The sequence below is a fragment of the Primulina eburnea genome, chromosome 10 (genome assembly GCF_022965805.1).
Source record: "Primulina eburnea isolate SZY01 chromosome 10, ASM2296580v1, whole genome shotgun sequence".
NCBI lineage: Eukaryota > Viridiplantae > Streptophyta > Magnoliopsida > Lamiales > Gesneriaceae > Primulina > Primulina eburnea.
Window position 1 is genome coordinate 7,109,500 of NC_133110.1, and position 72,089 is coordinate 7,181,588.

Below are 72,089 nucleotides of genomic sequence, written 5' to 3' on the forward strand. Positions count from 1 at the left end.
AAAGAAATATCAAGACGCGGTGTTTGGATTATTATATAGTTTAAAAAATTTGCAAGACTATCACCGATTATAATTTTTTTTTTGCTAAAACGGCAAGTGATCGATTCTACACATTATTATATAATTTGAGAAAACGTCGATTATAAAAAAGAAAAAAAATTGTATCGAAAGAGACCTTCACCAGCACAAAGCCATCAGGTCTACAGCATCCCACATGGTGTGTATGGCAACACAAACCAAAAGTGTCCATCATCATGTATTGTGTGCGCAAAAGAAAGAACCAAAATGTCTAGTATGTCTCCCCTTTTGTCTAATTGTTATTACAAGTAAAACGATACACGAGTTGTGTGCTTGCACAATTATAAAAATTAACGAGGGATCATATTTCAATTTGGGCAAAAAAAATGGTAAAATGGAAAAAAAGTAATTCAAATAAAAAAAACTTCAAAATAATTCGAATAATATTATTATATTTCAAAATATATGTAAAATAATTTCCCAAGTGTGAGAGCAGTCAGCTCCTCTGCTATGAACTTTTATTTATTTAATTTTTTTGAGGAATGGAATTATTGTTTTCTACGTGTCCTCTAATTTTTTCAAACTTATTACAAGGTTTTTTTTTTGGCGTGTAATATTAATTGGTGGGGTTTTACTATTAATAGGAATTTGTCATACATGAGCTAAAGTGGGACATTACTCAACTACTTTGTTGATAAATATGTTGTGCCCAATAATTATTTGGGGAGAGTGAAACAAATATGTTATTTGTACGATATCACTGTTGGTCTGCCTGTTGTATCCTGAAAAACAGACGTCCGCTGACTACAGGCCTCGATTTGGTTTTGATTTCCTTTGCAAGATATTCTTACTGTAAACATCACACTTGTTTCAGTTACTGCTTTATCTTTACGAGTTCGTTTCTACGCTACTGTTATTAGCATTTTTTCTAACAGTTTATATTTTATCTGACATAAAATATATAAGTTTGAGACTAGATCTCGAGTTTGAGATCTAATTGTAATAAACATATCTGCGATCGGATTTGGAATTCTTCTGTCCAAATTAACGTGTTCTCCGGTTGGGCTCATTAGCATCTTTTCATTAAAGGATCTGGTGTTGGGTTATTTTGCCCATAAAAAATAGTAGCCCGATTTACGCATAATCCGGTTGTCGTGTAACTAATTTGGGCCGGGTTAAAACTGGATCGATGTGAATCCAGCCCAAAAGTCCAATATGAATGATTCTACTTATAACAGGCAACATGCCTACTCTTTTATTAGGTGACTTGGTCGGATTTGGATCCTCAACCATGTTAAAAACACATCATTTAGTGCTGTATATTTTTTACACGAGATGATTTTTTTTACACGAGATGATCACGTGATCATCTTGTGGACATCACACCATATGAGGTAAATTTAAAAAGTTGTCAGATTAAATGAGATGATCATGTGATCATCTCGTATAAAAAATGCACAGCAATTGGTGATGTGTTTTCACCACAGTAGAGAATCCAAATCCGACTTGGTCGCCTTCAGTTAAACCCTTAATTAACGTTTAGTAATGATTCTATTTTAAACTAAAATAATGATTGGAGCAATGAATATTGAATTTCCAGCTCTCATGGTATCTTTAGTTGATGAAGTAGTGAGCGTTTAACAAATAACACTTTTTCGGACGAACATGTCTTTTAGAGTTTGTCCAGTGCGTCAACTACCATTGTCAATGTTTTATTAAACTGTAGCAAAAGATTGGGACAATTTTTTTCTAAATCGTTGCAGGTTACGCGGTTATCGTTTGAAGCTGATGCAACCACGATTTAGTTTAAACCGTTGTGATGCTTTACTACAGTTTTTTTTTTATAGACAGTCGCTTTTTTTTTTTTTTTTTTTTTGTAGTGGCATGAATACAAGATAAATACACTTAGTTAAAGCAACATATTGTTTATTTAAATTGTAAACTTAATAAGGAAGAACTTAAGTTTGTTTGGATTTGAAACTTTTGAAGTGTGATATGATCTTTCAAACAAAATTATACTATATATTAAATTAGAGAAAACCCCAATGTTGGGTTTGGATTGATGGATTTAAAATCCATGAATTTTAAATATGTTCTTATGAATTTTTGTTGTTCAGAGAAGTAAAACCATAAACTTCAAATCTAATTTTTAAATATTTATATAATATTTTATGTTAATTAAGATGAATTTTAAGTTCACCCAATAACAATGTCATCTGAAATCTATTCTACTAATTTGAATCACTAATAAGTAAATAAGTGAAATATATATTTAAAATATAATTAATATTTAATTATAAACAATAAAACTATAATCGAATTACATGAATTCCAATCAATCTACCCAAGTTCTCCCTAATGTAATGCTATTTTTCTATGTAGTCTGTTGCTAACCCAAATTAGTACGAATTATGTAACGTCAATTATATAGTATGAGTTTCGAAATATTTTAATAATTTATTATCATAGCTAAAATATTGTTCATAGATAAATCACAAGCAAAAATAGTGGAATACAACTATACAAGGACCAAATCATAAGAAAACGAATTACAGTGATCGGATTATAACTTCATGATACATCAATTATATTTTCTTTAATTTAAGTTAAGGTTCAAATTAATGGGAAATTTTGAAAAATGGTCTTCTCCCTGTACGTATATATACATAAAATGTCACGACCCGAGACCGACGTTGTTCAACCATCACATAATCGTCAAACAACAAGGCTTGTTGTACAGTATAAACAAAAACAAGGTTATATCATAAATACAATAAATATAATCGTTTTAACAACTAAAATCTGAAAACTAAGTTTATATTCTATGTAATAATAAAAATATCATGAAAATCAATTTAATAAACTTATATCTCCTCAAACCGAATAAACCTGAACCATAAAAATAGTTCCAAAATTCCATACGGAACGCGTTGGGGTGGCCCGAAAGTCGTGCTCCAGCACGCTTGCTTCTGCCCAGATGTATTGAGTGCATAGGGCACCCCAAAATCCTTCCCTTGCGCACCTGCGACTGCTTGAGCAGCCCTGGGCGCGCGGGGACGCCCAAAAAAGGCTCCTCTGCACATCTATGTCTGTTGAGGGCGTCATATGTCGATTTTGATGAAAATTTTTAACCCACAACTAAGTAATAGAATATATTTTTTTATCTTTATTTATATTTTGTATTTTTTAGTAATCATATTATCAATAAGAGAAATATTATAAAATAATGTTTTAAAGTTTTAAAATTTACTATAATATCAAGTTTGGTTTTTTAATATATAAAAAAGATATATATACGTGATGGCAACTAGTTAATGACTCAAAAATCAAGATGCGAGTGATTAATGCTCATACTCGATTACACATTTACTAATGTGTTATATATAGCTGGTGATATTAGTGTAATTAAAATTTTAAAATTGTATGACAACTCAAGCACTATGTATCGATTGTTTTACCAAGTAGAGATAATTATTGCACTCAACAATCTCTCACTCATTAATTACATTCTTTCAAAGTAAGAATCGAACTCGAAATCTTTTACTCTGATACCAATGATAGAATTTTACCAAAAGTTATAGCCGATAATGATACAATTCAAAATTTTAAAACCGCACATCAACTCAAACAATAGTTTCTATTACTCTACTTAGTAAATTAAGATGACATTTGTATATTAAAATATCACCATACAACCTATTACATGTTCTAGCAAAAGAGTCATTTTTCCAAATAAATATTACGGGAAAGTTATAAATTTAAATACATCCAAATTAAAATAATTAGCACAAACTTTTAATCTCACATGACACATGGAGATCCTTGATTGGTCAGCACACCACATGATGCCTTTCCTACGATGGAAAGGCATGTGATTTTCTCCTTGAAGCAATGTAATCTTTTTCTTATTTAATTACGAAATGTATAAAAATAATTAATTGTCAAAGAGATTTGTCGCCAACTTTACTTGCAAATCAATTTGAAGCTCTTTCATTTACAACTTGCACGCGTATTCAACAAAAAATGTCTAGGAACTAACCACATTTTGACCAAAATCCAATTTTATAGTAAGGTGATTTGATTAAAGTCGCTCTGGCGCGATTTATGTCTACAGAGCCATTGAAATTAATTAACAGGGTCACAGAGACCAGCGTAGGAAGTAACAAGATAATCCGAAAATAATAAAATCGATTCGAATCATTTTTATGTATATAAAACGAATGCAAAAACTTGTGTGAGACATTCTCACGGGTCTTATTTTGTGAGACGGATCTCTTATTTGGGTCATCCATGAAAAAATATTATTTTTTATACTAAGAGTATTACTTTTTATTGTGAATATCGGTAGAGTTGACCCGTCTCATAGATAAAGATTCGTGAGACCGTGTCACAAGAGACCTACTCTAAAACGAAATACATGGTTATGTAAGATTTCGAATTGGTTTCAGATCAAAACTAAGATGGTAGATTGTGAAAACTCTATAGTTAGTTAGTTTCAGATTATATTTAAATTTGTGTGGTTTCACATTGTGTATACATGCAATAGATAGTTCGATTTTTTTGTTCTATAAAAAATAATAATATTTATGTTTTTATAAACTTTATTTTCGATATATTTTGTGTTTTTTATAATTATAAATATTGATATTGAATGTTATTTCATTATATTATACTAAAGAAAGTGCATGTGTGATGTGTTAGACTTGTTTAATGGGATGAAATTTCTGCTCAAAATGAAGAAAACTGGTAATTTCCAGAAGAAAAAAAAGGGAAATCACATACCTGCTATTTTTTTAAAAAAATTTATCTAATTAATTACCCAAGTAACAATTAATGTTTAAAAAAATCACAGACAAGGAATAGAATTTTAATTCGTTCAAGAAAATCAAAATCTTTTTTTCTTCTTCTCTCAAATAGGTATTTTAAAGTTTGAAAATATATTATTTTGGATTTCAATAAAATATACACAATAATAAAATTATTTTCGGAAATGATAAAATTTCATGTTCTAGCCACAATTGATAGTATCATTATCTATTTTTTTTTAAAAAAAATTAGAACCAAATCTCTTGAATGATTAAAACAAACACGACTTCTTGTACATATTCTCAGTCATTAATTTCTCATCTTATTTTACTGTGAAAACTTTGTATTAATCTTCGAATATTTAAATTTACAACAACTAAATATGTATAAATATTTATATAGAAACCAAGAAATTTATCGGATGTGGTATATAATTTATATAAATAAAATAAGAAAGGCCAAGAAAGACCTTGATTTTGCGGCAAAGATTATCCCGTAAACAATTACGCGTAATCGCAAATCCCGAATATGCAGTATCCGGGAGTCATCTTGCATCTGTTATGGCAAAACCCGCAGTGTCTCTTGTCGAACGCGAGATTCACACATTCCCCTCTACAACACTCGTCCGTAAAGTCGCATTTCTTCTTGCACGCTCCGCAGTTGTTTTTGTCGTACCACAGATCAATGCACTTGTTATTGCAACAAGTTGCGTTCCTTCCATTTCCAGAAATGAGATCACACTTTTCTTTATCTTTCTTGCACTGATCAGCGGCCCTCAGCTTAGGCAAACCCTTTTGCTCGAGAAATCGGCTCACCCTTTTCGTGGAAACGTCCGGTTCCCTTTCGAGGAAATCCAGTCCCGAGGGGTGTGTTGGCTGTTGACGTCGTGAAATGTCGGAGTTCCGGGTGGTGGTGAGAATTAGGGTTACGGCCATGGTTATGGCTGCGAGACTTGAGATTACTTTGATGATCACCTTCATGGTTTTGAAGGTGGAATAGGATCAATGGAGTTTGATCTACTTTGTGGAGAAATGAAGAATTTGAGTAAAGAGTTATTAATGGGACGCAATGCTATCACTGTGTGGAGGGAAAAGAGTTGACGCGGGAATTGTGGTATAGAAGCTAAAAAGGCTCTCGGGTTTCATTTAATAATTTGCAGGTGCATGGAGTGTGTTCTAAGAAGATTCATGAGTAAAATTAGCTAATGTGTTGTTTAATACTTACCACAACCTTATAATTTCTTCAATTTTGCCGATGTTTTGTAGCTCATCCGGCTTGCAATTAATATCGAGGTTCGAAGTTTGGGATGAGCCCGATAGCTTGTATCCCATCTAACATTCATATCGGTCTTACACATTAATGATTGTAAAATTAATGACAATTATTGATTAGCAATTTAATTTCTATTTTAAAATTTTCTATTTGTATTTATGTTAATTTGTTATATCCTTGAATATTATATCATGAAAATATTGAAAATCGATTGCATTTCATAAAATATGACATTTTTTATGTCACAATAGAACATTAAATCATGTACATAAAAAATGTCATTGTAAAACTCATATGGAGACATTTCAAAAAGTCATTATAAACAACTATTAATGACAATTTTCTATATCCTTATATACTAGTATAGAAGACATTTGTAAGTGTCATTACAGATTACATAATGAGACATTTTAAATTAACCTTTTAACATATCATTAGTGACATTTTTTATTGTCACTATAAATAATATACACGACACTTTTAGTTGTCATTATAAATTATGTTAACTGACATATAAATTTGTCATTATTGCTATAATAGCAAGACATGTATAAATGTCTTTAAAACATGAGTTTTCCTGACATTTAAAATTATCATTATATGAATAATTAGTAACACGTATGATGTTGTCATTAACATCTTATAATGACATTAAAAAATGTCAGGAAGTTTAAGACGACATTGGAATAGACGACATTTGTTGGAGGTGTCACTAAAACTTAAATGTCACTAAATATTGAATATGATGACAAAATATGAATGTCACTATAAGCATTTTTTCTTGTAGCTAGAAAACTGTAGTAAAAGAAAAATTTAATTTTTCGATATTCTTACCCTATTATATGTGATTCAATAATAGTATTTATAATTTAACAGAAAAAAGTTTCGTCTAAGAGCAACCGGAGATAGTACTTGAGATATAAACATGCATGCATGTTTGGTCGATCAAGTGTTAAGCAAAAAATATCACCAAATATTCAAATTATAACGAAATATTTGGGGCTCTTCGTAATAAGGATTTTTTGAACCTTTCACCTTGCTATAGGATTTGGATTATCTACGTCGGTAAACACGTATAACATGTTGTGTTGTGCGTTTTTTTTATATAAGATCATCATCAATAGATGATCTCAATTCATCTGAAAACTTTTGAAATTCGTATAACAATATGGATCGGTCTGAAAGATCATTTATAAATAATATCACGATAGAGGATCCAAATCGCTTGCTCTATCTTGTTGAAGTTAATTAATATAAAAGTCCAAACTCATTAGAGACAATTCAAAAATTACTTGATATATTGTGACAGGCCAAATTAAGTATGTGTGTGTGTGTGTGTATATATATATATATATAAATATATCTAATAAAATTTAGAAAGTTGTAAACAAAATTATAGGCAATCAAAAATTCAACACACTACTTGAAAAAATAGTGGGAGGGAAGTTATCAAAAGTTGCAGGAAGTTAAAAAATATGTTGAAAATGGCAGTATTAATATAATCTGTTTAATTTTTTCATCTTTGTTATTTGAGGGTTAGTTTTGGAATTTCACTTAAAATGTGAAATTATTTTATTGATACTGTATAACAACGTATCAACCCGCTCTGCTTTCATTTAATAAAAATTATTATAAAACTTTATATTTTTTAAATTTATTTAATTCGGTTTTTATATTAAATTTTTAATTAAAACTTTATATTTTTTAAAAAATTATATAAATTCGATTAATTCGATTTCCAACCCAAATAACTGATTTTTTCAGTTTGGTTCATTATGCTTTGTAGTAAAGTTCAGTGTATTCGATTTAGTTTGTCGATGATTCGATTTTATTAAGTTCATTTCGGTTTTAGCCGAATATTCACTCTAACTAACACAGGATGAAGCCAACTTCAGGTAATTTTAAATCATATCTCCGTATCTGCGGACGAACAATTAAACTAAACTAATAAATCAAATATATTACTTCAAAAGAAAAATTACACATATACCATACATAATATTCATATGTTAAGTCACACACACATGTGTACTTCAGTAGTTAATATGTAATTATCCACGTAATGTACCTTGTCTCAAAATTTACGAAACACACGCTTTTTGGAGCAATTAAAAGGAAAATTTGAAAAAGCTTTTTACTTTAAGTCGCTGTTATGAATTAGCGACTTCACTGAGTAGGTCTTCGGCTGTGAACTTGTACTTCACCACTCCATTCCCGCCATCCACGTCTCTCTGCTTTCATTCATCTTCACTCTTAAGTGCCCGTGAGAGCGCGTGGGCTTGTGTGTTCAAGTGTTGAAGAGGAAGAAGAAGATGTTGTGGGTTGATAAGTATCGTCCCAAATCCCTAGACAAGGTTATAGTCCATGAAGAAATCGCACAAAACCTCAAGAAATTGGTAAGTCGTTGTTATAGATCAAGTTGTTTTTTTTAAAAAATATCTGATTTGAGAGAACAATTGTGAAATTGATTTGTTTTGGGTGATTAAATTTGTCTGTTTGGGGTTAATTATAGGTGATGGAGCAAGATTGCCCCCATTTGCTGTTCTATGGACCTTCCGGGTCCGGTAAGAAGACCCTTATCATGGCCCTTCTTAGACAAATGTTTGGTCCTGGCGCGGACAAGGTACAATTTCGATATTCCTGGTTTCGGTGTATTTGTTTGTTCAATTGAATTTTGTCAATGAACAAAAAATGTTCTCATTTTCAAGTTGCTTTTCCGGTGTTCTGTAGTTTAATTTGATTTTTTTTTTTTTTGTCCCTGAGGCGAGAGATTTAAAATTTTGATGCGCTACTTATCCTCTACAATTGGAAGTTTAGTTGAATGGAAGTAACTTTATCTTGATAATTTTACATGTTGCCGTGCAGGTGAAAGTAGAGAACAAGAACTGGAAAGTTGATGTAAGTTTTTCCATCTCACTGTTGATATTATATGAATTGGTTTATAACTATTCCATTAAACACTCACATGCATGTGTAAATACTGCAGTTCGTTTTAGTTTGTGACTCTGGAGAATAAGGATAATTTCTTTCCTCAAAAAACTACTGGTTTTCTGAAAATAGGTGTTATTGGTCAAATGCTAAGGACCTCTTTGGAAATCTCTAGTCCAGCTACTTTTATGTGTCGTTGAAAGAAGTTGGCATACTTTGACTACTTTACCTAATATTAGTTGGTTTCCGTTTATCTTGATTTCCAATTATTCCAATAAATGGTATATAGACTAACATGTTGCATAAGATGTTCCTATATGATTCGTTAGTAGTGTTCAAAAGAATTTTCAGTATTCGTAAAATCAGAAAGATATTTCACTATTCAATTTGAGTCAAATCAGGCTTGCAATTTACACATGTCGTGAAAGATTTAAAGACAATTCAATCTCAACCGGCTTTTAGAGTTCTCAAGTAGGCGCTTAGGCAATTGTTACTTTTGAATCATATTGTTACTTTAGTTTCGGAATGTAATCTCCCTTTAGTTTGAAAACTTGAATGAGGGATATTAGAAGCAGAGTGAGAGAAGTTATTAAACCTTCTACCAGTAAGAAGATGCGGGAGGTTAGTACCATTGTTTGTAAGATCATTCATATTTTGGTTCAAGTTGTGATAGGATATTGAGAAGGCTAAAAAACCATGTGACTATTCTGAGCAAGTCTCCGTTTACCATCTCCCTTGCATGTAACCAATGATGTCACTAGTTTCAGCACTTTTAGTTTAAATAATAGAATGAAAACTAAGCTGTCTCAATTGTTGGTATCACAATAAATTACTTCCGTGCATCTCTATTGATTGGCTGCCCTGAAAATTGATGATTTGTGCCCAGGCTGGAACCAGATCTATCGAAGTAGAGCTTACAACTTTGTCAAGCACACACCATGTGGAACTCAATCCCAGTGATGCAGGTTTTCAAGACCGATACGTAGTTCAAGAAATAATTAAGGAAATGGCCAAAACTCGACCTATTGACACTAAAGGGAAAAAAGGTTTCAAAGGTAGTTCTTTTTATGTCAATTATGTCATTCTTGGAATAAGAGGACATTATCTATTCATTCATTCTATTGCTATTTCTAAATCACTGTCCTTTGGATTCTGGATTGAAAGATTACAGTTATAGAAAAAGTAAATTCGGTAAGTTCTTTGTTCTTGGATAACTTGAAAGGAAATGAATTGGCTTTGATTGCATAATATTTTATAAAATCTCTTTTGGTTGATGACAAGTTATGTTGACCTGTAGTTCTAGTGCTAAATGAGGTTGACAAACTCTCAAGAGAAGCCCAGCACTCTCTTCGAAGAACAATGGAGAAATATAGTGCATCTTGTAGACTAATTCTTTGCATGCAACAGTTCCTCCAAGGTTACTGAAGCTGTCCGCTCTCGTTGTTTGAACATGCGAATAAACGCTCCAACAGAAGTGGAGGTCGGTGACTTTTCAATGTTTTTAGTTGCTCCGTAAACAATAGCCTCATGAGGATCTTGCTATTTTCTCTATGACGTTGGAGTGAATTAAACTAAATGTAGGAAGTATATTATGCATGTACTTTGATGTTTTTATTCTCTGCTTAGTGAACAAGGGTTCAATGTTTTTAAATCTTTTTTAGCACTTATATTGGATGTTTCTACTTTCTTGTGCTGATTTTGAATAATTAAAGCTTCAGTTTTCTGTATGTTTTGTTTCTCTCTTTTACCTGTCTAAAGAGACTGCTGTTAAATTTCTTTATATGGTTTCTACTATCATGATTTTTCTTCCCTCTGCAGTCAGTATGGTGCTGCATGAGTCTCTTTGCCATCTGATTTTTTTTTTAAATTATCATTATTTTCTGTCTGAAATTAGTTGAGCACTATTTTATCGAGTAAAAATGTCCTTGGTGTTTCTCATCATGTATGTTGTTTGAACTGTATTATACTGTTCAGAGCAATTTTAAACATGATTTAGAGATTGATCACAACTATCATACAGGTAATATTCATCTTAAATATAGTCTACTATACATGTCAATTAATATTCTAAACAGTAGATCAGTTCGTCTAATTTTTTCTCTTACATCTTGACCTTTTCTGTTATTTGCTTGTATTAACTATTCATTTTCACCATCAGATTGTGAAGGTGTTGGAATTCATTGGCAAGAAAGAAGGGCTGCAACTGCCTTCTGGATTTACTGATCGCATAGCCCAGCAATCTAATAGGAGTATGAGGAGGGCAATATTGTTGTTTGAAACTTGTCGTGTCCAACAGTTGAGTTGCATTTTACTTTAATTTTGAATGCAGCTAGGTTAATAAGCTATTCTACATTAAGCATTAAAATTGTGGGTGTACACTTTTTTTAAGGTACCCTTTCACAAACAATCAAGTGATACCCCCAATGGATTGGGAGGAATACGTTTCTGAAATAGCATCAAGCATATTCAAGGAGCAGAGTCCTAAACGGTTTGGCATTACATTTCTTAACTCAAGGATGTTTTGTTTCTGGAACTGTGCTCATTTGGATCACCTTACGGCTTACTGTTTCTCTAACGATTTGTGGTCTAAATGTGTACTTAAACTTGTGATTTGACATTGTTTAAGTAAAAGATGCGTAGTGTCGATGACAAGGAAGTATAAATTATGTTGAAGGGATGAACTTAATCTGTGTTGATTTATGTACACTGTAATATCCATGTTTACAGATAAAACTTCTGTTAAACTATGTGCTTAGAGTGCTATCCTAGCATGGATTTTTATCATCACAATATTTGTGTTTCCTTTTTTTGTATATATCTGACCCTCTGTCGTATGAGGTTCTTTCTGAATGTTGGGAGCCAAATGATTCTTGTGGTACATTTATAGTGGAAAAAACTAAACTAACTGCACTAAAGGAATGTGTTATCTGCGGGCCATTTGATTCGGTAAAGCGCAGGATTAGCTTAGTTGAATGAACTTAATGTAACTGCAGAAAAAACCTATACCATAATGATGTAGCCCGGTTAATGCATTGATTCCTTTCCTGTCGCCAGTTTTGTGTGTTTATGCTGTGGTGTTTTGGTTTACTGTTTATGTTCCGGCGGTTATTTTTAATTTGAGTTACTTTTGTAGGTTGTTTGAGGTTCGAGGAAAGCTGTACGAACTACTCATTAATTGCATTCCTCCAGAGATTATTTTAAAGGTTCCAATATTCTGCTTTCTTTATTACCTCTACCCCAAGTTGAACAACTCTATGAAGCATATTTGCAGTTACGATTTGAGTATTTTTTATTTTTCTTCAGAGGTTGGTTTATGAACTGTTGAAGAAATTGGATTCTGAACTAAAGCATGAGATCTCTCATTGGGCTGCATATTATGTAAGTTAAAAGAGTCTTGTCCATGGTTTCTTGTGTCATTTGTCTAAAAATCTAATTCTCGTGCTCTGGAGTATCAGGTTGGCCCATTTCTGTTTGGTTTTGCTTTTTTCCATAATTAAAAAGCATCTCAATTTTAGCTATTGTAGGGATGCTTCCCTGAAGTTATTTTGTCCTTGCTGGTTTAGTTCTTTTTGTTAAATTCTTCGTCAGGAAAACTAATTTGGCAGTTTATTTTAATTTTAGTGTTCGAGGCCGTAATTCCCAATTCTTGTGTTCATTATCATATCCACATGTAGTACTTGTACTGCCAACAAAATCTTACTACCAGTGCTATGTTCTAATGATTAAAATACTTCAACCATATTGAAAAAGGAGACTAAAATACCGTCTGTTAATGCATTTCATCAATGATTTTTTGTGCCTGATGATTAAGAGAAATAGTATAATGTTGTAAAATTCTGTACCAGGAATTACTTGTTTATATATTTAAAGTAAACTTCTTATTCTCAGGAACACAGATTACGTCTTGGCCAGAAAGCAATATTTCATCTTGAAGGTATGTCGTGCGTTTATCTTCAGTAATATAAGAACGAATATTGCCATTTTGCTAATAGGTTAAAAATCTATAAAGCTCCATTTTTTTCCTGGTGAAGCAGCTTGCTTATCAAATCTCTTAGTAGAGGACGCTTGCCTAGCCAGCAATTCTTTACTTTATGATAATCTCCTTTGTGAAACCGTACCTCACTTGGCCATTATCCCTACGTAACCTCTGATGTTATAATAAATCATCTAGTTGTGACACAATGTGCATCGTTTTTATTTATCAAAATCCATCTGAGCAGTTGCATCATTTGATTTTTAATCGGAAGGATATCTTATCCTCCACACGTTTAATTCATGCTTATTGGTTACTTTCATTCCGTATCATTACACGGACTTGATCTTACAGTCTATAGCAATGTTAGGAATATAGAGATTAGCAGTTTCCCGCTGAAGCTAATGCTCGCAGCTTTTATGGCCAATTTTATGAACATCTGCAAAGGTTTCCTCTTATTTACTTGATTTATCTTGCAGCTTTTGTGGCCAAGTTTATGAGCATCTACAAAGGTTTCCTTATCGAGACGTTTGGTTGAACTTGAGAGACAAATGCATCGAGGTTTCTCTTGCGGCCTATTTCATCCTCACTTTGCGTCAAATTTGAGTTGCTTGCTTTTGGTCGAAGCTTTGCAGTTCTTGATCTTTGACAACCCCAATTCCAGAAATGTTTTAGTCAGTATCTATTTTATTCTCAATCTTGACAAACCCACTTCCGGAAATATTTTGGTTGTATCTATTTTATTCTCAAACTCTTGCTTTCGCAGTTTCACAATCTCTGGCACTGATTTTGGCTTCGTCCTCATCTCTTAAGCCAATTTGAATGTTCAGAGCTCAATCAAAGTTTAAATTTGGAGGTTATAGAAGGATAAATAGAATATATGTATATGTTTTAAATTTCATTTTTAATAATTCTGAAAATTAAGTTTTATCAGCCTTGACGCATTTTTCAGCAATCTGGAACGACCGAACGATGCATGTGGCCTTGAACAATTTACAATGATTAAGATTAACCAAGTGAAATGCTTGCAACAAACATAACGAAGATGCAGGATATGCTTGGTTCTTCCCAACAATTCATTTAACAAAGAAAGCTATGCTATCCCAGAGGCTAGAACTTACAAAATTGAGTAACCCTTTGGCAAAAAGAATGAACAAATAGATTAATACTTCCCAAAACTTGCGTCTTACCATTCTCATCTATGATTGATACTCCGCTATTTCCATCTTCAAAACGCGGATGGAGCTAAGCATCTGACACCATGAAGCCAGATAACCAATTATGATAGATTTCTAGGTACAGCAACAGACTTAATCCCTTCTTCTCTAGGGGTGATTGCTCGAAAAAAACGACCAGCCTTGTGAATTTTTAGCCTGACAGCAGGAACCTTTCGCGAAACAGCCTGCCATATCATCTGGACAGCATCATTTGCTTGTGATGGATACTGAAACTTATAAAAGTTTTCAACTTCTTGTAGCCTTCCCCACATTCTGGTCCAGTCCTCCTTGGTAATGTTCCTGACGAGGTTTAGTAGGAACTTTTCTTTGAGAGCATCAGATGTACGGACAAATACGCAGAATTCTGAATAGTCAAGAACATCTTCGTATGGCAGCTCAATTTCATCACTGATAATGACAGGTACACAGTGGCTAGCTATGGCATCAAATAGACGGTTTGATGATGGAGTGTCGCCTGCTATGTTGAGGCAGAATTTGGATGAGCGCATACCCGTGGAAGCTTGTTTGATACCATCTTTTTGAACACTTCCGAAGGCAAAGTGCACATCCTTTTCATTTTTCAGCATGTAATACAACTCTTGACGAATTACTCCGCCCTGGAAGTAGCCAAGAAAGTGTTTGTTCGATTAAAGAAATTCTGAAGCTAATTAGCCAACTGTTCCAAGAATGAGTAAAATATCATACTAATTCGGCAATTTACCACAAGCATAATCAAATTCTCAACACACAAAAAACGGCAGTGTCATACTGCTCGATTCATTTTAAGACTGAAAATTAAAGTAACTACAAATAATGCCATTGGATCTTGGCAGAAGGTTATGCATATGGCCAAGACAAATATAATAAAATATCTTCCAAACAAACAAGAACAGTTAAAAGAATGAACATCTTCTTCATCAACGCCAAAAAAGAGGGGGAAAAAGATTCTTAATGTGTTTCATAAGGGAAAAAAGTGATACTCATCCTCAGCAAGAAAAAAAATCAAGCACCTTGATTCTCGACTAAAGTTTGTTGACTATGCCAACATGAAAATAGGGTACAAATCATTCAAAATAAATTCCAGTCCTATCCTTTCAACTACATCACTATCACCACGGTTGTAACTTAAATACCAAGTATGATTTGATAAACAAGACGACACCACAAAAATCAAAGCCTTAGTTTCTAATCAAACAAAGTTTAGCCTATAACCAAGAACTAAAATCTTATGGGACATAAGTTTTAAGAACCAGAAGCTGCATGTAAAATATACAAGTATTTTGCCTCATAAATACAAACATATGTCTAAGTAACAAAGGTTTCTTACATCTTTTCGATAAATAGCCCCTTGGAAATAGAGCAATCGTCTTGCGAGTATCAAAATCGGATGCATCATCCGTATAACTTCCAACAACATGCCTGTAAGGCGCAATTACATCCTTCTCAACGTTAGCAATAGTTGGAGGATACCGTCCGAAATCTGAAAGAATAAATATTGCAGGCGAGAGCTTTGTTCTAGCTTCTAAAAGGCTATTCGGATGGTGGGCAATAATTATATGATCATTTCCACCAGATCTTTTCCATTCATCCTGAGCCATCAAAAAAGTAACCAATTTCTCCTGTAATAAACTATTAGCACTCCTTTTCTGGTTTGGCTTCAGTTTTGAGTACCTATTATAGCAAATGGATGAAAAGAAGGGAACAAACACAGCATCAGCTTCACTAGAATTATGTACTCTAATAGCAATGCGGCCTCCCAAATCTTTGGTAAATTCAGAGTTCAATAGGTCTAAAGTCAGCCAATATTCTATGCTATGCTGCAAATTCAATCCACCAGGGTAGTCAGGCACCTCAGAACGAACATCCGGCCAAACAATACCCCTTCCCCGGCCATTCCAACCCAACAGATTAAAATGGAACTCTGATGGCAAGTCATACATGAAAACCTTGAGAATATGCTCACTAGAATCACATTTTTTTGAATTGCTACTCAAGATTACAGCTTCTTTATTAATCAAAGCTCTGGTTGGTTGGTTGACGTCAATATTACTATTTTTTGCCATGGAAAGAAGCTTGGTATAGTCAATAGAATAAGCCCGGCCAGTCGACCTTAACACTAACAACCAAGATAATATAAACACTGCTGATGTTAATAAGAAAAAAAGGAACAAATATCTATGAGCAAAGAACCCCATTTTCGACATTCTATCCCCAATAAGTCTAAATTCATTAAAAGTTGGAGCAAGATCGAACCAAACTTCAAACACCGTTGCTCCCTCGATTCCTATGATTAAAAAGACTGGAAATTAAGAGAAAATCTACTCGTAGAAAAGGGAAAGAAATATGCTCAAACGCAGAACACTTCATCAAGAATCACATTGTAAATTAGGTTGCATGCATTGAGACCAGATAACCCAACACAATAAAGAATCTGATATAACAAATCAGATATTCCTACATAAACAGTGATTCGGAGCAGAACAGAAAAGAGCTGATATTTAGCAAAAGGGGGATTCCTCGGATGGAAAATGCAACAAGCAACAAAACCCAGATGGCGTTTGGTTTCAAACAGTTAACCCAACGAAAACATTCAAGAAATAAGCTAGAGAGCAACATACATCTGGGAAACGGAAAAAGAACGGCAAGGAGATAGAAAAAGAAAAGGTCAAAGAAGGGGAAACGAGCCGAGCACCAAGAAAATCACAAAACTAAGGGGGGTGTGAATGTTTATAAAAATGACCTCCAAATTCCAATCATGTGCGTCTTTCTTTGGTGATTTCGGTTTTCCCTTGCTTTATTGAAAAAGATGATTCCTTATTTTCTTCTTTCAAGAAATAAAAAAGTTTGATTCTTTTTTACGCAGCGTGTGAATAGGGGGGTCTCGGAAGAAGCGGCCTCCCTTGCATTAAAAGCTTGGTTTCTATGAATTTGAGAAACACAATATAAATTTTAATATATCATTTTATTTTAATAAAAATTATAGAACAATTGCTTCAACACATACCCTAAAAATTTGGAAAATCAATAAACTTATATTGTGAAATTAACAGTCATTTGATTCGATATTAAAAAAAAAAAAAAAAAAAAAAAATTCTACAAAGCTTTTGATAGAAAGAACATCCAGAGATGTACATATCGCGCCCAGAATACAGCAAGTTATCTATAAATAAATTTTTGAATCATCTTCGCGTGTAATGATATTTTTGTTGATTAATAAATCTCAACAATGATATTACAACACCCCGGAAAATTCAATCATTATGATTGGCACAAAATAAGTTTTATACTTGATCTGCAAGTCGAAAATGTTCACAAAGTCCCAACGTGCAAATCTAGAATAACTTCCCCCAAAAATGAGACTAAATCACGTCTAAATAAAGGCTAGATACGTCGGGAGAAGTTAGAACTGGAACAACATCTCGGAGGTGTATCCAAGAGCCTCAAGATGGCTAGCCATGGCTTTGTTCATAGGTGGAGGGCCGCATCTAAGAACCTGCGGAATCAGAAAGTTAAACTTAGTTCTTGAATTTTCTTCCATCACATTTGGTGGTTTATCTAAGATGGCTGAATTCCAAACCTGAATATCAGAGGCTGGTGCAGGGCAGTGACCTTGAATCATTTCCTTCGAGACGAACCCCACACCACCATTCCATTCTTCTGGAGGCTACATAAGTTCAAAAGCAACCAACAAATATAGCTAGTTAAATAGGTAACAACGTGTATTTTAGAGGACAAAACCAATATTTTAAGAAATCATATTCATGAAATTTGACAATTTTTTCATTTGAGAGAACAAAAATTCCCAAATCCTAAGCTTCTTGAATTATTTTCCAGAAAAACAGTAGATACCAAGAAGCTAAAATGGATGTGGAAATGTCCTGTTTGATCACTCAATCGAATAAACCCTTTATTCAGTTAGCTCTTGCAACTTTCTACAGCCAAACATGGAGTTGTTAACAAATGTCTTAGTTTGTTAGCGACTATAGTCACAAACAAGATGAAAGAAGTCACATTGAGAATAGTAAATCAAATCCAAGTAGAAAATAAACCTTCAAAATTCCTCAGTAAATGGCGTAAAGAAACATTCAATTTACCTGATTGAGGACGTAGTAAACTTTGAACCTGTCAGGATAATTTTTAGCGAGGCTATCCAACTCATCCTGCAACCAAGGAGCACAAAAAATACCCAATCAAAAAAAATTGAAATTCTTATACTTATTCCAACAGTTAATACCACAAATCATAAACTCTATGAGTTTTCGTCTAGATACACACACACCCCTCAGGTTTGACAATTACAATTACATCTTAAGGGTTTGTTTAGCATCACAATAAAAATGCCATGAAGGTTTAATTAGCATTGCTTTTACACCCTTTCCGGAAGGGGTCGGTAAATTTACAAACTTCACCTGCATGCAACATTCAAATGGACCAAGTAAATTGTGTATCACGAATTACCTTGAGCAAAATGTCATCGACGGTGACATTAGCATAAATTAGATGCACCTTCGTTTTGTCGCTGGGGTTTTCAAGAATTGCTCGAGCAACCTAAACCAAAACAAATGAAAAAAAAAAGGTTAAATTCCATATCATCTTTACATCTAAAGAAAGAAATAAAAGGAAGATTCTTAATACTGATTATTTTAACCTGGAACATTGGTGTAATTCCAGAGCCGCCAGCAAGCATTCCAAAGGCTCTCACCTGTCCTGGTTTATAATTGAATCGACCCTATAAAAAAGAGCTTCTCAATTCAACAAGGAGGTTTGAAGCATGCATATGTGAAACCAATTGCACACATCTGGACAAAAAAAAAAGTAACCAAGACAATGTGATAAGAAAAGAAAAGAAAGAAAGAACACAAGAATACATAAACTACACCTGTTGAATACCACAATTAGAAGTTAGCTACAGATTAATCAAATATAAAAAGGCTGTTGTGAATTTAAATTTAGTATCTCGCACACATAAAGCATTCAATCTAGAGAAATGAATCAAATAAAATTGTAAACTATGTTATACGAAAAATACAGGGAGATGTGAAATTTCTTAAGACTTGCACAATCCCTGTACTGCAACAACCAAGACTTTTTCATTCATGATATAAAACCAGCAAACTTTTTTCCTTTAATTTTCATTTCATTCATAGAAGATTTAGCGTTGCCTCTTAGGATTAAAAAGGTCTCTTGATAAAGAATGTACCTTTGGTCCTTTCACAGAGAGATAATCACCTTCACGCATTTCTCGGAAATGGTGTGACATTCTTCCTTGCGGGTACATCTTTACAAATATAAAAAACACTAGTGAGCCAGCAGAAATATTGTGATAGTATCATACATCGGCATCCGCGGAAAATCAAAGAATGGCAAAAAAAATATGGAATCCACCTTTATAACTAATTCAAAGTATCCAACATCAGAATCCAATGTAGTCGGAGTGTATGGCTTGATGACCTCTTCACCTAGACTATCCTTGCCCCTGTAACAAAAATAGGACATAAATTTTTGAATGCATAAAATTTACCAAATCAATTTTGCTTCTTGTTCTAGTTCAAATTAATAAAGATAGGACTCACGTGCCACAAATACATAATAAAACATAATAATGATAAAATGATCATTTATTTAGATTTTGCTACAAGATACCTGCAGCTGATGTGCTTTCCAATGGGAAGGCCCATGATAGACGAGGGTGAAGGAAGGGCAAATTTGAACGTCGCCACATTATGGCTGATTTGTGTTTTCTTGACAAGCTTAAACTCCTTGAAATTATCAGGATCCAAGCATACTGCCACGCACAAAGATACCAAGTCAAAATCAAGACAAATATGCAGACAAATCTCATCTTCATTCGAATATGTTCCCTGTCAGCCTAAAGAACTTTTACCATATTCAAATTGACAAATATAAATTATCAATAATAGAACACCCCACAACCCCAAATAATGGAGGAGATGGTGCATTTACAGATTTTTGGAATTTTTAGAAGCCAATAGTCCCAATATTTTAATGTTGGAGACAGCAATCAAAGAATATAATTCAACATCCAAGATCTAAACGTGGAGCTCTGGAAATGAGCACCCATACCATGTAAGGTTCGAGTTAGAATCCAAATACAGGGCTACAAAACCACCAGCACCCAAAAAAATCCAGACGATGGGAGATTATGCTATACCTTAACGAGTAGCGTGTCCATAACTGGGAAAAATTGAATTCTTAGGCTAAATGAAGATCAAACGAATCAAAAGGAATGCTTAGCCCCAAGCAAGCTATCGATTGAAATAACCCAGAAAAATCATAAATAAAACACAAAAATGTACATATAGGTTCTATCGCCATATAAATCATCCAACCTTTTGGCTCCTTGGGGGATAACAAGAAATATGCAACCCCAACAACAACTAGACCAACAGCGACACCAACACACAATTGGCCTTCAGATGTTGCCAGGAAATCCATGGCCCCAAACAATTAGAATACCTAAATTTTTCAGACAGGTAAGCAGTTCACCCAATAAATATAATCTTCATTCAAGAAACGTAAATCCCATCACACATATATATAGCAGCAAAAACTAGAGAAAATATGAAACGGGTTGGTGATAAATTTGCAAATAAGATCCCAAGAACTGACTTTTTCCATGAAAACGATAGCTTATTTCAGACCAGAAATCGGAATCTTGATTAAACTACACCTTATATTACCACGAAAGAAAAGAGGATAAATAAAATTAGTGAATGCAAATGGGCGAGACTTTTTGGAATTGCCGGTATCGATATGGGGGTTAGAGAGAAATGACGTAAAGAAATTAACCGCTACCAACCCACCCCGCCTTCAGTTCTCCTCCCCTCCCACCAACCTTGAACTTTGCAGTGCGGAAAATTAATAAAAATCTGACTTGCCCACAGTTTTCCTCCCTACTCAAAGAAAACAAAGTGCTTTTTTCTATTGACTAATTCAATAAGACCCTCGTCCAAAAAATAAAAAAATAAAAAAAATCAATAAGACCAAAACTTGTGTCAGATGATTTCATGTGTCATATTTTATGAGACAGATCTCTTATTTAGATCATGTATGAAAAAATATTAATTTTTATACCAAGAGTATTATTTTTATTGTGAATATAGGTAAGATTGACACGTCTCACAGATAAAGATTCGTGAGACCGTCTCACAAGAGACATACTCATTCAATAAAAGACTATTAGTTTTGGATCATCAATATATATGTCAATTTTCATAAAAATGTGAGAATTCACATGATCTAATGATATTGGAATAGGAAAAAACACTTATGATATATTATAGACTAACCAGAATAATTGCTAGATGAAAATTTGTCATTTTTATGTTCATGAAATTATAAATTATACATAAAATATAATTTCAAAAATTTTCACTCACACCTTAATTGTACAGGAAAACAATGCAAATGAGCGAAGTTGTCAATTTTTATATATTTATATACATGTTTCGGTTGTATCTACGTTTTGTTTATACCATAGGAACTTTATGTCTAATTCACTTCTATTTTTCTTTGTATTTTTTCAATTTTATATATGTTATTTACATGGGTATGTCAAACTGCACGCCATAGTATTGGAAGTGATTTTTTTAAAAATAAAATGAGAAATTTTCAACATGTTCTTATTTTATATTATATTTATAAATTTCAACAATATATATATATATATATATATATATATATATATATATATATATATATATATATATATATATATATATATATTGGCCGACTTGTTTAGCAGTACTAATTTGATTCCATAAAATACCACTAAAAATATAAAAAACAAGTTAATTTTGCCAAAAAAATACATAATTATTATATTATTTTATAATATATTTAGCATTTATGTTAATAATTTTTTAAATAGCGGTATTATTTAAATTTTACCGTAATTTTTCAACCTTTTAGTAAAATAAATAACATTTCTTGAAATTACTCCTAATTAATTAAAATTAAAAACCGTAAAGAGTTAAAAAATATTAAATAAATTTCAAATTTCATTAAGTTGGAAACATTTTTTTACATCTTATGAATTTTTTAATTTTAATTTAATAATATAAAGTTTGAATTTAAAATATTCTAATTCTAAATTTAATTTATATACACTGGACCAAAATAATTATTTTAGAAATATTATTCAATTTTTTTCTAAAAAATAGAGAAATCTTGGCACAATGGCTTATAAAAATCAAATTATGTAGGACCGATCGCTTGTCATTTTACCAAAAGCTATAGCTAATAGTAATAGTGTAACTCAAATCTTTTAAACCGCATAGCAGCTCAAGCACACACAGTTCGATCGCTCTACCAAGCTATGACAATTATTGCACTCAATTATCTTCCTCCCAATAATTTCACTCCTTGCAATCAACGAGAATCGAACCCGTGACCTTGGCTCTGATACCAATTGTAAGACCGACCGCTTGTCGCTTTACCAAAATCTATAGCTAGTAGTAATGGTGCAACTCAAATCTTTTAAACCGCATTGCAGCTCAAACACCACGGTTCGATCGCTCTACCAAGCAGAGACAATTATTGCACCCAAAAAATTACGATATTTAAAAAACTAATATTAATAACATTATTCCATGGTAAAATAAAACATTTACTAAAATAAATTGAATGTATTATCATGTAATACAATAATTATAGATTATATTATATGAACCTATAAAAGTATCATATTTGTATGGATATTAAATTGAGAAAAAGGAAAAGACATTCTATATTATATAAATAAAATGCAACAATATTTCCCAGTGTCTTTATTGAGTGCATTTATTAATATTTAATCATTAATAAGAGTGATAAATGTAGTTGCGGCTGCCACCACCAGCAGCCCTTGAACAAAAAAAAAGTGGGCCGGGACTGAACTATTTACGAGAGAATGTTTGGATTTTCAGTTTATGGGGGGTAGTATGGATCCCCGTGAACGGCGGCCGTAACTATAACGTCCTTCCACCGGCCGAATGTGGTCAAGAGATAGTTAAGCTCATTCATCAGGTTGGTTAGTTTTCTCCAAGGAAAATGTTGAATGTATTGTAATTTTGTTATTACCCGCATTTAGCTTATTAATAATCATTAAATTTTTAACGATTGGAGAATTTCTGGTATTCTTTCCAGTTATTTATGGTTAACTTTTTCTAAACAATAAAGGACAACAATAGTGGCAATTTGTATAAGAATAAACCAGCATTGAACCCGTTAATTATGTAAAAGACATTTAAAAAATGCTGAAAGAAATATAACTCTGAAACATATTGGTTCTGCTGCTTTTCGGTTAAACCAGAGGCTCTAAACTCCTAATAAAATCCTTTTCTCTACCAAAATCACACTATATGATCAGCCATTTGGTACAATTTCAAGCTCTACATGTGGAGCCTTGGCCTTCAGGTTGAAGCTGTATCTATTGGCACTACTCGATCCCGAGTCCCCTGGACAACATGAATTTTCACCTGTGCAGCCGTCAAAACTTCCAAGTATCCATCCAAAAGTTTTGCACCCCCGCATATAACGTTGTGCATCGTATGCCATGCTGAGTGATGAGTGTGGCGCGTCGTGTCTATGATTGAAAAATGAAGATCCCTAAAGGCAAATCAGATGCAAATAGTATTAACTACATGGAGTGATGAAACAAAATGTTCAAGTATGAGATGAGATAGTGAGAGAGTTAGTTTATGAACGTAAAATAGAGTGATGCGATGGGAAAAAATCGCAGCACTGCTCAACTCGCCAACAATCTGGTTGTAGATCTCATATGTAAATATAACATTCAGAAATGGCATCTAATGTTGACCTTGTTCCAGTAATCAGCTTCAGAATCCACTCCCAAGCCTTGTGATTCCGACATATAAAGAAACAAACGCATCTGCCCAAGTGCTCGTACCATGACATCAATGCTGAAACAAAGAGCACAGGTGGCCATACTCGTCTCATGACAAGGCTTTCGAGTGCCACCAAGCTAGCTTCCCCTTTCGAAGAGAAATAAGGCTGGCATGCATACAGCATAAACACATATATCAAAGCCTAAACCATTCGGAAACAGATTTCTTAAAAAGAATTCGCAGTAAACAGAGGAGCAGGGTAGACACAAATGAGGGCGTGATCTAGCCTCCTCTATGTACTATGTTTTTATCTCATTGGATAAGTCAGGCCTTAACAATTTTTGTATAAGTGAGGTTATATTTGAAGTAGTTCTAGTAGAGATAATCTAGAACATTAGACTTGGTGGGTCCATAGGCTTAAGGGGTGACAAGGAATACTTACTGGAGCAATCAAAGTGATCGATTTCACTGACTTGGAGTGCTTAGCAGCTAATGCTAGAGCAATCACACAACCCATGGAATGCGCAACAAAGTGGAAAGAACTAAGTTGAAACTGACGAATAATCGAAACCTCAACCATTTCTAGATGATCTTTCAGAGTATAACTACAGTTTCTCGGCTTTGGACTGCTCCCAAACCCTAGTAAGTCCACCCCGAAAAATTTGTAGTTCTCCTTCGTATGTTCAGACAAGTAAGGAAACACAGATTCTGTCCAAAACGTGGATGACGAGAGGAATCCATGGATTAGAATTACATTCTGCACAGATGATTCTTGAGAATAAAGCTCCAGATCAGCTGCCAATATAGAACTTCAACATAAAAAATGGAAAGATAGAAAAAAAATATATAATTGGCATTTTAATTCTATATTTTATAGTATGTTAGCACATACACAGCAGATTTCGCATATATGGTGTAGTTAAATTTTTCTATGTATAATGTAATAAATAATAAAGAGTGGACATATATATCAACTGCAGATCGAGTATAAAAGAACACAGCCAAGTGGACGGCTTATTAAAAAATGATCAATAATTTTGTATTTACATGAAAAGAAAACACTTTTTTTCCATTACCTTTTGGCGATTCTTTGACAATGACGTGAAGCCTGATATCAGAGCTTCCATTGCTCATCCAAGAAACACAAGATTCACATCCACAATCAGACCACCTATTCTTAACTTCCCCCACACAAACCCCTACTTTTTTATTCGAAACTCTTGAATTTCTGAGCAATCCCATTTCCCTGAAAAGGTTTCTTCTCCCGTGAAGACTCTCAGAAATCTCGTTCTCCCTCACGAGTTCAAGAAGATCTTCGCCATTTCCTTGAATCATTCCCCTTTTCATGCAGTAACATGGAGAGGATTCTCCCTCCAAGAACCCATCAAAAAATCTGAAAAACACACACATGGTAATGTCTAGGAAGTCTAGGACGAAGAACACTACTGCACTGATTATAGAAATCGAGATTTGTGAAACTGTTGGGATCCATTTTGCAGGAGAATATGCAGAAAGTCTTGCCATTTTCTCTGGCTAGTGCCAGGCGGAAGTGGAATGGTTTGAAAATATATGTAGTAAGCTGTATTGCGGCAGACTCATACAAGAAGGCGGTGAATGCTGCAATTCAGAAGCTACACTACGAAAAAGCCAATCAAGATTACGACGACACAACTCTAAATAAATATGCAAGCGTCATTTTTAGAGAGATGTGCTCTCCCCTCTCTCTAGGGAAAATGGCACGTTGTTTGCTTTCTGCTCTTGGCTTCGCGATTTCTCTTGGATATTTCTCCTATTGATTTCGTTTCCTCTTCTTTCCTTATCTTCGGTTAGATCTTTGAGTGTTAGCGTTCGTTTTTCCTCATCTCAGTGGTGTCTCTCTGGTTGCTGTGGTTATCATCTTCTTCCAGGTGCTTGTGTTATTTCCCCAATGAACTCTTCAGCTAATTCTACTGCTGTAGGTGCTTCTCACCAATTCACTACTACATCCTTTACTGCTTTGCTTATGGATCAGATTGAGGGTGATCAGAATTTGCATAAGGAAAATGATCAAGGTGATGGCAAGAATTCGTTGCTACCTGAGAATACAGTGGCCACTAATCCTGCTGATAGCACTGTTAAGAAGGCCCCTGCTTCACAAGTTATTGGTAATCGAGTTCCCTATGCTAGTTTCTTTAAGAGAAATCGTATGGCGAATGCTAATTATAAACTTGAATTCATGGATACGGGCAATGATATACTTGAGTTTGGGCTAGATGACATAGATTCAATTGAGAAAACATATGGTATCTGTCTTTTAGGATACATCATCAGTGGTAAGCCTCCAACTGCTGCTCTTTTCGACTTAGTCAAGAGATGGGGATCAGAAATTCGTTTTCAAACTCATGAAAGTGGCTGGATCATTTTCTCTTTTCCTACCACTGAGATGAGAGATAAGATATTGAATGGGGGACCTTACTTGGTGTTTGGTTTTCATTTGTTTCTTAAGGAAATGCCCAGATGTTTCAGGTTTAGGGAGGAAGATATGAACTCAATTCCTTCTTGGGTTCAAATTCATGGCCTCCCACCAGACTGTTGGAACTTTACAATCCTAAGCAAGTTGGCTTCTAAGGTGGGAAATCCAATTCATATGGATATGCTTACCCACGAACGCAAACGTGTTAAATATGCGAGGGTGCTAGTTGAAGTTGAAGCATCTAAACCGAAAGTTAATGATATTAATGTTGTGCTTCCGATAGGTGCGGTGGAAGTCAAGTTTATTTATGAACAAGATATTAAGTTCTGTGTCAAATGCAAGAAGACTGGCCATGTGATGAATGATTGTGAGTCTACGGCTGTTAATGTGGAATACGCAGGGGAACCTAACACTACCAGAAACATTTCTCGCCATAGATCTCGTAGTGTTATGTGGACCAAAAGAAATTCTAGAGGTAGATCACGAATGGGGAAACGTTACTCCCATGCTCCATTGCGCAATAAATCTGTTGTTGCTCCTAATATTGCTGAGTCTATTGAAATGCCTGTAATAGAAGATATATCTGGTAAAGATACGACCCATGATATAGCTACTGTTGCTACTATTATTGAAGATGTGCATGCACCGAAGCTTGATGCTAAGAGCAAAGGAAGTATGTACAGCGAAGATGTGAATGCAGCAGGGTCAAGTAAAATCACAGGGGGCGACTCGGAAGGATTCCATATAGTAGCTAATAAGAAAAAGAATAAGAAAAAGAATAAAGTGATCACTGTTGATGCTAAACAACATGGCAATAACAAACAATTGTCTGACTTCTTCGAAGACATGGAAGAGGGTAGCTCGTGTGATACTGAATTTGTGAATGTGACTAATAAGAAGAATAACACCAGGTATTTTGGGAATACTGGGAAGGGGCGGCAACCCGAAATTGCCTCTGTTTCCCAATGTTAGTTGCTTGTTGGAACATTAGGGGCTTGCATAAACCCCTAAAACAGAAGAGTGTACATCACTTGATACACTCTCGTAAGATTGATATTGCATGTATTCTGGAATCCAAGTTCAACGAGAAATCACTCCTTGATATGATGCGTATTCACTTTCCAGGTATGAAATTTTTTCACAACTTCTCTCTCAGTAATAAGGGCAGGATCCTGATATTGTGGAATCCACTCACGGTCCATTTGAATATGGTCAGCATGTCTGTACAATCCATGCATGTTACCGTGGATAATGTGCCTAATGTTGGTAAGATTTGTTTGTCTTTTGTCTATGGCTTGAATACTATTGTGCTAAGAAGAAATTTGTGGGAAGATTTAAAATTGTTTGGGGAGACTTGCTCACTGCCTTGGATAACTCTTGGTGATTTTAACTCGGTTTTGACACAATCTGAGAAAAAGGGAGGGCTACCAATTACTGACTATAATATTAAAGATTTTGTGGACTGTGTTTCTTCTCTTGATTTGATAGATCTCCGCTACATTGGCTGTAAATTCACTTGGTATAGCCCCAAAGTTTGTAGCAAACTTGATCGTGTTCTTGTCAACCAGAAATGGATTTCCTCGAGTTTAGATGGATTGGCCGAGTTTGTAGCTCCCGGTTGCATCTCAGATCACACTGTAAGTATTGTCTCGTTTTTACATCATAATTTACAGAGACAAAAACCATTTAAGTTCTTCAATATGTGGGCGCTTAGTGATCGATTCATGGACATAGTGAGGGACAATTGGAATTTCCTGGGCTACGGTACTAAACAATTCATTCTTAAGGAGAAATTTAAAAATGTGAAGAAGCCTCTGCAGCTACTGAATAAGAATCAATTCGGCCATATTTCTTCTCGAGCTAATTGTGCGAAAAAGAGATTACAATCCATTCAAGAAGAGATGCTTAGTTCGGGCGTCATCCCAGTGGACTATGGTGATTCTAAACGTAACACCGAATTGCTTCTTGAAGCTGAGCGACTGTTCATTGCCCAAAAATCTAAGATCTCTTATATCCATCAGGGTGACAGGTGCACTAAATTCTTCTATGACTTTATTAAACGTAATAACAAGAAGAATGCAATTCTTGCTGTTAAGAACAGTGCAGGAGAAAACATTGCCGACCCAGTTGAAGTTGCAAATTTATTTGTCGACCATTTTACAAATTTACTTGGTACGAAGATTGATAGGACTCATGTGAATATGGAAGATTTACTCGCTGGGCCATGTGTTCCTTTAGAGAATTGGGCCATTCTTACAGCTAATGTGACTTGTGAGGAGATTAAATGCGCGTTATTTGATATTGATAATGACAAGTCCCCTGGAGCTGATGGATTTGGATCTTTCTTCTACAAGAAGTCATGGGACATTATTCAAGCTGACGTTACAACAGCAGTACTTGAATTCTTCTCCTCTGGTAGGTTGTTGAAACAGTGGAACCATGCGGTTATTGCTTTGATCCCTAAATCGGTGGATGCTTCTCATGTAACAGATTATCGACCGATTTCTTGCTGCACAGTTTTCTATAAGATAATATCCAAGATACTTTCGAACAGATTGGCTACTGTCGTGGGAGATTTGATTGATGAAGCCCAAGCAGCGTTTATTCGTGGTCGGTCTATTGTTGATAATATTCATTTGGCTCAAGAACTTCTTAGGAAGTATGCTAGAAAACGTATTTCCCCTCGCTGCATTTTAAAAGTCGATATCCAGAAGGCCTATGACACTGTTGACTGGTCTTTCTTGGAAGAGGTTTTGGTTGGTTTGAACTTTCCACCGAAGTTTGTTCTCTGGATCATGGAATGCGTTTCTACCACTTCTTATTCCATTGCACTCAATGGCCATTATCACGGTCACTTCAAAGGGCAGCGTGGTCTGCGACAAGGGGATCCTCTATCTCCTTTCCTCTTCACTCTATGCATTGAAGTGCTGTCTAGATCGCTTAAACAAATGTCGAGATCACCAAGGTATGGATTCCATCCCAAGTGCATTAATCTTCATTTAACCCATTTGGCTTATGCCGATGATTTGCTGCTGCTTTCTCGAGGAGATATTGACAGTGTCGGGTTGATTATTAACTGTTTGAATGACTTTGGGGACATGGCTGGTTTGAGGGTCAATTTGTTGAAGTCGAACATTTATTTGGCGGGGGTGAATGATTATAACAAACAAAATATATTGCAAATCACTGGATTTACCCTTGGCACACTTCCTTTTCGTTATTTGGGAGTCCCTCTAGCGTCTAGACAATTGAGATCTTCAGATTATTGTAAACTTGTTGATGCTATAGCGAGTAAAATCAACTCATGGCCTAGGCACTCTCTGTCTTACGCTGGGAAAATTGAGTTAATTCGTTCGGTGGTTCAGGGAATTCACTGTTTTTGGCTTACAATTTTGCCTATCCCTATGTGCGTTATTGATTCGATAAACTCCATCTGCCGGAAGTTTGTTTGGCCTACTAAACGTCCACCGATTGCTTGGAACACGCTGTGTAAACCGATGGTGGATGGGGGCTTGGGGTTGAAAAATTTAAGGGCTTGGAATTTGGCTTTATTAGCTAAAACACTTTGGAAAATACACTTGAGAAAGGATAGCCTGTGGATCAAATGGGTTAATCACTACTATAGCAGATTTGGGGATGTTTGGAATTGGGTATGCACCAAGGATGATTCTCCGCTGATTAAGCAAATTATATCCATTAGAGATGATTTGGTGACTCGTTTGGGCTCTATGGCAGCAGCAGCTACTATCTTGGTCTCGTGGTTTGGGAAGCAAAATGGGCTCTCGCATGCTTACAATTGGTTCGCTAACTCAGTGGGTAAATGGCCGTGGAAACCTCTAATCAGTCGTTCGTTTATTCTACCCAAGCATAGATTTACTCTATGGCTTGTGGCCCATGCTAAGCTTCTGACTAGAGATCGTCTACCTTTCCTTAATGACAAGTCTTGTGTGCTATGCATTGGGGAAAGTGAATCGGTAAATCATTTGTTCTTCTCTTGCAAGTTCTCGGGGGATGTTTGGAGACAGATTCGCGATTGGCTAGGTATGTCAAAGTTGATGGCTTCCCCGCCTGCTGTCCTACGGGCTTTTAGAAGTGGCTATCGTGGTAATTCTATTCTGTCCAGAATGCGTCTCATCTCTCTAGCAGCGACGGTGTATAGCATTTGGAACGCACGCAATAGGAGTATATTCGAAAATGAGAAGCCTTGTATTGACGACATAGTTCGCAAAATTAAGATTTTTGTGCTACGATGTATTCCGAATTATGAGGAAGTGTTTCCTTTGGTAGTGCGATGATCTAGTTTAGTTTCTCAATCAACGTTTAGTTGGTTGTCTCTTGTATTTGTATTTTTTACCCACCTTTTTAATGAAGTAATTTCGTTAAAAAAAAAAAAAAAAATATATGTAGTAGTGTGGATCTAAGTACAACACGTCCGCATGCTTGTCGTTTATGATATTATTTTTTTAACATATCTTATCAACCACAAAATTTGGTTTTTATGATTTAATATTAATTTATTATTTTTGCTAAAAATTTATAACACTAAATTTTAATTCTTTTTACTTGAAATAACATGTTAATTAGTAAAGTATATGATTTGTGAATATAAATTTATAGTCTTAAATAAGATAATTATATTAAAATTATTTAATAATTAACTATAAAACTTTTTGAAACACTATTAAATAGATAAATATTGAGTGATATTTTATGATATCGATTTTGTTGTGAAAAAGTAAAAATTTATGGTAAAAAGTAAAAATCTCAAACTCTCAAAATTTACCAAACTACACACTTTATAATATTTTTCTCTCTACTCAATTGTAATTTTCTTCACAAATGAGATATCTATTTATAGAGTTTCATTACACATAATCCAAAAAAATAAAATACATCATTACCTACATCATCACACACTAATTTTCAATATTTACAACTCTTATTTTCAACATTCAAATATTCAATACACACATTTTAAATATATTTTTCAACACTCCCCCTTGTGATGATGATCATAATGATTGTCTTCATTACGTGCTTTTATACTGCCTCGTTAAAAACCTTACTAAGAAAAACACATTGGGATAAAAACCATAGTAAGTGAAAAAGAGTGCAGTCACGTAAACTCCCCCTGATGTTGACATGAATAATTCTTCACAAATTTCGTAGATTGTGCATCCCAATATTATATATGTGCTTTCTGAATATTGTCGTAGGTAGTGCCTTTGTGAAGAGATCTGATGAGTTTTCACTTGATTGAATGTGACGAACATCAATACATTTATTCTTCTCTAGCTCCTTGGTGAATGCGAAGAACTTAGGAGGAATATGTTTAGTTCTGTCGCTTTTTATGTATCCCTATTTCATTTGAGCAACACATGCAGCATTATCTTCATATAGTAGTATCACAGGCTTCTCGTCGAATGATAATCCGCATGAGATTTGTATATGTTGGGTCATTGATTTTAACCACACACATTCACGACTTGCTTCATGTAGTGCAATAATCTCGGCATGATTTGATGAAGTTGTTACAAGCGTTTGTTTCTGTGAACGCAAAGATATTGCAGTGCCTCCACGAGTAAATACATATCCAGTTTGGGAACGTGCCTTGTGTGGATCAGATAAGTATCCAGCATCAGCATAACCAATTATACTTGGATTAGCATCTTTTGAATACAAAAGTCACAAGTCTGTCGTTCCTCGTAGATAACGGAATATATGTTTAATTCTGTTCCAGTGTCTCTTTGTTGGATATGTGCTAAATCTTGCCAACAGATTCACGGCAAAAGATATATCAGGCCTTGTACAATTTGTAAGGTACATAAGGGCACCAATGGCACTTAGATATGGTACTTCTGGACCAAGAATATCTTCATCATCTTCACATGGACGGAATGGATCTTTTTCTATGTTTAATGATCTAACAACCATTGGAGTACTTAAATGATTTGCTTTATCCATATTAAAACGTTTAAGGATATTTTCTGTATAATTTGTCTGGTGAACAAACATTCCACATTCTTTTTGTTCAATTTGTAAACCCAGACAATACTTGGTTTTTCCAAGATCCTTCATTTCAAATTCTTCCTTCAAGTATGACACAACTTCTTGAATTTCCTTATTCGTTCCAATGATGTTTAAATCATCAACATATACAGCAATAATTACGCATCTGGATGTTGTTTTCTTAATGAAAACACAAGGGCATATTGAATTATTTACATATCCCTTTTTCATCAAGTGATCACTTAGTCGATTATACCACATTCGACCTGATTGCTTTAACCCATATAATGATCTTTGTAATTTCACAGAATAACATTCCCTGGGTTTTTAACTTTATGCTTCAGGCATCTTAAATCCTTCAGGGATTTTCATATATATATATATATATATGTATTACTATCAAGTGATCCATATAAGTAAGCTGTAACAACATCCATAAGACTCATTTCTAAATTTTCAGATACTGCCAAGCTAATCAAATACCAAAACGTAATTGCATCCATCACAGGTAGGGGTGAGTATTCGGTTAATTCGGTTAAAAACCGAACCGAATTAACCGAAAACCGATTTAACCGAAAATTTTTAGACTAACCGAACCGAACCGAATTTTCACAAAAACCGAATTAACTGAACCGAATTAAAATCGGTTATTTCAGTCGGTAACCGAAATAACCGATTTTTTTAAAAAAAATTTAAATTTTAAAAATTATATATAAAATTAATAATTAATATTCTAAAAAAATTAAAATTTTAAAAATTATACATAAAATTAATAATTAATATTCTATTTTAATCATAATAAAACACTTTATTCGTAAAAAATTTAATTATAATATACAATATTAAATATAAAAATATTATAAATTATAAATAAAAACATAATAAAATAAAATCAAAATTATTTATTTAATAATTCGGTTAATTCGGTTAAACCGATATTTTTTTACAAAAATCGAAACCGAACCGAATTAACCGAATTAACCGATTTTTGAAAATTTCGAAACCGAATTAATCGAATTAACCGAACCGAATTTCCGAATTAATTCGGTTCGGTCGGTTAAATCGGTTTAACCGAATTTTTGCTCACCCCTAATCACAGGAGAATACGTTTCTTCATAATCAATTCCAGGCCTTTGAGAAAAACCTTGTGCAACAAGTCGAGCTTTATATCTTACTATTTCATTTTTCTCATTTCGCTTTCGAATAAAAACCCATTTGTATCCAACAGGTTTTACACCTTCACGTGTAAGGACTATAGGTCCAAAAACATTACGTTTATTTAGCGAATCTAATTCAACCTGGATGACATCTTTCCATTTTATCCAATCCTGTCGATTTTTACATTCACCAAAAAATTTTGGTTCATGATCTTCGTTATCATTTATGATGTCGATTGCCGCATTATAAGAAAATATATCATCAATTTCATCTATATCTTTTCGGTTCCATATTTTTTCAGTATTAATGTAATTGATAGAGATTTCATGATTCTCGTCAGTTTGTGGTTCTGACAGAACATTTTCATCATCATGTGTTTCTTCAGGAACACCATTTTTTATTTTGTGATCATCATGTGTTTCTTCAGAAACATCATTCTTTATTTTGTGATCATTGTGTTTCTCTATGAATTTTCTTTTTCGAGGATTTTTATCCTTGGAACCGACTGGCCTTCCACGCTTCAGGCGTTTAATGACATCATGAGTATCTTCCATTTGTTTATTTGGAATTTCAATTCGAGCAGGGGCATTTGCAGCATGTATATATGATTTAGTTACCCCTTTTGTGTCTGCAAATGCATCTGGTATTTGATTTGCTATTCTTTGCAAGTGTACAATTTGTTGTACATCTTTTTCACATTGTTTTGTTCTTGGATCCAGATGTAACAATGATGATACATACCATGTAATTTCCTTTTCGGTATGTTTCTGTTCTCCCCCTAACATTGGGAATATTTCCTCATTAAAATGACAATCAGCAAAACGTGCTGTGAACACGTCGCCTGTCTGAGGTTCAAGATATCGAATGATTGATGGACTATCATAACCGATATAAATTCCAACCTTTCTTTGAGGTCCCATTTTCTTTCGTTGTGGTGGTGCAATAGGCACATACACCATACATCCAAAAATTCTCAGATGAGAAATGTCTGGTTCTTTACCAAATGCAAGCTGTAATGGGGAGTATTTATGATATGCACTTGGTCTGATGCGAATTAATGAAGCAGCATGTAAAATTGCATGTCCCCATATAGAAATATGGAGCTTTGTTTTCATAATCATTGGTCTAGCAATCATTTGCAGACGTTTAATCAATGATTCAGCCAATCCATTCTGTGTATGTACATGAGCAACATGATGCTCAACAATGATTCCCATAGACATACAATAATCATTGAAAGTCTAAGAAGTAAATTCACCAGCATTATCAAGTCTAATTTTCTTGATTGTATAATCGGGAAACTGATTCCTCAATTTTATTATTTGAGCAAGTAATCTTGCAAATGCAACATTTCGAGTTGACAATAAACATACATGTGACCATCTGCTGGAGGCATCAATCAATACCATAAAGTATCTGAATGGTCCACATGGTGGATGGATTGGTCCACAAATATCACCCTGAATACGTTCAAGAAACAGGTGATTCAGTTTGGATTTTGACTGGTGATGGTCTTATAATAAGTTTTCCGAGAGAACATGCTTTACATTGAAACTTATTATTCTGAAAGATCTTCTGGTCTTTCAGTGGATGACCATGTGTATTTTCTATAATTCTTCGCATCATTGTTGAACCAGGATGTCCCAATCGATCATGCCAATTGGTTAATATCGAAGAATTATCAACTACCATGTTTGATTCAATAGGACTTATATGTGTATAATGCAATCCAATAGGGAGCATTGGTAGTTTTTCAATCACATATTTCTTTCCTGATTTATATGTGATAAGACACATATATTTCTCATTCCCTTCATTCATTGTTTGAGTATCATACCCATGGGAATATATATCATTAAAACTCAACAAATTTCTTTTCGATTGTGGTGAATATAAAGCATCATTGATCAAAAATTGTGTACCATTAGGTAACAAAAATTGTGTTTTACCACATCCTTTAATCAAGTCTACAGGACCTGATATTGTATTCACCGTTGTTTTTGTTGGTTTTAGTTCCAACTTCCAAGAAATATCTTTTATCTCGGAGGATAGTATGCGTTGTACCACTATCGGGTATGCAAACTTCAGCTTTGCTCATAGCATTTTCCATATTTGAACTTCAAAAAAATATGCAATGAAATAAATTAATGGCAATATATATTTAAATATAACACATATCATAATTATACAATAAAACATTATTCTATGAATACATGAAAAATAAATTATTTTACATTTATATTCTACCATTATATTGTTCATTTTCAGAGAAATCGTTGAGAAAATCTGCAGCATCAATATTGTTCATTTCTATCCCACCAACATATTGATCATTTCCAGAGAAATCATTCATAAAATCATCAGCATCAAAATGAGTTGAATCACTGCAACGGTCACTGCGTTCAGTGAAGTTGGTCTCCTTTTCTTTCCCCTTTAATGATTCTTTATAAAGTTTACAAAGGTGCTCAGGGGCTCGACAAACTTTGGACCAATGCCCTGGAGTACCACATCTGTAACAAGAACTTTCATATCTTTTTGAATGATTCTCATTACCACTTGTATTCTCATGATGCCTTTTCAGTGGATTGTTTGGGACGCTCTTTTGAGATGAGTTATAAAAATAACTATCTCTATTATTTTCAAAACCACGGCCGCGTCCACGACCACGACCAATTCCACGTCCACGTCCACGTCCACGACCTCGATCTCGACCAAAACCTTGTCTTTGAATTTGATTTTGGTTTCCAGGTTTAAATTCATTTTTACTTACAGCATTTACTTCTGGAAATGCTGTTGATCCAGTGGGTTGGGACTGATGATTTCTCATTAATAGCTCGTTGTTTTTTTCTGCCACAAGAAGACAGGCGATGAGTTCAGAATATCTCGCGAATCCACGTACTCTATATTGTTGCTGTAGAGTAATATTTGATGCATGAAACGTGGAAAATGTTTTTTCAAGAATCTCAGATTCTGTGACCTCATGTCCACAAAATTTTAATTGCGAGATTATTCTATACATCGCCGAATTGTAATCACTGACTTTTTTAAAGTCTTGGAATCTCAATGTATTTCATTCATCCCGGGCGGTTAGAAGTATAACTTCTCTTATATGTTCGAATCTTTCTTTTAATCCCTTCCACAAAGCCATGGGAATTTTTTCAGTCAGATATTCACATTTCAATCCATCGTCGAGATGTCGACGCAAAAATATCATGGCTCTTGCCTTTTCTTGTGACGTGCATATGTCATTTTCTTTAATGGTCTCGCTTAGACCCAATGACTCAAGATGCATTTCTACATCTAGAGTCCATGGCATATAATTCTTTCCCGTGATGTCGAGCACAACAAATTCGAGCTTTGTTAAATTTGACATGGTGGTACTAAAAAAAAATTACGATGCATTTTATTAGTTAATAAATATTGCAATACAAAGTAACGGATAAAACAACAAGTACAAGTATTTGTAAAAATAAAGAAAACGCACGAGGAGGATATTCTCCGATAAATACAAGACTCGTGAGTATGATAACCAAAATAATTAAAAATATCCTTGAGAAAGCCATCTTTTTTTTTCTTCGAAAAATTTGATGATGAATAATTTTTAGAGATGAAGAGAAAGTTGGAGTGATTGAATGTGTTTGTGAGATCATATTTATAGGGCAAAAACTAGCCGTTTTTTTTACTATTTATGACCGTTGGTGTACAAAAAAATAAAGGTATGTATTTGTATAATTTTATGGTAATAATATGGTATATATAATATTAGACATGTTTAAATTTATGTATATCATATCATAATATTATAATGAGTGTCATAATTTATTTTGTTTAAAAACCTTATAGGCTTTTATACTTGTCGTATCCCTTACCGGGAGTGTGGGATGTCGTCTTAACATTCTCCCAGGATTTATAACAAGTTTATGAAAAATTTATTTTTATTATTTCTAATAATAAAATTATATTGTATATTAAATAAATACACAATAAATAAATAACAGTAAAATAAATATTATTACTTTTGTTACCTTTTTCTTCTGTTTGGAGCTTGGAAAAGTATGTAGGACTTTTAGAGCTTCGTGCTTATAACGTGTTGTGAAAAAGTAAAAATTTATGGTAAAAAGTAAAAATCTCAAACTCTCAAAATTACCAAACTACACACTTTATAATATTTTTCTCTCTACTCAATTGTAATTTTCTTCACAAATGAGATATCTATTTATAGAGTTTCATTACACATAATCCAAAAAATAAAATACATCATTACCTACATCATCACACACTAATTTTCAATATTTACAACTCTTATTTTCAACATTCAAATATTCAACATTCAAATATTCAATACACACATTTTAAATATATTTTTCAACATATTTGTATTATTCATATATAGTAATTATTATTTTAGAATATATGTTTAATTCGATACTTCCATATGTTTAAAAAAAATACAAATATACAAAAACTCTTGTGAAAATCACAAGTACTTTTCATAAAAAAATATGGATCGGATCAACCTGTCTCATGGATATGGACTCGTGAGACAATTTCACAAGAAACATATTCATACAAATAACATAAAAAGTTAGAGTAGGTCTCTAGTGAGACGGGTCAACCCTACCGATATTCACAATAAAAAATAATATTTTTAGCATAACAAGTAATACTTTTCATGGATGATCTGTAATGCCCGAGAATTTGATTACTGTAATCTGAAATGATTTGGGTATAATTACGTAATCTGAGATTAATCTGAAATGATTTATGGATTAATTAATATCATCTAAAGGGACACGTTGGAATTGGCTTTTGAATTATGAAGAAGCCGAGCGCCAGTATCCCATAAGTGGAAGATTGGGACAGAACATGGCGCCCGAGCGGTAAAGAATTACCGCCCGAGCGCCAATGGATTATAAGCGTAGTTCCGCACAGAAGGCTCCGCGCTCGAGCGGTACATTTTAACCGCCCGAGCGCCAGTCATGCAAAATGAGAAATTGCCACTTGGTCACTTACATGCAAATGTGTATGTATATAGATATATATATGTACAAACATTGATAAATTCAGTCGGAAGGAATCGAAAAATCATTCAAAAATTCTTACGCCTTTTAGATTTGCGATTCTGTGAAATCCGTCCATCTGATTTTGAATCTGAGTACAGTACCGAGTTCCTATCAACGTAGGCTACAACTTGACGTAAGTTTTGCTACGTTTTCATATGCTTTGAAATTATGCTGTTGTCAGAATTGAATAGAATTCATATATGATGTTCTTGTCATGTTAAACATCATAGACTCGAAGTCAGATTGAGAAACAGACTGATTATGTAATTGTTATGATTTTCGGAGTCGATTTGACTGAGATTTCATATCAGATTTGTATTGTTTTTGAGATTATGACTGGTATTGATATTGATTACGAAGTCTGGTATTATATCTGTGATGTCTGGACTGACGGGGTTATTGAGACAGTATCGTTATGCCGTCAAAACATCAGTTAATTGATATCGATCAGATTTGGTATTGATTTGGATTGTATTATGGTACCGTATGTCGATTGACATTGATCAGATTGTATTGTGATTGAGTAATGATCGGAACAGGTATTGAATTGAGTTGATTATTGATATTATACCTATTCAATTGTTATTACCAGATTTGGGAATGGACCGAGATAGAGTCGGGACTTCTTCTTCGTCTTCTGAGCGAGAAGATAAAGGTATAAATTAATGTTGAGTTGGGATTGCACAACTCGAGTGAGGTTGGACTCGAGTTCCTCTAAATCACATACTTTACTTTATTGCATTGATATTTGCATGTATTTGATTGATATACTTGTTCTCTTGATATATAGATAATAGGTATTAGATTACTTGTTCTCTTGAGATATAGACAGCAGGTATTCGTCGAGTAATCTTGTGACAGAAGTGCCTGATCGTGACGGGATCGCCACGGGCACATTGCACGATATCATAAGATAGTGTATTGGCGGTGGTGCCAAAGTCTGTCACTGGATGTTTGGTTATCGATGTGGATAGATTGATAGCTTCTTCTATTACTGTTGATTGATATTATATCGATGTGGATAGATGTATAGCTTCTCCTATTACTGGTGATTGATATCATATCGATGTGGATAGATTCATAGTTCCTACTATTACTATTGATCGATGTTATATCGATGTGGATAGATTCATAGTTCCTACTATTACTGTTGATCGATGTTATATCGATGTGGATAGGATCAGGGCTTCTTCTATTACTGGTGATCGATATCATATCAATGTGGATAGAATTAGGGCTTCTTCTAATACTGTTGATCAATACCCTGTCGATGTGGATAGGAGTTCTCCTATTACTGTTGATCGATATAGAATGCCAACTTCTGGAAACCGAGATCCCTAGACTAGGATTGAGTCTAGTCTAAAACGTAGAGTCACGAGTTTGAGTGACAGTGATATTGACTTGTATTGAGGGATGTTAATTTATGTTCCTGAAGATGGTTCATGTCCCTTGATGATCCTGATACTGGTACATGCTTAGAATAGAATTTATTCTGGATATCGATTTATGTTCCTGATCAGGGTGCATGTATAGAATATGATTTATTCTTGTTATGGATTTATATCATGATTTTGATATATGATATGATTTGGATATATGCTTTTATATTGTTCATATGATAGCATGTATACATGATTTATACTGGGATTTTTATATCTCACCGGAGTTATCCGGCTGTTGTCTTGTTTTGTATGTGTGCATGGCAACAGGTGGGCTAGGATCAGGGTCAAGAAGAGAACGAGGCTGGACTAGATAGCGTGGAGATCCGGGCTTTGAAGCAACTTAGGATTCAGCACTGACTTGTAGTTGAACCTAGTCGGATTATTGTAGATTATACAATAATGGTATGTTATGTTTAATATGTAATTTGAATTTAATTACATTACGTTTCCGCTGTATAATTTGAGAAAAAAATTTAGACCATGTTTATCTAATTGATTAATTAGTCGTAATTATGATTTAGAATGTGATTAGCGTCCGGGTCCCCACATGATCCAAATAAAAAATCTGTCTCACAAAATACGACACGTGAAACCGTTTTACGTAAGTTTTTGTCTAAAAGTTATAAGCACCTCCTATATACAGATACTTCGAAAAATCGATACCGAACTCAAAATTGTAGACATAACAAATTTTACTTTAAAAAAAAAAAAAAAAACAAATCCCTACAAAATTTCACCAATTCGTAAGAAAATGTAGCTTTTTAGAAATTGCCAGCACATAGAAAAGTTTCTTTTTCCTGAGGTAGGGGCCCAAGTAATTATTTTCAACATTGATTTGTTCAAAACATAACCATATATATCCCTATCAACTTTCAATTTTTTAGATAATTGTCAGTATCGATAAGTTTAACTTATAATATGATTGTAAAATTGTAATTTTGATAATATATGTTTTTTTATTATTTACTCCTTCATGTGGTCATATGGCCGTATATATTTTAATGTTAATCATTTTTTATAACATTGAACACATCAATATCATGACAACATCAATTTAGCTTTATGTAAAAAAATATAAGTAAAATTAAAAAAATAAAATAATATTGAATTTTGATAATATAGAATTTTTTTTTTAAAATAGACCAGACATATCGATTGAACTGCACCGACCGATTTGACCCGTGAGAAATCGGCCAAAGATATGGTACGAACCACATTCAAAAATCATTTTGAGGATAAACTCAATCAAGAACCGGTTGGAACGATCATGAACAAATGAACCAGTTAAAAACCAGTTAATTTTTTTTAACAATTTAGCTATTTCTTATATTTAATAAATTTAAATTAAAATTGTAGGATTGTTTAAGTTATTATATATATATATATATATATATATATATATATATAATGATGATTTTTTTTTTTTGAATTTTGAAATTTGTTGAAAATATTTTTTTAGTATTATGAGAACTTATTTGATTTTTTCGTTTTAAAAAAATATACATATAATTATATTTGATATTTTGACTATATGTATGTTGTTGTTTAGATTTTAAACGGTGGTAAATGTTTTTTTACATATTTATATTCACCTTTAATATACCGTTTAATGTTTTTTATATATATTTATACTCACCTTTAATATTTTCAAATTTAAAATATTTTATTTATATTATATTAATATTTTATATAATATAACAGTTTGTCGGTCTCACTTGTTGAAGCACTATTTTAAAGTAGACTGGGTTCAATCACCGGTTATAAAATATTGATATAAATTACTAAAATCACAAATAGACAAATATATAAGGGAATGTTCGATCCTGGGTGTGGGGAGCAGTGCCCACACCTTAGTATCCAAGGATTGAGATTCATATCATAGGGAATAAAAAAATTAAAAAAAAAAATTGGGCCAGAAAAATTCTGACCCTTGGATGTACCCCTGCAGGCCTGCAGGGGTAGGGTGAAATAATCCATATATAAGACCAAATTCACAATTTTCCCATATATGTATTTTTGAATCATATTAGAGTTTAGAGAGAGACTAATCACAAAGAAGCAGTCTGGTTTGACTAGTATTTGTGATATATTCAAATCAAGCAACAATTAACAAGTAACATTTAGATAAAAGGTTGGGAAAGATGTAAAGTGCGTAAAATAAGTATGATGGAATGGAATTATCGCTATCCGTCGCCGTACATATCATTAAATTTCCATTTAATTCTTCTTTGCTCGTTGTGACTTCTTGCTCTTAGCTTTTGAAAAGTTGATTTGATTTTGGACACAATGGAATACAGTATATCATTGCCATAGTTCTTTATCGCAAGTGGCTTGAGTTTTTTTGTCTGCAATAAAAAAACTTGTGATTTTGTTTTATCTCAACAAACTCCAAGCTTATGAGTCAGATAAACAAAATTCCAAGGCTCTAAAACCGAATTTTTACTGTTTTTAATACCCTTTTCATCATAGAAATGAATACATTCAATAGAATACATAAATCCAACCGAAACATAACATGCGACTAGATCTATTTCAGAGCAGTAGAATTTTCCATCATTCTTTAACTTGAAAAGTGAGACAACACAATTTCACTAAATGTATAAACAAACTATAGAGATCAAATTTTCTAAAACAAGTTCGATTTTTTTTTTTATTTTTTTTAACTATTATCAGTTTCATTTCTCACCTGATCAGTACTCACAATAGGTAGACTTCTCCTATATTGCTGGGATGTCAGCCTCCTCTCGAGGGGCGTTTTCCTCTTGCTCACAACAAACCTGTTCACACCTTTCCGCATTGGCATTATCGAGGGGAAATCTTCATCTGGGATCTGGCTAAGTTCAGAAATATCCTTTATTTGTGCAGCACGTTTGAACCACCTTTCAGCTTTCGCCTCTTCCGACATGTCTAGAGGATCAGGTTCCTTCACAGCCGACCCCTCCAAGCTCTTTCCTGTCCAGCTACTTCGAACATCCTCACATTCAGACATTTTCGGTTTCCCCGGATTATTATTGATAGAGTGGGAGCTTTGATCAGGGCTCGAATAGGGAGGTGTCACAATATTATCTGACAAATGTGAAGATTTTGTGCTTGTTGGTGGGTTATCCCTCCCGGGCTCGGTACTTGTATCAACCATAAACTTATTAGCAAAAACAGAATTCTCCGACCTCACTGTTTTGTCTTCTTTTGTAGGCACCGAAATAAGTCTAGAGCTGTCGAAATTTTCTGTTTCTATCGATACTTTTTGGGAAGAGTTGTTGCTTGTAATTTTTCCCGATGAATCTAGGTCATCAGGTTGTTCTGTTTCCTTTCTAGCAAAGTAGCCAGGAGGGAATGGAACAAAAGGAACAAAGTTTGAATCCTTTGCTTGATCCAAAGCTACCTGTCTTTTGTACTTGGGTGAAGTTAGAGAACGATCCTTATTCTGGGTGACAACAAATCGGTTTTCTCCCTTGCGTGTCGGCATCATTGCAGTAAAGTCCTCATCGGAAATTGTACTAGGCAAGTCCTTGTCATCATACAGATCTACCACTTTCTTAAACCAGTTTTCTGACTTTTCAGACTGCTCGTTCACTCTACTGTCGCCACCTGAATCTTTTGGAAACTGAAAATTCCCAGAGAAAGGCTGAGCCTCACTGCTGACCGTACCTTGATTCCTGGCCACTGATGAAACAGTTACTTGGTTTCTGATCGGTAGGATTTTCAAATCCTCAACATCTGAATCTCGAGGGGTAATTTCCGAAAATTGATTCAGCTCCCCTCCATTCTCAACCATTCTACTATCTATATTGGCTTTGAATTGATAATCCCCATTATAACCCGAGCCTGATCCAGAGTTAGTGGCATTAAGTAAAGGGGCACCGGGTCTTCTGCAGTCACATCTCAAGCAAACCAAATTCCTTCCATAATTAAAGAAATTGCATCTGCGATAAAGAATCTTGATTGTCATTTTACAAATAACAAGGTTTGAGGTTGTTCATAGCTAATAGCTTCAACATAGCTGTGAAATAAAACAATTCTTACTGAGGGCAATCCCACTCCCCTCCAGTTAGCTGTTTCTTTGGTCTGGGTTCTTCACATTCAAGACATTTCATGTTTCTTGCGAAGTTCATGAAATTGCATCTGTCAAAATAGACAAGTTGAAAAGAGGCAATATATTGTTAATGCAGCATTATCTGTTTGGTACGCTTGAAGACCGAGCAAAAAGTAACGAGTTGCGCTTGATTCCTTTACTTATTACAGATTTGGTAATTTAGCGCACACAAATGAACCACATCTGGATATAAACTTTAACATGATTCTAAATTATTAATTTTGTTAGATTTGAGTCGACTAAACATTTTCTAGCTCGAGCTCGAATAAGATAATATGAATGCTATATGGCTCAATTCGGTTCATTTGCGTCCCTGAGTAAACACAAGAGCAGATACACTTACTTTGAGCACACCCAGTCACCTCTCTTCATTTCAATATTTCGTCCAAGTGGCCTTGGTGTTTGTCCGTATCTGCCTGACAACTGTTGCTCTTGAGCAGGAGAGTGACCTGTCCCGCTTATAGCACCCAGCTCATGCAACAGATTCCGGATGGATGAATCAACAAGTTCCCTACTATACAAACCATTCTTCCCAGAAGAAACAGTTGGATTGCTTGCATAACTGATTATATACTTCATTAAATCAATTGTGGTTGCGTTATCATATTCTGACACCTGAAATCAGCAGTCCATTCAAAGACAAATATAAACCAGTTTCAAAAGACAAAAATATTAAGCACTGTGTTCAAATTCAAAATTCCAATGAATTGAAGAGTTCATATGCATAAAAGCGCAGTCAAGAGAAATGATCAGATATTACTTAATGGTGGATTGAACCGCTTCAGGCAAAGAACATGATGAGTGCAATGAGTTTCTGGTCCAAATATAATTAATATCCATTACACTCAGAAATACATGATAAATTGTACATACATTAACTACTTCCACTTCTTGGCATATTAATTTTGCACAAAAAAATGGAATTGATTATAAAGAAGTTCATTATGAGAATAAAATTGTTGCTTCAACTAAAGCAGACATTATTGTCTCATATAAGACCTCAATGACACAAACACATGCCTAATCCACCAACAATATTCATTATGAAGATTGCATACAAAACTAGCACTAGGGAGAATTGTCCTTTGCAATTAACTTAATAATCTACATGTTTGAATTTAACATAGGAAAACGATAGTACCAATCCACTTACATTGCCTTGATCAGTTCCTAGAAATGCCCTCATCCTCCTTGCACAGTCGAGCGCACTTTTAAATAAAAAGGGAGTTCCATTTGAAACAACTGCTTCAATGTTCCTTCTTGAAAGCAATCTGATTTCAATGTCAAATATATATTAAGTCATGAAGGAAATGTGATTTGGAAGGAGTTACTCTCATTCTATAACCAAAGGTTAGTCACTCCGCACATTGTAGATGGCGTGAAGTTGATCAAAGCTATGAATTCCGAAATACCTTTGTTGTAAAAGTATTTAAACCGACCAAAAGTCCATAATCAATTAATATATCAATATTAACAGCCATAAGAATAACATTTCTTGAGTTCTTTGACATATTCAGATTGTCCTTGATACTAAAAAAATCTTCAACAATGGTCTTATCCCAATGCATCCAACACAAAGGCACATAGAAAAAGTCCTCCATATGACAGTAGATACATGAAGAGTCCATTTGTTTGTGCCTTTCAAAAAGTGAAGCATAAAATGGTTTGTAATTAAAAGGACGCATTTTTCACTTGATTAAACAAAATAATGGACAACCAGTTTCTACCTTTACCAAATTAAAAACCGTGTTGTTTCGCCGGCAAACATCCATCCCCAACTCGTGGAAAAAATTAATCACGTAAAGGGATCTTGTAGGTTGCTTGTGTCCATCTCTTATAGTTGTAGCAAATATGAGGTAAGAATTTCTTACTGTAAGCTGTTTCCTCATATTATTCTATCAAATCAAATGCAAGAAATACTCTAACTCGGAAATTGGTGTTTGGAGATGGTTACTACATATCCAACATGTTTCTGATGAAATATTGTGCATTCATTGTGACCTGGATTTTAGTTGTTTTTATGGGGTTACTGTAACAATATATGGAACTAAATCAACCAACAGGAAACTTTTATACAGATTTTTTGCTGTGAAACTTTTATACAGATTTTTTGCTGTGCAGTCACTCTGATTTGTATGTATGGTTTGTGGGTATTCGGTTGACAATTAATATAAAATGAACAATATATGCAATCAAATGACCACAAAGTTTTACTCCGTATCTACCATTGTCAGCGTATTAGTGAGTGCCTAGTTCTTCCATTGTTGGTGGATTTATTTAAGTACTTTAGTGGATATGATCATATCATTGAAAACAACAATGTTGACTTCCGGTTTTTGCCACACTTTGTCCATTTTGTCCACTACAAGTAGACATGTCTACTTGTATTTCTACTGGCATTTGATGCATTTATTTAGCACATATAACACTACAACCATTGCATTTACCCCATCCATACACATTTCTGCAATTGTATTTAACTTAAAAGCGGAACACCTACCATCCTTCTCAACAATTTTTATCCGAGTACATCACTTACACTATCTTGTATCCCAACAGTCTACCGTGAACGCTTCAATGGTTCCTAATAAGGTTTTTAATTAGGAATGGTATATAGTGGTAGCCAGGTAATGGGCTAAAACAATTAAATGTGAAACCATCACGGTCCAACAATACTTTATCGAAATAAAATCTCAGAAAACAAAATGCAGGTCTCCAAAACATAATTGTGAAACCATTTCGAAGTTCACTTTCTGGGAAACACGACCAAATGAGCCATTTTACATTTCGCCGGTGTTACTAAAACTAAACAGGAAAAGAGAACAAACCCAAGAAGGTTCGGTCTGCCCCGAGCAAAAGCCAAGCAATTAGAAGCAGCAAGTACGAAATCGTCAGGCAATTCCTCGTACATAACAAACGCATCCTCAGGAGGTATTTTCAAGTCCACAGGGCTAGGAGCCGACCAACCCTGTCTATCTGACAAAAAATTGAGAAAATGAGTCCATTCAGGCCAGGGGTGGTTGTGATGTTGCCGGGAGGTGTCGGATAAGTTGGGATTGTAAGCGCTATTGTTGGGTTGAGAGTGGAATGAACTGACTAGGTCAGAAGTGCGGGATTTGGTCTTGTGAGAGGAGGAGAGAGTGGAAGGGCGGAGGGTAGAGGTAGTGAGAGTAGAGAGGCGGTGGCGGAGGAGGAGAAGGGATGGTCGGAGAGGTGGGAATGGGGAGGCAAGGAGGGTGATGAATCTGGTGGCGCCGCCCATTCCGGTGGTGAGTGGCTTAAATCTGTTGACAGGTGTGTGCGTCAAAATTTATCAAAGGGTTTTAGACTGCTAAATATATACTTCACAAAGATTTCACAGTGGACGCTATTATATCAAAATTATATATATATAAACCTTTTTTTTTTTTTTTTTTTTCTTAAAACTTATCTATATTTACCTTTATATTGTGGAAACAAAATATTACCTTAATAATCAGACTGGAAAACAAAGTTCTAAAAAGTGTGAAGCGTCCCGAAGTGTGAATGTCGAGCTCCAAACTTTTCAAACTTAAGCGAGATTAGCACAGACTTAAGGGCGAAAAAACGTTTTTTTATCTTTAGTGTAATTGTAATTATCTCAAACTAATAAATAGATAAAATAATACATAAATATGATAAATTTAAGTCTGATGCATTAATTCTCATATTTATAAAAGCATAAAAATCTCAAAATTACAATCTTTTTTTTTTTTTTTTTGCAATTAGATCACATTAAAAAAATGTTAAATATTTGTCAAATCATTATCAGATATGCTTAATCATCATTAAAATTAAAAAATAACATCTAAATTATAAACTTAATTTATTATTTTAAAATAAAAAGACATATCTTCGAACTAAAAAATTTAAAAATAAATAAATACGATTAATTGTGCTTAAACACACTTAATTAAACGTTTTAATTACGCGTCAAACTAGAGTTTAACCGCTTTTCTCTGAAGTGGAGCGTTTTTGTCGAGCTTCAAATTTAAGCGGATTTTTTAGAACAGTATATATATATATATCGATAATTTCAAAATAACATAGATAAAACTCACTGTGGACTTTGTTGTATCGAGAATTTCATAATGATAAATATATTACAAGTGAGTTCAGGGGCAGTAAGATATTAAATAAAAAAATGGTAGGGCATCACAGCTGATCAAAATTTCATAGGAAGTTTTAGGTTATGACGATTTTATAGGGGGCACCGGTGCAATTAGCCCACTTTTAGATATGCGGTGTTGGAGATTTTAGCTACAATAATATTATTTTTAATACATTTTATATATATATATATATATATATATATATATATATATATATTAATATATATATATATATTAATTCCATACATTTTGTTATGTTCCATTCTATGAGATTAATTCATCCACATATAATAATGGTGATGTGGCCTAAAAACGATATTACCCTAATAGAGAAAATTTGGGTATTTCACAGAGATCCGGGTGACACGCTAATACTCAAATGGGTCCAAAGAACAAATTTTGTGGGTTGTTACATGTATCACAAAACAAAGAGAATAGCATTGGGAGATGCTCGACGAAGACACTATAACGCTCGAGTCAATAGTTTCTGACTATACTCTCGATTAGTGTCAGCAAACTGGAAGTGGTCGAAAGTATAAGTTTTCGGAGGACTCTAATTGTAGAGTTTCTGAAGGAGTTTAATAGTAGAGTTTGAGGAAAACTTTAATATTAGAGTTTCAAAATGACTCTAATAGTAGAGTTTCATTATAACTTTATCAATAGAATTTCACGAGGACTCTACGGCATGCAACATTTATAAATTGACCGAGATAATTCCAGTTCGGGTGGTGTCATTCGCATGTATGTTATGCACTACCTCGGAAGGAGGTCACGGTAGGGGGCAATTTCTAGACGACGAATAGAGGTGGTTGGTTTCTTGCTCAATCTACACAGTGTGCTTGCGAAGGCCGTTTTCGGTAATCTGAGCATTGGATTTAGCTGAAATTTGTACAGCTTATTCAGGAAGACTTAGTGGCGGATTCACCATATGACCAGGAGGGGTCACGGCCCCCCCAATTTTTTTTTTAAAAATTATTACTATATAATATATATTTTATTATTTAGTATATATATATAATTTGACCTACAAAAAATATGAAGTATCTATAATTAGTTTAATGATTAAAGACTTTCAAGGTTTATATATATGGTCCGTGTTCCATTTTTCTTAGGCGTTGTCTGTTATATTACTTTTAAATATTCTGTTTATTTTTTTAATTATTGTATTCTTATTATTGAAATTTATATGCAAACATGTAATAATTATTTTCCAATTTTTGTATGTGTGGGTTGGGGTGAGTGGGCCCCCCCTCCCCCCCCCACCCCCCCAACCCCAAACTTATAATCTTGCAAACTTATAATCTTGGATCCGTCCTGGGAAGACTTGAAGTACATTGTGAATGTAGGAGATCATATTTGGATCTCTGTATCGATGAGAATATGTTCGGTACAATGAGCTTTTAGATGATATCTTTCTTGTTCTCTTGTTATTTCACGATTGTGATATCTTGATTATGATCTGTAATTGTATGTTGGTTGGTTTTAGTTGTGGATTGGTTGTAATCTCATTATCTGTTATATTGGAGATTATTTTGGTGGACTCTGGTCCCTTGGATTTAATTCCTCACTCCTGCGAAATTTCCCACATTAAAAATTGTTGATGCATGTTGTTTATATCACTTGATTGTGCTTGCTGAATTTTAATTGCTCTATTTGAATTATTTCCTACTTGTTTCAACAGAAGAGAGACAATTTTTGTTCCGTTGTGTTACTTGTTAGACGATTTCACGAATTTTTATCTGTGAGACCGATCAACCCTACCGATACTCACAATAAAAAGTAATAATATTAACATAAAAAGTAATATTTTTTCATGGATGACCCAAATTAGATATTCCTCTCACAAAATACGATCCGTAAGATCATCTCAGACAAGTTTTTGCCTTGATCTATGTAGCCAAGTTCCGGGTTTAACACGAAATCAAATTATAACAAACACTTCTATGACCAAACAAAAAAAAAATCAAATGATCTGATCGACTCATAAAGTTTGTCAATGGACTAAAATTAATTTTCACATAATAAATTTCAAGTCCCTAGAAAACATATTATATCTATTGATCAAAAAGCTGAACTTTTTTACATTCTATGAAAATTGTGTTTCATATATAACATTTGTACTATGTTAATACAATATCTCCAACCAAATAACTTAAACAAGAATACATATAATATATATACAATTATACACAAATACAGAAGGTATCATTTTTCTCAATCCATTTTCTTTAAGCTATCTTCTCCTACAATTGATTCGACTACATATAAATGACTATGTTACAAGGGAACCTTAAATCATAATATCATGCAATGACATACCAAACATCCTATAAGAGGGATATACAGTGTTTCTGAGATGTAAAATACTGGACATCTTCTTTATCCAGACGATCCAGCTTCAAACCGCAAATACACCTAGGAATCATTACAGAATTGTAAGGAATCCTTAGATTTAGTGGTAAATGGTGTCAAGCTACGGCAGAGAGTTGCTAGAAGTTTCGTATATTTCATCGACCCAAGTTGCAGGGACGTAGACTGCATCCTGCAACGAGCTATGCTTCCGGCCGTAGAAAATGTAGATAAATACTCCTACCGCCAGCCATATAGAAACACGGATCCAAGTAGAAGATCTTGAATGCAGATAAATGCCGTTAAAATCATATTAATCAAGAGATTTTCATTATACCAAAAACTACAATTCCCTCTGACAATGCTATTCAAATGTTATCAACTGCATATAAACTCAAAAGTTATGTTTCAATAGTTGAGCTACATAGGCAGTCATACAGGTCAGCAAATGCAGTTCTTGCTCCCAAACAAGTTTTCTTTTTTTTTTTCCCCTGAAGATTATGACATGAAATAATGATTCTTTAAGATTATATGACGAACTTGGAGCGAATTTGTGCTTAACAGCCGAGAAATTCACAGATGCTCACCCGAGATTGATTAATAAGTAGACATTGATGAGTATGGAGGCGATAGGTAGCAGTGGAATGAATGGGCAAATGAAACCTGAGAGACAGAAACAAGAATATAATTTACGGATACAACAATTTTCAAAAAATTATGCAAATGGAATATTTTAAAATAAGACAAATATTAAAGGCATTATCACTATATTTCCATTGATAACAAAATGTCAATAATGTTATTCCCTCGATAATTCCACATGGATACCGAATGACTATGATACCAATTATAGAACTAATGTATGCCGACAAACTATAAGGTATAATTGATATAAAAATAGAAATCAGATATTTTAACTACCCTAAGGCCATATTTGATTGTTGCCACACATCACTGCAAGAACAGCAGCCTTACGCACTCAAGGTTGAAACTGGGTGAGGAGAGCCAAAGTGGTGGTCTTATGTAATTGAGGGGAGGCAATTTTTTTCTTCTAATATTATAGATGTAAATATCAAGTTTTTTCCACGTTGAGGGAGATCACACCTCTTTTTTCTTAAGGTCCAGCCCTGTATTCACTGAGGTCCAATATTTAGTATCTCAGGGCTCTATATGATCGATTGTAACCTCAAGGGATGGACAGGTGGATGAAATGATCATTTTCAGGAGAAATGCTTCTCTGGCTCGAGGTCTAGAGTAGTAGATAAAATTAACACTCATTTGTATATAAGCGAAAATACCTCCAGTGTGCCCAAAACTATGCCTTGCATCATCTTGATCCATAGAGGTGAGTGATACTAGGCCAGAGAGAAGAAGAAAGCCACCAATTCCACAAAGTGCATATCGAAGAGAGCTGATAAAAATTGAATTGCTAGGTTTGCTAGTGTTTATACAAAGCATTAAAAGTAAAAAAAATTATGATTCCTAAAACCTAAGCCACCTGTTAAGGCTCATAGTTGAAGCTGCTGAAGTTAGAACTAGTACACCAACACATGTAAGCAAGATCGACCAGCCAGCAATCTTCCTACGATTTCCTTCACTCAAAATAACTGCGAAAAATACAAGGAAAAATGAATCGTTGCAATCACATTGAACCAATCAATAGATTGGAATAACTTGATTCAGAAGCAACTATTGCAATCTTCCTATGATTTCCTTCACTCAAAATAACTGCGAAAAATACAAGGAAAAATGAATCGTTGCAATCACATTGAATCAATCAATAGATTGGAATTACATCATCTGTCTCATGGATCCCACTAGAGATGTAAATGACTTGAACTTGAAATTGAACTCAATAAAAAAAAATTAAAGCCCGAGCTCAAAATAAAGAAGCTGGAGCTCGAGGGCAGCATCTTTCTCTCCAGGGATTAGAAAAATCAAGATCAAGATTCCTGACACAATTCAGCTTGACACGATCCGGCTAGACAGCCTCATGAGCCAACCGACTCGTCTCACAATTCTAGGTAATAGGAGGGTGGCAACAACTTTCCAAAAATGCCCATCAAGAATTATTTAGATTCCAGCGTCGGATAAAACTTACATTTGAATTTCTTCACTGCTTTCTCTAAGAAAGGATACTCAACAGATATTTCTTTGTCCGCTAAAAGTGGAACACTGCTTTCCGGAGATGTCGCATGATCTTTTGTGTGCTCCACATTGGCGTTTCCAGGACAATTGTTGTTGCTGTAACGCACTGAAACTGAATCTATTGCTTCCTGAAAATGTGCCAGAAGAGGAACCTTGTCTGGTGGGACATATCTCAGTATCAGCACCGAGATTGCCACCATGGTAAATGCAAGAAGTGTGCCAACACTAACCTGCGGGTAAAATTCAGTAATCAGGACCTTGTAAAAATTTCAGTAGAAAAAAAAACTAGAAGAGAATTTGATGTCCCAGTTTGGTTTAAATGAACTTCTCTTACAAGTAACAAAGGCACATACCATTCCCGATAACTGGTCCACATCCATGAAGAATGCCAAGAATCCGGAAAGTAAACCGGTTACTACAGTACTTTTCACAGGAACTTGAGTGCTTTTATTGACATCTGAAAAAAATGACGGCAGCAGTCCATCTCTGGCCATTGCCATTAGAATTCGTGGCTGTCATACAGAAACACATTCTTAACTTTCTACGTTATTAACAACTCATTTTAGTGAGAAACCTTTCGATTTCAAGGTGAGCTCATAAATACCAGGAAAATTTCCTCCAACTAGAATTAAAAATATGACTCTTTCCGATAAACTTTACCAAAAGAAAACAAAATGCTATTTTAGAGAGTTAACATTTATGCGGCACGAAAGAATAGTGATTACCTGTGGCAGGATAGACCCCATCAATGTTGAACAAAGAGCAGTACAAGCTCCAACAGCTATGATATAACTGCATTTCACGTAAATCAACAATAATTACAAATGGAGCACATAGCGGAAATTAAGCTTAAAAATAACACAAACAAGATAACAAAGACATAAACAACTTACGCTGCCCACTTAACACCATGGCTAGCAAAGGCAGAGGAAATAGGAGTGTCAGGATCCAAGGCGTAATAGGGCACTAAACCAACTATGATCGCAGAAACTAGCATGTAAAGCGTGCAACATAAGGATAATGATAAGCCAATGCCCAGTGGTAGGTCCCGTTGAGGGTTTTTTACCTGTAGCGAGAAGGAAATTCATGGCCAAGCTTTCTTGTCAGGATGTTACAATTAGAAATCAAATAATACATGCTGGAATTGGATTTGGTATTATTAAGATGAGATGTATCTTTAATATTATTTAGTGGGATTTAGTAATAAGAATATTTCCTACAGATATACCATATTTATTCCATGATATTTAACCAATCTAAAGGGGAGATGATTACATTTTCAACAAAGAGACACCAATAAGAATTTTAGCCTTCTGCACGTCGTATCGTAAATGTAGGTTTTGATACCCAAACATGTAGATCTTCTTTGTTGCGGTTTTTTTCATTATATTACGATTATTTTAAATTCAATGAGTTCAAAGTAGCATATACCTCTTCTGCTGTACTAGCGACCGCATCAAATCCTATATATGCAAAAAATACTGTTGAAGCACCAGCAAGCATCCCATTAGCCCCAAAGGGTAAATATCTAAAAGAAAATGGAATATTGGCGAACAGTTTCATACATCTGGGAGAGATGATAAAGCAATTTAACTGGAATGCAAATCGCTAACAATTATAAAAAAGATTACCCAGTGGAAAGTTCATAGCCAGGCCATCCAGTCTTAATGCCTAAATATCCACCAGCTATAATGACAAAGATCATGGCGCATACATTTGCTGAAGTTACGATTCCTTGGACAAACGTACTCTGCATACACATTTTATTTTGCTAACTAATTTAGAAATCCAAAAACTTTAGTGGTGGAAAACCCAATGCAATAAGGTAGTAATACTGTAAAGAGACCTCCTTGATTCCCACGCACAAAAGCCCTGTGACCACAAAAATTAAGACAGTTGCACATGGATCAACCACAATACCAAGCCCGGGAATAGTTTGGCGAGCTAGAAAAGAAGGGAGACTATTTGGACCTCCAAAAAGCATCGCCTGTTGCAGGAAAAAAGGTGATAAAATAAAACCAAGTCACCATCAAGTACTAATCCAAAAACCTTAATGACACGCAGATGTACCCCACGCACCAGATTAGGGGATATGCCACGAGCAACGGCCGAACCTCCAATGGTGTATTCCAATATCAATGCCCAACCAATCAACCAAGCAACACTGTTTGAAACAAAAATAAGTGTTCAAATCAATACTTTAACAGCATATTTATCTCCAATTGTTTGCAATAAACTAATTAATGAAAGCTCGCAGTGGGCAGGTTTGTTCACAAAGAAGTCAGACCTTGAAATCATATAAACGAATGCAAAATCATGAACAACGAACAGCAAATTTCCATAGGAAACTCCACTGTAGCATGTTACCATGAAATAGTTTACACTAGATATGATTGAAGTGGAGAGAGATGATCATATGCAACGAAAGACTCGTAAGGTTTGAAATCACAGGTGAATTCACAAAGTAGACATTATTCAAACTGTGGCGAGACAGATTTGAAACGAAATTTACCCTTCTCCAGCACAGATGTAAGAATAATGATATGCACTTCCAGCAGAAGGGCATCGACTTGCTAGCTCGGCATAACAGAAAGCAGAAAGGGCGGCCGCTATTCCAGCTATAAGAAAGGAAAAGGTAAGGGCTGGCCCAGAATGCTCCCTAGCAACGGTACCGACAAGAATATAAACCCCAGCACCAATTGTTGCACCAACTCCTACAAAATATAACGAAAAATGATTCCGATAAAAAAAAGAAAAATCAGTCCACTATTCACATTACTGTACTCTTGGCATAATTCAATAATATGTATAATCACTAGAATCGTAAATATTTCAAATTATCATCAGAAGTAATAAAGTTAGGAGCAGAATTTAACCAATTTAAAACAAAGAAAATGGATAAAAAGCTGAAGCACAGAAATAAAAGTCTCCTACTTACAGTAAATTAATGAAATAACATTAGACGAGCAAACTCCAATCACAAAAATCATAATCAGAAGTTAAACTGCAGGAACGCGATCTAATGGATTCCAAGCAAAGAAAATGGATTCGGGTTGAAGCACAGAAACAAAACTCTCCCTTCTTCATACAACATATGAAAATATAAAACTACACGAGCATACTATCAGAGATCAAATGCGAAACTGATGGATGAGAAGAAAATCAACTACACAAACACCTCAAAAGACAATCCAATACAATAAGAAACGGTAAAAAACCAGAAACCTCAAACTCTAGAATAATGTATAAGAAAATTAACCAAAAACATTATTAACAAAATTATCTTACCGATGGCTACGAGATGAGGTATACTCAAAGCCTTGGCCAATCGATTATGATCACTTCCAGGGGGAGCTGACTTCGAATGAGAAGAATCAACCTGTTTTCTCCTCACGAGACATCTTAAACCCCCAGCAACACCATCACTACAATCTTTATGTGCATCACGAAGAAAACCCATAACTACCCTCGAATTTTTCTCAATTGGCTCCCCAAGATTCAATCTTTTTCCCCGAATGAGGATAAAGTACTCGATTTTGGAAGTATGCCCCCACGAATACGTACGCGTTTAAGTATTTCTTTTCCAGCACAATTCGATAAATTATAATCGGATACGTTCAAAAGAATCTGGGACAGGAATCATCGTGGGGTCGATCAAACTCACAAGAATGTGCGGCGGAAAACGGCCCTTCTGCAAATCCCAAAGGCGGAGAAAGATTGAATCTTTACGGATTACAGCCCTTGGAAAATTGAAGGGTCGAGGACGGTGTGGATGTTGCAGGGATTAAACTGGGATTATTCAGAGGGAGAGAATCTAGGGGAATCGCGGATCGTATATATTTTTTAATATAGTAATATTTAGATTTCCAATTGACATGATATTTTGACTAACGGGAGGCGAATTTTGGCTTGTTGGGGGAGATATTGAGAAATAGGATGGTACTTTCCGACCACTTTATCATTTACAAGTAAGAATGTAAAGTAATCAAATTATTCAGAGTTCGGTTCAATAAAAAACTAGTTGGAATTCATTTGTTAATTATATCAAGCTAAACTCGTTTTCGAGTTCGAAAATTTAATCAAACCGAGTTCAAGTCTAAGGATATTCGGCTCGTGAGCTCGCAAACATATTCATATATAGTCTTTCTAGCTCGACTAGTTTAGATGGCTCTTAAGCTTGAGTTTGACTCATTTGTTGAGTTGACAAATAAATATATTAGTACTGATTTCAATAGAATAAATTGAACACAAGACCTTGTTGAAATAAAGATGAATTCACACCACCACAATTATATTTTTGATCTTACTTGCATATCATTATACTAGAATCATCTTTAAAACATAATAAATAAAATAAATTAACAAAAATACACCGACTTATTCTTTATCCCTGAAAATTTACATGATTAAGTCATATGCACATTGAGTAACTATATAAATTATTATTATAAAATATTATTTTAAATTGAATATAATGAATTTATATAGATTAAAAAATTTATGAGTCTATGATAGTTAATTAAAAATTTTAAATTGGCTTGGTTTGGATCGTTTATCATGAATCTACGATAGTTAATTAAAAATTTTACATGATAAATTGAAAAATTTACATGATAAATTGATACATCATTCGACATTAATTGATATTTTAAGTTAATTATATCGAAATTATTACATAATGATATGATGTCGTCGAGCCACTATATTTAAATTCTTGTTCCAAATATAATGATGAGTAGAGTCGAATCCACATGAAACGAAAAATTTCTTTCTTTCATGAAAATACAATTAAAAAAAGGATTTCTTTAATGAGAATTTTAAAAAATACTAAAACTAAAATTAGCAATCGCTAAGAAATAATAAATCTAAACAACAATTAAACAACTAAAATCAGCATAATGAAAGCAAGAATCAATCTTACCAAGTTCTGAATTAAGAGGGTTGCATTATTCAATTGTATCATTGGTCAACAAATTATTCATTTATGTCGTTCTAACCAATTAATCTTAGAAGCATATAGATGATCGCAAAATTATTATGTTCTCCGATATGAAAGAGGAGATATTATTCAAAAATTAAAATTCTAAAATAATATAATTCCTTTGGAAAGATAATGTCTAATTTTTTATGTTCTATTAAATTTGATTATTTATATCTAATATATTGAATTTTTGTATTTGTACGTAAAAGGAAAATTATGAGCTTAAGTGTTTGGCAACCAGGATTTGGGAGGATTTCATGGGATTTGGATTTCAAAATCCTATTTTTACTGTTTGGCAAGATGTTCAAAGAAAAGAATTCGGATTTGCTTAGGATTTCATGAGATTTCCACAAACATATCCAAATCCCATCAAATTTGATAAGATTTGGTGGGATTTGGATTTTAAAAACATAAAATTACTTTTTATCCAACACATCATTCTCCACCAAAAGTTTCTAAATGGTTAGACTTTTTTTTCGTTTTAGCTTTTTTTAGAAGTTGAAAGATTTTGTTTGAATTTTATAAGTTTCTTGTGTTATTTACTGATTAATATAATAAAAATTATAGTAATTACCAAAGCTTCTTTTTACGTTTAATAATTAATTTCATGTTAAAGTTTGAAGTGGTTTGATGATTTTTTAATTATTATTTTATGTGCACTATGATTAATAAATAATAATTAATTTTTGAATTTACAAATGCAAATAATAGAGAAGAATTATTAATTTCTAAATTTTTTTTAGTTATTTATGTTTATATGTTTTCTAAGGATAGTTTAGTAAAATTTTAAAATTCTAAATTCAAATCTTTTTTCCTCCAAACAAGAAATGGATTTGTAAATACCATTTTTAAATTTTAAACCAAACACCAAATGAAATTTCAAATACTTGTATTTCCAAATCCAATTCCAAATCCAATTCCAAATCCTATAAAATCCTGATTGTCAAACACACTGTAAAAGATATTGATTTGACTTGAAGTAATTATTATTTTTAAATTCATATAACATATGTAAGAGTGGGCGATTATACGAAAAATATCGGAAAAAATATTTATTTCGACGTCCGTCGCTAATGTCCCGATCAATTTACACAATTTTATTTATTTTCAAATAATGGCATTATTAAATATTTAAAATTGACCAAATAAAGTGGGAAAAAATATTAGGAAAATATTGCTTTTTCCCCGTAAACAAACAAAATGAGGTTGATTTAGTCGTTGGATTCGAACAATTTATTCTATAATTTGCACCCGTGCACGCAAAAAGTTGCGCCGACGGATTATGATGAGGTAGAATTCATTCAACTTACGTAAATATATTATATTTAATATCCCGTGATGATGGATTTAATTTTAGCATGAATCCAAGAAAATTTAAATAATATTAAGAGTTTAAAAATAATATGTACAAATATGTATCAGTTTTATTCAAACTAATTAAAAGTAATTTGTATTGTTGAAACTTGAATAATTGGATGCACGTTATTCAGTATTATTTATTATTACATACTGTTTTCAAACTAAATAAAATTATTTATAATATATCTAGACACAAAATGGTAAAATTTATATTAAAAAATATTGGTTTGAGATTGTATAAAGATATACTTGAATAAAAGTAATCAAATCGATAATATGGACAATTAGATACTTAATTTATGAGATATATGAAAAAAATTATAATTTATAAATTCCATTCACGTCTGTATCAAAACGTAGTAGACCTGTCGTATCAGTCCGTCCTGTCATAAAAAATAGGCGGTTTGGGTTACGATTTTAGCGTCAAGTTCGAAGGCGTGTCAAAATATGTCAATCCGACCGTTTAGGTTGCGGGTTGGGGTTGGGTGGGGGAGGCAACCCACCAACTTACTCATTGCTCCAAAAAGGTGAAATCGCTCACCTTAGGCGCCCCTCATCCCCCGGTCCGACTGGAATGTGAGAGGAGGTAAATCATGGTGATTCAGCCAAACCCACCAACTTACTCATGCATGTATTGATGTCTGATGTTTTCAGTTATGTATGTTTCGTTGAATCAATTATATTCTTAGAAATAAGATTTTTTAATCAATTTTAGTCCTTCTCCCAAAATAATGTAATTAAAATGACCAATTTATTGTTAATTTTTTTATAAATACGTGGTTAAAAAAATTTCTCAAGATATGCATGTGTTTGAAAACGTATTTTAACAAAGCTATAATTCATTTAATTGCACGCTTTGACAAAAAGAAAAAATTTGAAAAGAACATAGTTACATGACCATAATTTATTCATTAAAATATACATAACTAAAAATATCACACATCAATACATATGGGACGAAAACTGTCATTTTGCTTTCTTTTTTTTTTTAAAAAAAAAAATATAGTTCGTAGATTATTTTTAAATCCCACTCTTCCCTTCAAACATCATACATATTGGACTACAATAGTTACTTTTGTCATTTCATTTATGTAGATCATAGATTATTTATCCTTACTGAAACTATGGAATAAAAATCATGTCTAAATTTGATTATTGACAAACTTTTGAGTTTAAGAAAATTTTTACTTTTGTAAGTAAATACTAGATTAATAAATATATCACATGTTAATCACCTCAAGTAAACGTAATCGAAGAATACCCGTCATGATATTACATGTCACAACTAAACTTATTTAATTTTTTTAATTTTTGTAATTAGAGTCCAATTTTGGCCAGAAAATTTATAGGTAGCAAGAAATTGATTATTTGACACCTATGTTTGCCAACATGATATAAAATTAGGGATCTTTTAAGATTATCTTACTTGGACCCAAAATAATTTTCACCTATTCAACTTTAAAGAATAAAAAACCACATTAAAAAATTTATGTAATATCCTCCGGTTATTGTAGGTCAACCCAAAAAACCCACCTCCCAAAAATCTTCTATTTGGGTTAAGTATCACGCGAAGAGAGAAGACACAAGAAGAAGGGAGCGAGTGAAATTAGACATTAGTATAAAGAGCTCATAGGTTTGGAAAAGATTCGGAGGAGAGCAAAAAACTTGGTTCATGTATTTGGGAGCAATGAAAATTTTAAGGTTTACATAAACCCAATTCGAGAAGAGATTGATTTTTCCATTTAAAAAATAATAATGGTTGACTTTTGTTTCATGAATATTTATTTCTTTTTGTTGGGATACAATAATTATCTCTGTTGAGTATAATTGAACCACGATGTTGGGACTTATTAGTGATAGCTTTTGGTTAAGAAGCAAACGCTCAGTCTTACAAGTAGTATCAGATCCAATGTCTCATGTTCGACTGATCGAGAAAAACTTGCACTGTAAAATCTTTAGTAAAAATTAATAGTATTCAAGATCGAAATAATCGCAAGTACAAGATGTCAAGTAATAATATAGTGTACGAGAGTACGAGTATCGTTCCTCTAGAGACTGTATTTCACACTTGTTATTCCCAGTTATTAAATCTTTAGTAATGATAATTCAGATGATTGTTTATTATTCTGATGATTAAAGAAAAGTTCAACGAAATGATTCACAAATTAAATGACGAAATAAATAAGTTAAAATGATTGATGAAAGACTCAATGAGAAATGAATTTGTTGAGAATCACAGTTAACCTACCCCTCGCTAATTTACTCAATTCGTTCAACAATAATCTACGCTTTCGACAAGATTTCCTATCTAGTTAAACACGTAATCTCGAGCTATGTCAAACTAATTCAACGCAGTGAAGTAATTAAATCTCTTTAATTATTTATCAAAGGTGAATTGCATGTCGTTTTATGAAATCCCCTAGCTTTCGACCTACTAGACTATGATTATCGACGTGTATCAGACTTCATATTTCTATGTAAATTGTAAATTCACGGATTATGCTACTCGTTCCTATCATGGGATATTCTCTCGAGCTCACTCGTAATATGAAATTATTATTAAATTTAGCTACGCTTCAACAACACAATGAAAATAATAGCACGATCAAGAATAAATCAAAAGTCGATAGATAAATTAACTAAACACAGTTTCGAGGTAGGATCCCCTTAAATCTCAATAAATAATGAAAATTAGCTACCTGAATTCATGATCAAACTAAGCAAAACTATATTTAAACAAGAATAATTAAACTAGAAATACTAGACGTGAAAAAACGCGAATGTTGCCCGAAAATCTTGAAATCTTCAACTCCAAGCTTTTTCCAAGCCTTTTTCTCTCTTCCACAGTCCTTGGCTGCTGAAAAGTGTCTTAATTTTCGTCCCTAGGGTACATTTGTGCAGCCACACTTGGCATCATCCCCCGGAAGGCAAGAAATCATCTTCAATATTTTTTTTCCAAATTGAGTACTGCTGGGGCGGTAATATTCTACCGTCCGAGCGCCGACTCCTCTGTAATTCTGCTTCTAAGGTACGACACTCGCACTCGAGCGGTAAGAATCTACCACCCGAGCGCCGAGTCTTCTGTAATATTCACTTGGCACATGCACCACTCGCGCCCGAGCGGTAAGATTTTATCTCTCGGGTGCCAACTCTTCTATCAAAACTTATCGAAATCCATGCTCGCGCTCGAGCGGTAAGATTCTACCACCCGAGCGTCGATTTTCTGCCAAGTGCTCTGCAGTTTCTTGTGGCTTGCATATTTCTATCCCGATTTCAGTTCTCCGGTCATTTCACCTACAAATTCATCACATACGAGTTAGACACGATCATATGCATATGCTAATTCTAAAACGAACAAAATTTATATGAAATGCACACACACACACAAATAATGCAATAAAACACGTAAAAACAATATATATCATTGATTCTCATTTATTGTAAGAAGTGCAATTATTGGAAAAAAAAATTGAATGCAATAATTGTCTCTGGTGGATAGAACAATTGAAACGTGATGATTGAGTTGCTGAACATATTAAAAATTTTGAGTTGCACTGTTGTCACCAGCTATAAATTTTAGTAAAACAACAAGCGACCAGTCTTACAATTGGTACTTAGAGCCAAGATCATGAGTTTGATTCCTATTGATTGCAATGAGTTCAATTATTGAGAGTGAGATTGTTTGAGCACAATAATTTTGTCTGCTGGATAGAATGATTGAACCATGATGTTTAGTCTGATGTGTGATTTAAAATACTAGAGTTGTACAAAACGGCAATCACTTGATTCTACATCTTTTATGTATTTTATTAATGAGTTATTGATTCTATTATTTTTTTTGTTATTTTACTATGTGGATTTTTATTTTTAATTTAAAAACTTAATAGTTGGAAAATATTTGGGTTTCAAGTAGGATATTTTTTAAAAATGATAATTTTAATTTCATGTAGGAAAATTCAAGTGCCAAATAATAAATCATCGATGACTTAAAAAATTTTCTGACCAAAATCAGCTGAAATTGCAAAAAAAAATTGAAAGTTAACATACTAAAACTCATCTTTGATTATTTAACAAACTAAAATCATAATAAATGTAATATACAGGACCAGATATTTGATATATAGATCCTTCCCGTTCACTTATTTGATATTTGAAATTTCCAAATTTTCGCATATTTTTTTTAAAGTTAAGTTTTATATATTTTTATTAACTCCTGTACATTTAGTAAGCCAATTTTTTTTTTTACCTATAAGTCTAAATGTAAAAAATAATCATGTGAAAATTTTCATTTTGTTAAAAAATTATGGTTAAACCAAATATTTCAGAAGACAATGTTATACAAAGCCAACACATAATATATATTTTCTTTTATGCAAATACAACTTGTGTGTCTAGATGTTAGTATTAATTGTAATAATAAGATCGCTTAGGGCATGAGAAATATAATATTTACAAAACAATAAAAAACGTGTATATATATATATATATATATATATATATATATATATATATATATATATATATATATATATATATATATATATATATATAATATCCTACGAATAAACCCATCAAGATCAGGCTCAAACAAGACTTTGGGACCTCGACCTATTCATAACTAAGCCAAGAGGCCCATGATGAATCTCATGTACTCTCCTATAAACATCGAGTTTTAGAGCCTAATTGATTCATTCATTATATTAATTCTCAAGAGCGTCCGTAGTTGCTTTCTCATTTTATTCACAGTACCTGACTTAAGCATCGTAAGAGTTACGCCGGGACACCCTCATGTCCCCCTTCTAATGGTCTCTTTTGTGATTTCAGACCTAGAGTAAATTCGAGGTCCGCATTGAGGCTAGTATAATATGCTGGAATCGAACACTATATTTCTAGTGACTATCACTTGGCACTGTCTGTGGGAAACTTGAGTTGAGACGTAGAGATGGTAAGCCGGAGAGGGAGCAGAAGAACTAACTCAGTATCGTCACGTCCTCAGAAGAGACCCGAACAACCTCGTCCTGAGATGGGACCTGAGCAACCTCGTCCTGAGACGAGACCTGAACAACCTAGTCCCAATGAGAATGTGGGAAACTTGACTCTGGAACAGTTATGCCAATTCACTACAAGTATAGTAGACGAAGCCATGAAGAAGAACCCAGAGTCTATGATTGCCGAAGAACAAGTTCTTCGCCAGGAACGAAATGAGAATGCTGAGGGCTATCAGAGCAGGGGTGTGGAGAATCTTGAGATGGAGGAGATGTGGAAAGAAATAAGAATGTTGAGGCAACAGTTGGGAAACATAGCTCCAACGTCGATTAGAGACAGTCTTTTTCCCCTGACCATTTTGGAAGAAGAGCTTCCCCCAAGTTTTTGACAATCAATCGTGGGAGAGTACGACGGGCGTGCTGACCCAGAAGAACGCTTGGAGAGATTTGAGAACGAAGATTTGTTGCATCAGTACTTGGATGGAGTTAGGTGCATGGTGTTTCTGGGTACATTTGTGAGATCATCCCAAAAGTGGATTAATACGCTGCAACCAAACTCCATACGGTCTTTTGAGGATTTATCCAGGGCTTTCTTGCATTGATTTGCTAGCAGCAAGAGGTACCAGAAAAATTACCTAAGCTTGTTCGTGATTAAACAACTAGAAATGGAAACTTTGCGAGAGTTTATCTAGCGTTTCAACAATGCAGTGCTGGAGATACCAGCGGATACCCCTAACATTATGATAAATACCTTTACCCAATGATTGAGAGGAGGAGAATTCTTCAAATCAAAAGTCAAGAAACCCCCGTTGAACTATGATGATCTTTTAACTCAGGCAGAAAGGTATATGAATCTAGAAGATGCACAACGACACAAGAGTATAGAGCAACAACTTGGAGGAAGTAGGGTCGAGGGAGCGGAAAGAGGGGGTAGGAAAAAAGGTGTGGTTGAGAGAGATGAGGATAAAGCTAAAGGTAAAGGAGATAGCGGACGAAGAACCCGAAATCATAGAGTTAGTGATAAGTGCAAGATTTGCACTTAATTTACATTTAAATCTATTTTGAATTATACTTGTTTCGAACAGAATTATGCGTTTTAGGGTTTGTTTATGTTGTCATTTCAGGAATGGAGAAAATAGCGAACACGAAGCCAAGTGGACCAAGAAGCGCACGACCACGAGCACATCACCGGACAGATGTGTGTGCGCGGCCGCGCCACTTCACGCGCAGGCGCGCGCACACCCATACAAATGCAAGACCAGTGAGTCGCGCGCCGCGCGCGCAAAGACAAGCACCCGAGCAGAACATCGCGCGCCACCGCGTGACATCACGCGCACCCGCGCGCGCACAGAAGAAGCGAATTCACAGAAGCTTGCGCGCGAGATTACGCGCAACCGCGCGTACACATGCACGGCCAAACACAGTAGCATGCGCGCAGCAGCGCGATATCACGCGCACCCGCGCGCACAGCGTCCCAGAAATCACTATATAATGTGCACCGCTAGGTCAGAAGGGGGACACGCCGTTTTGGACGAAAATACAGAGGAAGACTCGGAGCGAAGGCGAGACGAAGGCACGACACGCGAAGATCGATCACAACTACGAAGAACGACGGATCTGGGGACAGAGACGACGCTTCGGATTTGTTATCTTTCCCTTTGTCTCTTTATTTTATTGTGTGGCGATGTCTAGAATCACAAACATGTCTTGTTTTCTCTTGGATTTCGTGATGAACTAAATTTCCATTCTAGAGGTTGACGTAGCTTTGTCTATACGATGATTTGACGTGGATATTTTTATGATTGGATTCCGTTTTATTTAATTGTGTTCTCTACTCTTTTTCATTGCAATTTACTGGCCATAAATTGTATGTTGTGATTAATTCTGCAACTCGGGAGATGGACTAGGATTATAGATCACTAGAGGCACATCGTGGGATGTTTATATCGTTCGGAAGGCGTATAACTTTTGCGAGGCTTAGGTAAGAACATTAATTGCATCTATCAATTAAACTTAGATTTGTATTAGGAATAATTGAATCGAAGTTTGAATGATACAGTTATTCGTCACTTGGGAAAGGGAGAATAAAATACGTAAGTGTTCTTGGCCATTAAATAATAGGAATTCAAGAATTTAAATGCTACCAGGAAGAATAATCGTAGAAACTTAGTGAAATCATTCCTCTAGATATTTTCTATCACTGATATTTCTCCATTCGGTAATTCGAATTATTATTCACTCGCAATTTAATTGTTTTTAACAAACCAATTCTCGTACGAATTTTCTAGATAAAGTTTGGACTATTTTAATTACAAGAATTGATATACAATTCTACACACACTCCTCGTGGGATCGATATCTGTACTCTAACCAGTACTAAAACTTGACACCGTACACTTGCGGTAGTGAAAACACGCAACAGTTAGTGTTCGAGAAAAAAAATACTCAAGATAGTCCCTGACCTTGACTCAGAGATTAAGAAAAAACTTTTACTTATCTTCTGTAATCGGTTGAAATTTAATAAAACAAAGTTTTATATTAAGTTCATGGATGTTTTTGTATTATGAGGATGCAATGAGACAAATTTTCCCTACTGAGGCCGAGCCTAGTAGAGGAGAATATGTGAGGAGACTGAAAATTAAATTTTACCTACTTGATTCGTACATTGAGCTAGTGGCTGGCTTACCAACCATTTCTTCTCTTCATTTTGGAGAAGAGGTGAGAAGACTGAAAATTAAATTTTACATATTGGGGCTGAGTCTAGTAGAGGAGAAGAGGTGGGGAGATCGAAAATAAAATTTTACCTACAGAGGCTGAGCCTAGTGGAGGAGAAGGGTTAAGGAGACTGAAAATTAAATTTTACCTACTTTGGATGAGATTAGTAGAGAGGAAGAGGTGGGGAGACTGAAAATTAAATTTTACCTACTTGAGCTGAGCTTAGTAGATGAGAGGAGGTGAGAAGACTGAAAAATAAATTTTACCTACTTGGGATGAGCCTAGTAGAGGAGAAGAGATTGAGAGATCAAAAATTAAATTTTACCTCCTGAGTTTGAGCCTAGTAGAGGAGAATAGGTGAGGAGACTGAAAATTAAATTTTACCTACTTGGGCTGAGCCAAGTAGTGGAGAAGAGTCGGAGATACTAAAAATTAAATTATACCTACTTGGGCTAAGCCTAGTAAAGGAGAAGAGTGAGAAGACTGAAAATTAAATTTTACCGGCTAAGCCTAGTAGAGGAGAAGAGGTGGGGATATCAAAAATAAAATTTTACCTACTAGGGCTGAGCCTAGTAGGGGAGAAGATGTGGGGAGATCGAAATCAAATTTTACCTACTGAGGTTGAGCCTAGTGAAGGAGAAGAGGTGGGGAGAGTGAAAAGTAAATTTTACCTACTTGGCTGAGCCTAGTAGAGGAGAAGATGTGAGAAAAATAAAAATTAAACTTTACCTACTTGTCCTGAGCCTAGTAAAGGAGAAGATTTGGAGAGATTGAAAATTAAATTTTATCTATTTGGGCTATGCCTAGTAGATGAGAAGAAGTGAGGATATTACAAATTAAATTTTACCTATTTGGGCTATGCCTAGTAGAGGAGAAGATGTGAGGAGATTAAAAATTAAATTTTACCTATTTGGGCTATGCATAGTAGAGAAAAATATGTGAGGAGATTAAAAATTAAATTTTATCTACTTGGGTTATGTCTAGTGAGAAGAGTTGAGGTGATAAAAATGAAATTTATATTTTTCCTACCATGGCTCGGACTAGGTAGATGAGCTTAAAGTGAGGAGGGTGAGTGTTAATAATTTTATTGCGAAGCCTGAAGCCTAGTTGTGAGGCCCGGGCCGAAGAGGACGGGGGGTGATCGCCGGTGCCATGAGGTTTCATGGATAATGAATTGCTCCTGGCATGCTTCTAGGCGAAGGAAACATGAATGAACCGATCTTACACCGGAAGGAGAGAGATCCCAAAATTGTTTAGATTTGGGACTATGCAGTTGATGAGTGTTTAAAAGATTTGATAGGTATTAATCATATCAAGAAGGTGCATCTTCTTTTTGGTAGCTCATCACATAAGAACTCCATGGTTAAGCGTACTTGACTTGGGGCAATTTTGGAATAAGTGACCCCCTTGGAAGTTTCCTAGGGTGCGTGTGAGTGAGGACATAAGTACACTGTAAAGACTCGTCTTGGTACAGTTTCCAGCGAGGACAGTCGTCGAATATGGGGCATTACACTAGTAGATGAGCTTGAGGTGGTGAGAGTGAATAACTTGAAGTATTGAGTGTGATGGGTCATAATTTTCCTACTAAGGTTGAAACTTAGTAGATGAGCTTGAGGTGGTGATGGTGAATGTTGGAGCCTAGTAGATAAGAGTGAGGTGGTGAGGGTGAAAAACTTGAAATATGGAGGGTGAGAGTTCATAATTTTCCTACTAAGGTTGGAACCTAGTAAAAGAGCTTGAGGTGGTGAGGATGAAGATTGGAGCCTAGTAGATGAGCTTGAGGTGGTGAGGGTGAAGTTTGGACCTTAGGTAGAAGAGCTTGAAGTGAGGAGAGTGAGGTACGAAGTATGGAGGGTGAGTAAGTGCTCGTTTCTCCTACCTAAAGCCTAGTTGATGATCTTGAAGACGAGGATGAGATGGGCGAAGGCGAGGCGAGGCTGTGGGGTGCTGGGGCGAGGGGCGAGGGGCGAGGAAGAGGGCGAGGGGCGAGGGAGAAGGCGAGGCGAGGCTGTGGGGTGCTGGGGCGAGGGGCGAGGAAGAGGGCGAGGGGCGAGGGAGAAGACGAGGCGCTGAGAGAGGGATATGCAAGGCGAGGGGAGAAGGAAGCGCGAGCGTAGAAGGGCGAGGGAGAAGGGCGAGGGCAAGGGCGAGGGCGAGGGCGAGTCCATGCGAGGCTTGAAGAGGAAGCTGTGGGCGAGGTGAGAGGCTGATAGGGCGAGGTGAGAAGCGATGGTGGTTAGGTGAGGTGATTCGACGAACAGGTGGTGGGCGGGTAAGGAGAGAGAGGCGAGACACGCGGAAGGGCTGGAGAGGGAGAAGGAGAGAAGGGCGTAGGCGAGGCGAGGCGAGGGGAGGGGAGAAGGAAGCGCGGTCGTGGAAGGGTGAGGGAGAAGGGCGAGGGCGAGGGCGAGGCCAGAGGATGGGGCGAGAATGAGCAGTGTGGGCGAGGAGGAGCTGCGAAGTTGATTGAGGCAATATGTCGAACAAGAGGTGGGCAGGCGAGGGCTGAGGCTGCGAGGGCGTGAGTGCGAGGTTGCGAAGGCGTGGATGAGGAGCTAGCAAGGGCAAGCGCGTTAGAAGAAGAAGCGAAAATGATAGCTAGTAAGTGAATGGTGATTGATGGAAGATATGGCCAGGGATGTGGACAGCGTAATTAATCGAATTCCGAACATGCGATTCAGTTAATCGAACATTGACTCAACAGTTTTTTGAATTCAATGTGCCAACTTGTCAATAAATGTGATTAATGGAGAGAGAGTATGGAGGGCCTGAGGTGTTTTTGGGTGAATCTTTTATCAAAAAGGATATACAATATATTTGGTGATGTAGTTGTGTTTGATATGACGTATAACACCGATAAATATAAGATGTTTTTCGCACCATTTGTAGGAGTTGATAATTATCATTATCATATTTTTTCTTGGTAGCAGATTTCTAAGTGACGAGAAAAATGAGGGTCATGGTTATTATCCGCAAACATTTGTAGAAATTGAGTTATTGATTTACAATGTGATGAATTTTTAAAGTTGTTCTTCCTCCAAACCAACGGTGCTCACACAAGACAAATATATGTACTATATATATATATATATATATATATATATATATATATAACTGTATGAAATTGGAGTTCGAGGGCATTCCATGCAAGCATATGTTGGCTTTTTTCGTATCAACCAAGTGTTTCAATTTCCTGATAAGTAAATACTCAAACAATGGACATAAGATGAAAAGTTTGGGCAATATATTCTATGGCCGAGAAAAATATCTCGGTGCTCCAGAAAGGTGTTTGATGTCAAGATACTCGATGTTATCCTATAAAGGTTCCATATTAATTGATGATGCATATTTGACTGATGAACGGACAAATTTCTCAGATGAACAATTTGATTATATTTATAGAAAAATTAAAGAAATGAACACTAGTAGAACATTCAAAATTGGAAGTCAAAAAAAGAAAATCATGGATGAGGCTCCTAGTATTATCGATCATTATTAAGTTAGGAGTAAAAAATGAGATCATCAAAGGAGAATTCAACCTCAAAGGCCTGATTATATTGTGGATGAGAGAATGTTGAAGTGTGTTTCATCATAAGCACAAATGTTCAAATTTGCATGGCGGGTACGGGTTTATTAATTTTGTGTTTGTTTTATAATTTTTTTTACAAATAGATCAATTTAATTAAATTTTGTGAATACGATGATGTTTAATTTACCAAATCAACTATAGTTAATCATCATAGTAACGATGACAATACACATGAAGAAGATTTTGCATAGATAACTCATACTTTAAATGTTTCATTTTTTTAAACAGTAGTGTCTCATCGAGAAATTGACGCTAATAATTGTATTTATTATTGCAGGTTCTAACAAGATGTCGACAACTGAAGTGCACCTGGATGAAAGAAGGTCTAACAAGACGTGGACAACCGTATTTATTCTTATATATTTTGAAATTAAAACAAGTATTATGATTACAAAATAGCCATGTCCAACTTAAAGTAAAATAAATTTACATTTTATTTATTTTAATTGGATAAAATACTAAATTTATATATCCTTAACAAGCAGATCAAGTTAATGTGAAAATTCTTTCGTTGATTTTTCTAAAACCAATGCCCCATTTTTCAACCCCTGGCATTCAGTAGATTCTGCACCATTTTGCATAAAAGGGAGCACTTTCTTGGCACCCATATCAACAGCTTCTAGCTCTTTCAATACCGTCACCTTTCCATATAATATATGCTTCTTATTTCAGTATTTACAAAAGGTCTGTACCTTGAAGAAGACTTATTTCAAATGACGAGTCATACTAATGGATTTCAAATCTACAAAAAATACATGGGCTTGGATTAAAAAATACATAGGACTTGGATTTCAATTTCAAATCTGTCCAATTTAATTTTGTATCCAATGAAGTGAAATAGATTTGGGATGCATATTTGAAATCCAAATCAGCCCAAATCTCTCTTCTCAAGCGCAACCTTAGTGATCATCTATAATTCTGAATATTTAAGAATCTTTTGTTCACCAGACATTAAGCACAAAATCCAACGATCAGACTTGACGACTTGAGTTGTTGGAGTGGTAGTGTATTGATCCTTAATGATCTGATATGATTCTGATAGCGTGTGCTTAAGTGTAGGTAGAAATCGAATATAAGTGTATTTGATATCTTTGAAATGTGAAGGCTTTAAGAAGAGTTGTGGTTGATAGAGACAACTCTTCATGTTTGAAATCTGTATATTTATAGTTAAAATTTCCAAATGTCGGATTTGGTTTTCCACGATCATCTGTATTGTTTTCAGATGGACATGTCACTTTAATATGATTAAATGCTCATTGTACTTTTGCGATTTCAAGTCATTTGTCTTCCATAAAGCTGACACATCATGTCCGAATTAGGTAGCTTTCTGTCATTCGAGAGTTAATAGGATACTGTGAAATATTTTCAAATGAGGCAACTGATAGAACAACTTGACTTTAGTATCATTTATCTCTTTTATGACAGGTGATAGTGCAACTTTATCTATAACGATTTGAATACTTTGGACTGTCGATTAATTTTGACAGATGATAACTTTGCAGCTTAAGTTTAGATACTTTTGTGTCTTGACTTCTTAGCGTGAACGGCTTGATC

General features: G+C 34.5%; 6 protein-coding genes and 1 pseudogene across 11 annotated transcripts; 1 reads left to right on the top strand and 6 right to left on the bottom strand.

Annotated features, from left to right (window-relative positions):
- Window positions 1-5,327: 5,327 nt before the first annotated feature.
- On the bottom strand, window positions 5,328-5,860 carry LOC140842767 (stigma-specific STIG1-like protein 1). The gene has a single exon (XM_073210896.1). The coding sequence runs from the start codon at window positions 5,802-5,804 to the stop codon at window positions 5,328-5,330; it is 477 nt and encodes a 158-aa protein (XP_073066997.1). The 5' UTR covers window positions 5,805-5,860.
- Window positions 5,861-8,224: 2,364 nt separating this feature from the next.
- On the top strand, window positions 8,225-13,826 carry LOC140802982 (replication factor C subunit 3-like). The gene is given in 12 exon segments (XM_073158639.1): window positions 8,225-8,492; window positions 8,609-8,719; window positions 8,962-8,994; window positions 9,911-10,079; window positions 10,322-10,422; window positions 10,424-10,504; window positions 11,183-11,319; window positions 11,414-11,512; window positions 12,158-12,227; window positions 12,328-12,402; window positions 12,913-12,958; window positions 13,477-13,826. Coding segments are annotated over 12 exon segments (1,065 nt in total). The 5' UTR covers window positions 8,225-8,408; the 3' UTR covers window positions 13,536-13,826.
- Window positions 13,571-17,103, bottom strand: LOC140802981 (probable arabinosyltransferase ARAD1; annotated as a pseudogene).
- A 295-nt stretch (window positions 17,104-17,398) lies between these two features.
- On the bottom strand, window positions 17,399-21,159 carry LOC140802983 (NADH--cytochrome b5 reductase 1-like). Of its 6 annotated transcripts, none has more exons than XM_073158641.1 (10): window positions 21,039-21,159; window positions 20,565-20,691; window positions 19,858-19,999; window positions 19,600-19,690; window positions 19,415-19,492; window positions 18,863-18,943; window positions 18,673-18,762; window positions 18,309-18,374; window positions 17,792-17,878; window positions 17,399-17,707 (listed from the first exon to the last, which is right to left on the bottom strand). In XM_073158641.1, exons 2-10 carry the CDS (start codon window positions 20,668-20,670, stop codon window positions 17,615-17,617), a joined length of 834 nt encoding a protein of 277 aa, XP_073014742.1. In that variant the 5' UTR covers window positions 20,671-20,691; window positions 21,039-21,159; the 3' UTR covers window positions 17,399-17,614. The 6 variants fall into 6 exon arrangements, with proteins under 6 accessions (XP_073014742.1, XP_073014743.1, XP_073014745.1 ...); XM_073158642.1 differs by having other exon boundaries at window positions 21,035-21,125; XM_073158644.1 differs by having other exon boundaries at window positions 21,031-21,049.
- Window positions 21,160-23,542: 2,383 nt separating this feature from the next.
- Window positions 23,543-25,711, bottom strand: LOC140802984 (probable lysophospholipase BODYGUARD 4). The gene is given in 5 exon segments (XM_073158646.1): window positions 23,543-23,642; window positions 23,645-23,823; window positions 24,035-24,228; window positions 24,505-24,857; window positions 25,139-25,711. Coding segments are annotated over 5 exon segments (1,236 nt in total). The 5' UTR covers window positions 25,587-25,711; the 3' UTR covers window positions 23,543-23,580.
- A 16,901-nt stretch (window positions 25,712-42,612) lies between these two features.
- LOC140802985 (zinc finger protein VAR3, chloroplastic-like) lies at window positions 42,613-47,606 on the bottom strand. Its single transcript, XM_073158648.1, has 5 exons — window positions 47,108-47,606; window positions 45,433-45,550; window positions 44,623-44,894; window positions 44,210-44,308; window positions 42,613-44,109 (listed from the first exon to the last, which is right to left on the bottom strand). The coding sequence occupies exons 1-5, from the start codon at window positions 47,539-47,541 to the stop codon at window positions 42,846-42,848; spliced, it is 2,187 nt and encodes a 728-aa protein (XP_073014749.1). The 5' UTR covers window positions 47,542-47,606; the 3' UTR covers window positions 42,613-42,845.
- A 2,957-nt stretch (window positions 47,607-50,563) lies between these two features.
- On the bottom strand, window positions 50,564-56,812 carry LOC140802986 (cationic amino acid transporter 2, vacuolar-like). Its single transcript, XM_073158649.1, has 14 exons — window positions 56,195-56,812; window positions 55,419-55,620; window positions 54,986-55,070; window positions 54,753-54,893; window positions 54,538-54,656; window positions 54,338-54,434; window positions 53,800-53,972; window positions 53,632-53,698; window positions 53,260-53,418; window positions 52,860-53,136; window positions 52,257-52,365; window positions 52,057-52,169; window positions 51,346-51,421; window positions 50,564-51,039 (listed from the first exon to the last, which is right to left on the bottom strand). Exons 1-14 carry the CDS (start codon window positions 56,364-56,366, stop codon window positions 50,883-50,885), a joined length of 1,947 nt encoding a protein of 648 aa, XP_073014750.1. The 5' UTR covers window positions 56,367-56,812; the 3' UTR covers window positions 50,564-50,882.
- Between the last annotated feature and the right edge of the window lie 15,277 nt (window positions 56,813-72,089).

Excerpts from the sequence above, each read along its gene's own strand:
- LOC140842767 (XM_073210896.1), bottom strand. The coding sequence starts at position 5,804 with ATGAAGGTGATCATCAAAGTAATCTCAAGTCTCGCAGCCATAACCATG.
- LOC140802983 (XM_073158641.1), bottom strand. The coding sequence starts at position 20,670 with ATGGATTTCCTGGCAACATCTGAAGGCCAATTGTGTGTTGGTGTCGCT. Across the intron at positions 20,000-20,564 it reads ATCCCCCAAGGAGCCAAAAG|TATGCTTGGATCCTGATAAT; the intron begins GTTGGATGATTT and ends TGTGCGTGGCAG. Across the intron at positions 18,763-18,862 it reads GAATTACACCAATGTTCCAG|GTTGCTCGAGCAATTCTTGA; the intron begins GTTAAAATAATC and ends GTTTTGGTTTAG.
- LOC140802985 (XM_073158648.1), bottom strand. The coding sequence starts at position 47,541 with ATGGGCGGCGCCACCAGATTCATCACCCTCCTTGCCTCCCCATTCCCA. Across the intron at positions 45,551-47,107 it reads GGCAGACCGAACCTTCTTGG|ATTGCTTTCAAGAAGGAACA; the intron begins GTTTGTTCTCTT and ends CATTGAAATCAG. Across the intron at positions 44,895-45,432 it reads TAGGAACTGATCAAGGCAAT|GTGTCAGAATATGATAACGC; the intron begins GTAAGTGGATTG and ends TGCTGATTTCAG.
- LOC140802986 (XM_073158649.1), bottom strand. The coding sequence starts at position 56,366 with ATGGGTTTTCTTCGTGATGCACATAAAGATTGTAGTGATGGTGTTGCT. Across the intron at positions 55,621-56,194 it reads ACCTCATCTCGTAGCCATCG|GAGTTGGTGCAACAATTGGT; the intron begins GTAAGATAATTT and ends TATATTTTGTAG. Across the intron at positions 51,422-52,056 it reads TAGTTTTGGGCACACTGGAG|GTTTCATTTGCCCATTCATT; the intron begins GTATTTTCGCTT and ends TCTGTCTCTCAG.